Consider the following 72,089-nt stretch of genomic DNA (forward strand, 5'->3'; position numbering starts at 1 on the left):
CCAGCTCTCTGCAGGTCATTCACTAGGTCCCCCGTGTGGTTCTGGGATTTTTGCTCACCGTTCTTGTGATCATTTTGACCCCACGGGGTGAGATCTTGCGTGGAGCCCCAGATCGAGGGAGATTATCAGTGGTCTTGTATGTCTTCCATTTCCTAATAATTGCTCCCACAGTTGATTTCTTCAAACCAAGCTGCTTACCTATTGCAGATTCAGTCTTCCCAGCCTGGTGCAGGTCTACAATTTTGTTTCTGGTGTCCTTTGACAGCTCTTTGGTCTTGGCCATAGTGGAGTTTGGAGTGTGACTGTTTGAGGTTGTGGACAGGTGTCTTTTATACTGATAACCAGTTCAAACAGGTGCCATTAATACAGGTAACGAGTGGAGGACAGAGAAGCCTCTTAAAGAAGAAGTTACAGGTCTGTGAGAGCCAGAAATCTTGCTTGTTTTTAGGTGACCAAATACTTATTTTCCACCATAATTTGCAAATAAATTCATAAAAAATCCTACAATGTGATTTTCTGGAGAAAAAAAATCTCAATTTGTCTGTCATAGTTGACGTGTACCTATGATGAAAATTACAGGCCTCTCTCATCTTTTTAAGTGGGAGAACTTGCACAATTGGTGGCTGACTAAATACTTTTTTTCCCCACTGTATGCACCGGGAGATCGGGTCTGGCTCTTGACCCGAAACCTGCCCCTTCGCCTGCCCTGCCGGAAGCTGGGTCGGCGGTTTGTGGGGCCATTTAAAGTCCTGAGGAGATTGAACGAGGTATGCTATAGGTTACAACTGCCCATTAATTACCGCATTAACCCCTCGTTCCATGTGTCTCTCCTCAGGCCGGTGGTGGCTGGTCCACTCCAGGAGAGTGAGATACGAGAGGCTCCTCCGCCCCCGTTGGACATCGAGGGGGCTCCGGCGTACTCAGTCCGTTCCATCTTGGATTCGAGGCGTTGGATGGGGGGCCTGCAGTATCTCGTGGACTGGGAGGGGTACGGTCCGGAGGAACGGTGCTGGGTCCCTAGGAGGGACATCCTAGATCCTTCCATGTTGAGGGACTTCCATCTGAGTCATCCGACTCGCCCTGCTCCGCGTCCTCCTGGCCGTCCCCGAGGCCGGGGTCAGCGCACGGCTGGAGCCGCGCGTCAAGGGTGGGGTACTGTCACGGAATCAGCCGAGGCTGCCCCTCCTCCTTGCTCGGGCAGGCTTCGGCGTCGTCGTCCCCGGAGTACTAGCTGCCACCGATCTATGTTTCGGTGTTTGTCCTGATTGTTTTCACCTGTTTACCATTATGTTATATTGTATTCCCTTTATAACCCCCTGTCTCACATTGGTTATTGTGTGTGATTGTTTTCCGTGAGATCGGCAGTGTTCGGGTGTATGCGTGTTTTGTTTCCTCCTTGTTTGGAGGTTTTGTTTTGTGACGTCACGAGAGGCTACACAGCTTTCAGCGGGATTGCTCAAGTAGTGCATGGAGACAAGGTTCAAACAAAACAAGGATTTTATTATAGGTCTTGGGAAATTAACGAAAATATAACACAATACTGTTCTCTGGTGGCTCTTTAAGGGTTAACAGTTCAGGGATGTCTCTTCCACATCCAAAATCATAATTCTCACTCGCTCAGATAACTTTTCCCCAGCCTTACTGTAGTCCACGTTGCAGCTAGTGGCCAACCCAGCAAAAAAGTCCTTCCAAATGTCTCTCACGTATTTCCACCGGTGCATATATCCAAAGGTGAGTATTTCCCAAAGGTAAGTATCTCCAAATCCTTATATTCCTCATGGAAGTGGACGTGCAGCACTCTTGTCCTCCAGAGAGCCCAGGTTGGAGACTGTGTCTCTTCACCCCCACACACTCCCCTCAGTGTGTCTCTTCCCTTCCCAAACCTTCAGCTCATCAGCTCCTCATTTGTTTCAGCTGCGTGGGAAGATTGGCCATAGAGGGGTGGAGTTCCCGACCATACCAGCAGATGGAGCCATAGCTGTCTGGGTTTGCAGCCACCTCAGGGGGATGTAACGTCCCTCCAGGACACAGCCTCTCGTGACATCACACATCCCCCTCCTCGGGACCGACGTCCTCGTCGGGTAAAGGCAGCGAAGAAGGCATCACGCCGGGAGAGGGCGTCCGCATTGCCGTGGTGCTTGCCAGACTGCTCTCTCTTCAACTCCTCCAACTCTAGGACCAGGGACTCAGCCTCCTGTTGTCTCTCCTTGAGTTTCTTACTGAACGCATCAGCCTTGGTTTTAGCAGAGTTTAGCTTCTGTTGAGCAGCTTTCAGTTCCTTCTCTCTCTCTGCCTCCGCATTCTTCATCTTGTTCTCCAACACCTTGTACTTCTCCTCTGCCTTCTTCTGGACCTCCTTACTCCTGCGCAGGGTCTCCTCACACTCCTCGATGGTCCTGCGCAGCCTCTCCAGCTCCTCCTGTTGCTTAGGGAAGGAGCTCTGTTGGAGTTTAGCCTGGAGGATATCTAACTCTTCTGTCTTCATGTCTAACTGTTGCTTTAACAAACGATACCTCTCAGCGGTCCCCTTCAGACCAGACAGTTCTTTGTCCAGATTCTGTAGCTCCGTCTCTGTGTCGGTCTGGGCACCTGCCATCCCTATCAGAGCCCGGGCGGGAGTGAGTAACTCGGAGGATTGCACCGGAGCCTTCCCAGGATGAGTCTTGCCTCTCCGTTTCCGAGGTACTCGGGTTATCCTCTCCTGAGACTCTCTCCAGAGTGGGTAAAAGGCTGGGCAGTCTCGTCCAATTAGGACAGGGACGGGGAGGGAATCAACCACCCCCGCCGTCGTGTGTATGGTTCCCCGTGTGCTGGTCATTGTAAGTTCAGTAATGGGGTATTCTCTGGTGTCCCCATGGACACAGGAAACTGGGAGGACTTTCCCCGGGGTCAGACACGTTGGGCCCACCAAATCCTTACGCACCAGGGTGGCCCGGCTACCAGAATCCAGTAAGGCCTCCACATCATGGTGATTCACAGTTACCGGGCAGGTGGGGGTCGATCTGGGCCGCCATCTACGACTCCCAAGAGCGAGGCAAAACGGTGTGTGGGTGCTGAGCTGGAGGACTCCGCAGTGGGCATAGGTTCATCGGCTGGTTTCCCACACTGCCAGGAGATATGTCCCATCTCCCCACACCGGTAACACTGTCGAGTTTCCCCCCTCCTGGTGTACTCTTCTTGGACCCGTCTGGTTTCTGGCTCCCCCTGGAGCCGGGATAAGTCCTGACGTGGCTGGGTTCGAGACCTTGGGGTCCTTTGGACGGGTTCTTCCCATTTGTGGTGGGGCCGCACTCCTGGGGTCTTTTCGGGAAGCATTCAGCATCTCCGCTGTGGCCTGGTACTTTTCCACAGCTTCCACGGTCAGATCAGCCGTGGTCAAGGCCTGTTGACTGATGAACCGTTTTGCCTCATAAGGCAGGGGCGCGTAGGTAACGATCCACCACAACGGCCTCCACCACCGCCGCTGCTGTATTCCTCTGCGGATCCAGCCATTTCCTTGCGATTCGGACAAGTTCATGCATCTGCGCCCGAGGAGGTTGGTCTGGTTGGAAGGTCCAACTGTGAAAGCGCTGGGCCATACCAAACTTTGTGAGTCCATATCTGCTGAGGATCTCAGACTTCAGGGCATCATAGTCAGTAACCTGGTCAGGGCCCAGGTCCCGGACAGCATTCAGCGATTCCCCGGTTAGAAAGGGGGCTAACAGACCAACCCACTGTTGCTTGGGCCAGGCTTCCCTAGTGCCGTGGCCTCAAATGCATGCAGGTATGCCTCAATGTCATCGGTAGCTCCCATCTTTGATATAAAGTCACTTGCCTTTATTGGGCGGGTATTTTGGACAACCCTCTGTCTCTGCAACTGCAATTCCTCTGCCTTCAGAAGGTTGGCTTTCTTTTGCTCCTCCAAGAGAGCCACGTTTGCTTGCATCTGGGCTTGCTGGCCAGCAACAAGGGCTTTCAATATGTCCTCCATTTCAGTCGGCGGGGAGCCTACGGCCAACTTGGAAAACTGGGTGATCAAACCTTCGGTATCCTCCTCTGACATGCACTATTAACGCTTGAGCGTGCCCGTATTCTCCACCATCTGTGACGTCACGAGAGGCTACACAGCTTTCAGCGGGATTGCTCAAGTAGTGCATGGAGACAAGGTTCAAACAAAACAAGGATTTTATTATAGGTCTTGGGAAATTAACGAAAATATAACACAATACTGTTCTCTGGTGGCTCTTTAAGGGTTAACAGTTCAGGGATGTCTCTTCCACATCCAAAATCATAATTCTCACTCGCTCAGATAACTTTTCCCCAGCCTTACTGTAGTCCACGTTGCAGCTAGTGGCCAACCCAGCAAAAAGTCCTTCCAAATGTCTCTCACGTATTTCCACCGGTGCATATATCCAAAGGTGAGTATTTCCCAAAGGTAAGTATCTCCAAATCCTTATATTCCTCATGGAAGTGGACGTGCAGCACTCTTGTCCTCCAGAGAGCCCAGGTTGGAGACTGTGTCTCTTCACCCCCCACACACTCCCTCAGTGTGTCTCTTCCCTTCCCAAACCTTCAGCTCATCAGCTCCTCATTTGTTTCAGCTGCGTGGGAAGATTGGCCATAGAGGGGTGGAGTTCCCGACCATACCAGCAGATGGAGCCATAGCTGTCTGGGTTTGCAGCCACCTCAGGGGGATGTAACGTCCCTCCAGGACACAGCCTCTCGTGACATCACAGTTTGTATTTTGATTACTGTGCTAGTAAAGTTTGTCTGCCAGTAGCTCGGGTGGCTTGACTTCGCTCACCGCATACACATCGCCCTGACAAGTTGGAACTGTATAACAGGGAATTTAAGGTTTACAGGATTGAAGATGTGGAAACAAGACTATCTCAGTCGATCAGATAGCGCCCCAAGTGACCAGAGAAAAGCTTGGGGTTCCTCTGAATGAACATAGATGAAGACTGATGTTATTTTTATTGAGATATATTCATCTGACTATATTATAATCTCCATGTAACTTAGAAAGTGTCATGTATCATTGTATTTGTGTGGATGATGTCATGATAAGAATGTATTTCTATGTATGTTTTTCTTGGTAGCATGTCTAAGAGGATGGGTATATTTGAAATGTATGTATACAAGGGTGTCATTTAAACAATACGGATGTCTATGTGGGATTTTTCCTTATATAGCAGTAAAGTTTTGACTACATAGATTTTTTGCATGAATATATAGTAGTTAATAATGTATTGATCTTTTACTCAGACTGACTACATAAACGTTTGAGAGGTTTGATTGTGCATGAGATAGATGACTGAGAATTTATACCTTTGTTGATTAAATATATTGAGAATCTGGTTGGATTCAGGTATAGGAGAGAGGGGGATGAATTCTCAGTTATCTAGCATAGTTTAGACTCTAATCATATATCTACAGTATACTACTGATTGGAGAACATTTTATTTCATATGAAGTTTTATGTGAATTGTTGGGGTTAAGTAATGTTATATCTGAGGAATGGTACTTACCACAAAGAGAGATAAAAAAGGAGGATTGTTATGATGTCATTTCGTAGTGTTGTGTGCACCAGGTTAAAGTTAGTAGATAAGTGGCTTGGTGCCACAGAGTCTACATTCCATTATGTGAAGGGAGATTACTGATGTTTATCATAGAATTATTGATGGATATGATATACTTACTTGGGGGAAAAGGGAATAACATCAGAGAAGGGAGTGCCCAATGATGGTTACCAGATGTGGTTGAAGAAACGTGTAACAGAGGGTATATAAGTGGGAGGGTCTCTTTGTCTAGTTAGTTCGAAATGGTAAGAGGCAAAGCACTGTCTGTTTGTTATGCGAACCATGGTACCTATTCAATATTTATATGAACTCCCCAGCTAAGTGTTAAATATCTTCTTGCATCATGAATTACTTGATACCAGAGAAACTCATCATAACAATAATTTAGTTCTAGCTGATATTTATTTTATTATGTAAGGCATTATGCATTTTTACACATCATGTGATAATGATAATGTGGGGATATTTATTTTCCCTCCTTGGATGTTTGTTATTATCTTTGGATATCCTGGGACAAGCTTTATTTATTCCATATGATTTGAGGACCCACATACCCCCCGGTCTAGACTGTTGACTGTTGCCCTGAGGAACAGTTTGGGCCTCCTGGTGGATTGTGTAATTATAGCAACGCACATTCAGCTCCCACCTGCTTTATGTGGGGTGCCCTGGGAAATTAGTGTACAGTGAAAAACAACAGCAGCAAAACTCCACAGAATGACATTGTGTACCTTCCTGTCTTTATTCATGGTGTTTCCTAGAAAGCACACCACCACACATCATTGACTGACCTTGGTGGCTTAGTTTCTTGATGATGGAAGTAGGCCTAGTCATGTTTGGGGTTTGACATAGGCTTTGAGCTGGCATGTAATATGCCTTTTAAGGAGGAATATATTGCAAAGCACAAACAAAGATGTTCCCAATTGCAAATTACCTTGCTTAATAAATAAGGTAAAATAGGGTTTACAAATCAATAAACATTTAAATACAATTGGCAGTTTAAATACCCCACAAGACATGCCACCAGAGGTCTCTTCACAGTCCCCAAGTCCAGAACGGACTATGGGAAGCGCACAGTACTTGTGATGAGTGTGATTAGAAGGAGTCAGGCGCAGGAGGGTAAATCACCGAATACAGAGTTTTCTCCGTCGTACACAGTTGCGCTGGATAGGGACAACAAAATACAGGCACAGGGGAACAATCTACCCCGGCAATACATGGTACGGGTAGCTCCAACAAAATACAGGCACAGGGGAACAATCTACCCCGGCAATACAAGGTACGGGTAGCTCCAACAAAATACAGGCACAGGGGAACAATCTACCCCAGCAATACAAGGTACGGGTAGCTCCAACAAAATACAGGCACAGGGGAATAATCTACCCCGGCAATACAAGGTACGAGTAGATCCACCGAGCTACACTCAACTCACATAAAACAATCACCCACAAGGACAAGGGGGCAGAGGGAACACTTATACACAGACTAATGAGGGGATATGAACCAGGTGTGTGTAATTGACAAGACAAGACAAATGGAATGATGATATATGGAGCGGCAGTGGCTAGTAAGCCGGTGACGACGAACGCCGAAGCCTGTCCGAACAAGGAGGGGAGGCAGACTCGGCGGAAGTCGTGACAGTACCCCCCCTTTGACGACCCCAGCCTTGGGGATGGCCAGGAGGACGTGGAGCAGGGCGAGCCGGATGGCGACGGTGGAAATCCCGCAACAGGGAGGGATCGAGGATATCCCTCACCGGGACACAGCACCGTTCCTCCGGACCGTACCCCTCCCACTCCACGAGGTACTGAAGGCCCCCCACCCGACGCCGCGAATCCAGGATGGAATGGACAGAGTACGCCAGGGCCCCCTCGATGTCCAGAGGAGGTGCAGGGACCTCCTGCACCTCAGACTCCTGGAGCAGACCAGCCACCACCGGCCTGAGGAGAGACACATGAAACGAGGGGTTAATACGGTAATCAGGAGGAAGTAATAACCTATAGGTGACTTCGTTGATTCTCCTCAGGACATTGAACGGCCCCACAAACCGCGGGCTCAGCTTCCGGCAGGGCAGGTGAAGGGGCAGATTCCGGGTCGAGAGCCAGACCCGATCCCTCGGTACGAAGACCGGGGCCTCACTGCGGTGGCGGTCAGCGTTGGTCTTCTGATGATGCGCAGTGCGTTGGAGGTGAACGTGGGCAGCGTCCCACGTCTCCTCCGCGCGCCGAACCAGTCATCCACCGCAGGAGCCTCGGTCTGGCTCTGGTGCCACGGTGCCAGAACCGGTTGGTAACCTAAAACACATTGGAATGGCGTTAGGTTAGTAGAGGAGTGGCGGAGTGAGTTGTGGGCATATTCTGCCCATGGCAAGAATACCGAACACTCCCCCGGCCGGTCCTGGCAGTAGGACCGCAGGAACCTACCAACATCCTGATTTACCCGTTCCACCTGCCCATTAGACTCGGGGTGGAACCCAGAGACCCCCAGACGTTCCATGAACGCCTTCCAGACCTTGGATGTGAACTGGGGACCTCGGTCAGACACTACACCCTCACGTCCTTAGCCAAGGTAGGCCACCAGTACTTTCCGGTCAGGCAGCACACTGTACGACTGATACCTGGGTGACCAGAGGATGGTGACGTGTGTGCCCAGTAGATCAGACGATCACGGATAAGAGCAGGCATGTACCGCAGCCCAGCTGGACACTGAGGTGGAGATGGATCTGTGTGTAATACCTGCTCTATATCCGCGTCCATCGCCCATACTACCGGCGCCACAATGCAGGAGGCCGGGAGTATGGGGGTGTTGTCTCTGGGCCTCTCCTCTTTGTCATACAGCCGTGACAATGCGTCTGCCTTCACGTTCTTCGTACCCGGGATGTATGACAGTGTAAAATCGAACCGGGTGAAGAATAGGGCCCACCTGGCCTGGCGAGGATTCAGCCTCCTTGCTGCCCGGATGTACTCCAGGTTACGGTGGTCCATCAAGATGAGGAAAGGGTGTTTCGCCCCTTCGATCCAATGCCTCCACACGGTCAAGGCTCGGACATCAGCCAACAGCTCCCGATCACCAACGTCGTAGTTCTGCTCTGCCGGGCTGAGCTTCTTAGAGAAGAAGGCACAGGGGCGGAGCTTGGGTGGCGTGCCCAAGCGTTGAGACAGGACAGCGCCTATCCCTACCTCGGACACATCCGGAACCGTGGTTGGAGTCGGCCAATTACGCCTGGCTGAAATGCGATCTCCCTCCTTCTCCACACCTGAGGTGGTAATGCGGTATTTGAGGAAGGAGACGGACTGCTGGAAAAACATACACTTCTCTGCCTTGGCATAAAGGTCATTCTCCAACAGTCGGGCCAGCATTTTGCGAACCAGGGACACATGCTCGGCGCACGTAGCGGAATACACCAGGATGTCATCGATGTATACCACTACACCGCGACCAAGCATGTCCCGAAACCCCGTTCACAAAGGACTGGAAGACGGATGGAGCATTAATCAAACAGTAGGGCATCACCAGGTATTCATAATGCCCCGTGGTTGTGCTGAATGCTGTCTTCCACTCATCCCCCTCTCGGATACGCACCAGGTTGTACGCACTCCTGAGATCTAATTTGGTGAAGAAGCGCGCCCCATGCATTGACTCGATCACTGACGGAATGAGGGGGAGAGGATAACTAAATCTGATCGTCTCCTTGTTCAGTGGTCGATAATCAATGCACGGGCGCAGACCGCCGTCTTTCTTCTTCACAAAGAAGAAACTTGAGGTGGCGGGTGTAGTGGAGGGACGTATATACCCCCGGCGCAGGGACTCGGTGACGTATGTTTCCATAGCCGCCGTTTCAGCCTGCGACAGGGGGTACACATGACTCCTGGGAGGTACAGCATCTACCCGGATGTTTATCGCGCAATCCCCCGCCCGATGAGGTGGTAACTTAGTAGCCTGCATTTTTTAAAACGCGTGCGCCAAATCGAGGTATTCGGGGGAATGCGCACGGTGGAGGTACTGTCTGGACTTTCCACCGTGGTTGCACCAACGGAAACACCTAGACACCTACAGTGAGGGGAAAAAGTATTTGATCCCCTGCTGATTTTGTACGTTTGCCCACTGACAGCTGGTAGAGCACGGCGCTTGTAACGCCAAGGTAGTGGGTTCGATCCCCGGGACCACCCATACACAAAAATGTACGCACGCATGACTGTAAATCGCTTTGGATAAAAGCGTCTGCTAAATGGCATATTATAAAGACATGATCAGTCTATAATTTTAATGGTAGGTTTATTTGAACAGTGAGAGACAGAATAACAACAAAAAAATCCAGAAAAACGCATGTCAAAAATGTTATAAATTGATTTTCATTTTAATGAGGGAAATACGTATTTGACCCCTCTGCAAAACGTGACTTAGTACTTGGTGGCAAAACACTTGTTGGCAATCACAGAGGTCAGACGTTTCTTGTAGTTGGCCACCAGGTTTGCACACATCTCAGGAGGGATTTTGTCCCACTCCTCTTTGCAGATCTTCTCCAAGTCATTAAGGTTTCGAGGCTGACGTTTGGCAACTCGAACCTTCAGCTCCCTCCACAGATTTTCTATGGGATTAAGGTCTGGAGACTGGCTAGGCCACTCCAGGACCTTAATGTGCTTCTTCTTGAGCCACTCCTTTGTTGCCTTGGCTGTGTGTTTTGGGTCATTGTCATGCTGGAATACCCATCCACGACCCATTTTCAATGCCCTGGCTGAGGGAAGGAGGTTCTCACCCAAGATTTGACGGTACATGGCCCGTCCATCGTCTCTTGTCCTGTCCCCTTAGCAGAAAAACACCCCCAAAGCATAATGTTTCCACCTCCATGTTTGACAGTGGGGATGGTGTTCTTGGGGTCATAGGCAGCATTCCTCCTCCTCCAAACACGGCGAGTTGAGTTGATGCCAAAGAGCTCAATTTTGGTCTCATCTGACCACAACACTTTCACCCAGTTCTCTTCTGAATCATTCAGATGTTCATTGGCAAACTTCAGACGGGCATGTACAGTGGGGAGAACAAGTATTTGATACACTGCCGATTTTGCAGGTTTTCCTACTTACAAAGCATGTAGAGGTCTGTTTCCACCTCCATGCTTCACGGTTGGGATGGTGTTCTTGGGGTTGTACTCATCCTTCTTCTTCCTCCAAACACGGCGAGTGGAGTTTAGACCAAAAAGCTCTATTTTTGTCTCATCAGACCACATGACCTTCTCCCATTCCTCCTCTGGATCATCCAGATGGTCATTGGCAAACTTCAGACGGGCCTGGACATGCGCTGGCTTGATCAGGTGGACCTTGCATGCGCTGCAGGATTTTAATCAATGACGGCGTAGTGTGTTACTAATGGTTTTCTTTGAGACTGTGGTCCCAGCTCTCTTCAGGTCATTGACCAGGTCCTGCCGTGTAGTTCTGGGCTGATCCCTCACCTTCCTCATGATCATTGATGCCCCACGAGGTGAGATCTTGCATGGAGCCCCAGACCGAGGGTGATTGACCGTCATCTTGAACTTCTTCCATTTTCTAATAATTGCTCCAACAGTTGATGCCTTCTCACCAAGCTGTTTGCCTATTGTCCTGTAGCCCATCCCAGCCTTGTGCAGGTCTACAATTTTATCCCTGATGTCCTTACACAGCTCTCTGGTCTTGGCCATTGTGGAGAGGTTGGAGTCTGTTTGATTGAGTGTGTGGACAGGTGTCTTTTATACAGGTAATGAGTTCAAACAGGTGCAGTTAATACAGGTAATGAGTGGAGAACAGGAGGGCTTCTTAAAGAAAAACTAACAGGTCTGTGAGAGCCGGAATTCTTACTGGTAGGTAGGTGATCAAATACTTATGTCATGCAATAAAATGCAAATGTATTACTTAAAAATCATACAATGTGATTTTCTGGATTTTTGTTTTAGATTCCATCTCTCACAGTTGAAGTGTACCTATGATAAAAAATTACAGACCTCTACATGCTTTGTAAGTAGGAAAACCTGCAAAATCGGCAGTGTATCAAATACTTGTTCTCCCCACTGTATATGTACTTTCTTGAGCAGGGGAACCTTGCTGGTGCTGCAGGATTTCAGCCCTTCACGGCGTAGAGTGTTACCAATTGTTTTCTTGGTGACTATGGTCCCAGCTGCCTTGAGATCGTTGACAAGATCCTCCCGTGTAGTTCTGGTCTGATTCCTCACCGTTCTCATGATCATTGCAACTCCACGAGGTGAGATCTTGCATGGAGCCCCAGGCCGAGGGAGATTGACAGTTATTTTGTGTTTCTTCCATTTGCGATTAATCGCACCAACTGTTGTCACCTTCTCACCAAGCTGCTTGGCGATGGTCTTGTAGCCTATTCCAGCCTTGTGTAGGTCTACAATCTTGTCCCTGACATCCTTGGAGAGCTCTTTGGTCTTAGCCATGGTGGAGAGTTTGGAATCTGATTGATTGATTGCTTCTGTGGACAGGTGTCTTTTATACAGGTAACAAGCTGAGATTAGAGCACTCCCTTTAAGAGTGTGCTCCTAATCTCAGCTCATTACCTGTATAAAAGACACCTGGGAGCCAGAAATCTTTCTGATTGAGAGGGGGTCAAATACTTATTTCCCTCATTAAAATGCAAATCAATTTATAACATTTTTGACATGCGTTTTTCTGGATTTTTGTTTTGTTTTTCTGTCTCTCACTGTTCAAATAAACCTACCATTAAAATGATAGACTGATCATTTCTTTGTCAGTGGGCAAACATACAAAATCAGCAGGGGATCAAATACTTTTTTCCCTCACTGTACCCTGACACTCTCGCGACCACCCCGTGAGAACCCTCTGCGGCCATGAGAAGGTGGGGTTTTGGAGTGCTAACCAAGGGATACCTAATACCACAGGGAAAGTAGGAGACTCAATAATAAAAAAAGTGATCTGCTCACAATGAGTCTCTTGGGTAATCATGGTGACTAGTGCAGTAACTTCCTGAACAAACCCGGACCCTAATGGTCGACTATCAAGTGCTCTGATGGGGAGTGGAATGGATAGGGGAACCAATTAAATGCCTAGACGGCGTGAGAATGCCCTGTCCATAATGTTCCCAGCTGCGCCTGAATCGTATAGCGCTTTACACTGGGGAACTACCATGTGATCGGGAAAGTAGATAGGTAGGGTACAGTGCGCAGCAGAGGGCTCTGAACAAGTGTGGGTGTTCGATACCTGGGGTGATGCGAGAGTGCCCTGCCTGCCGCCTCCAGACCCAAAAGAGCGTTGACGACAACGTGTGATGTACTGTCCCTTCGTGCCACCAGAGTGGCACTGTCGCTGTCGTCCTCCGCTCTCTCGGACGGCGGCTCCACCAAGCTCCATCAGCTCGAGATCCGAGCAGACCCCTTCCAGGACGTCCTCTGGCTGCCAGTTGCGTGAAGGACAACATGGTGTCCCGGCAGGCTAGCTCCTGTCGGACATCCTCCCGCAGATGGCACCAGAAATGGTCGATCAGGGCCCGCTCATTCCACCCGGACCCCGCTGCAAGAGTCCGAAACTCCAAAGCGAAGTTCTGCGCGGTCCTCGTCCCCTGCCTCAGGTGGACCAGCCGCTCGCCCGCCTCTCGACCTTTGGGTGGGTGATCGAAGACAGCCCAAAAGAGGCGAGCGAACTCCCCGTAGTTCTCCAACGCGGCTTCTCCTTCGTTCCAAACCGCGTTGGCCCACTCCAGGACTTTCCCAGAGAGGCAGGAAACGAGGGCGGACACCTTCTCCCGCTCCGATGGGGCCGGCCTGATGCTGGAGAAGTAGAGCTCCAGTTGAAGGAGGAATCCTTGGCAGAGCGCCGCCGTCCCGTTGGTCGGGATATCTGGATCCCTCCGGGTGCTGGGGTGTGGGTGGCTGGAGCCGGTTGACCAGCTGGTCTCGACAGATCGGGTCCTCTCCTCTCCAGGCGTTGGACGACCTGAAGAACCCGATCCATCGCTTCCCCCAAGGTGGCCAGCATCGTGGAATGCTCCTGGACCCGTGCCACGACTCCAGGCATTCGCTCCTCTCCCGCTGACTCCATAGCGGGTGGGTGATTCTGTGATGAGTGTGATTAGAAGGAGTCAGGCACAGGGGAACAATCTACCCCGGAGTCTCCCACATGCCTTTTGGCGAACACCAAACGTGTTTGCTTATTTTTTTCTTTAAGCAATGGCTTTTTTCTGGCCACTCTTCCATAAAGCCCAGCTCTGTGGAGTGTACGGCTTAAATTGGTCCTATGAACAGATACTCCAATCTCCGCTGTGGAGCTTTGCAGCTCCTTCAGGGTTATCTTTGGTCTCTTTGTTGCCTCTCTGATTAATGCCCTCCTTGCCTGGTCTGTGAGTTTTGGTGGGCGGCCCTCTCTTGGCAGGTTTGTTGTGTTGCCATAGTCTTTCCATTTAATTTTTTTTATTTATAACCCAACCCTGATCTGTACTTCTCCACAACTTTGTCCCTGACCTGTTTGGAGAGCTCCTTGGTCTTCATGGTGCCAATTGCTTGGTGGTGCCCCTTGCTTAGTGGTGGTGCAGACTCTGGGGCCTTTCAGAACAGGTGTATATATACTGAGATCATGTGATAGATCATGTGACACTTAGATTGCACACAGGTGGACTTTATTTAAATAATTATGTGACTTCTGAAGGTAATTGGTTGCACCAGATCTTATTTAGGGGCTTCATAGCAAAGGGGGTGAATACATATACACGCACCACTTTTCCGTTATTTATTTTTTTGAATTTTTTGAAAGAAGTTATTTTTTTCATTTCACTTCACCAATTTGGACTATTTTGTGGTATGTCCATTACATGAAATCCAAATAAAAATCCATTTAAATTACAGGTTGTAATGCAACAAAATAGGAAAAACGCCAAATGGGATGAATACTTTTGCAAGGCACTGTATGTGGTAGTGGAGTAGGGGCTTGAGGGCACACACTTAGTGTGCTGTGAAATCTGTTATGAATGTATTGTAATGTTTTTAAAAATGTATAACTGCCCTAATTTTGCTGGACCCCAGGAAGAGTAGCTGCCTTGGCAGCAGCTAATTGGGATCCATAATAAATACAAATACAAATTCAAATAGTCAGAGCTGCAAAATTACAAATTGCACCAGATTAAAACAAGTTGTTACTTCAACTGATTAAAACAAGTTGTTACCTCAACTGATTAAAACAAATTGTTACCTCAAATCTTGGTCAGCTTTGAACACTGACTGTAATAGGGCTATTCGTGAGAATGTGGCTTCCAAGCATCACAGCCAGTCAATGGAGAGAAAGAGACGGAGAGAGAGGGAGATCGAGATGGAGAGAGAGAGAGAGAGAGAGAGACAGAGACACACAGAGAGAGAGAGAGAGAGAGAGAGAGAGACCGAGACCTGTAACAAGAACGCTTTCCGTCTCTCTGTACAGAAACATTGCATCGCGCCGATATCAGACATACCTTGGTTACTGGTAGCATATGTCAGCCCTTTTTGTCTTTACTTAACAGTCTTCATCAAGCGAGCAAGATAAAATGCGATTAAGGATTACATTCACTTCTCATTAGCAATGCCTTGGTGTTTGTTCATGATTTTATAAAATCATCTTAAGTGGGGTGACTGAGGGAAACCAGATGGGGTATTAGCCTAGGCTACTCTCGCTTCTTTTGTCCTCGATTGTACAACTGGCAACGAGATATATTGCCATGCTGCTAAGGAGTAAGCAATCAGTGGCTGAGTAAGCAATCAATTGGGGGGCAGGAGTTCGCCCGACAATATCTTCTGTCTTGGGACCACTTTGGAGAGGATGCCCTGGGCAATAGAATGGAAATGTGATTCTACATTGGTTTATTGTTTTTGACAGCCTTCTTGCCTACTATAATCCCTGCCGCGAGGGTGATGGTGATGAATGGACAGCTAATTTTCTGTGCGGTGCCTATGATGAGAATACGTGCCCATACACATACACAAAGATTGGTCACCAAACTTGGAGTGTGCGTGTTTTTCTTTCACGGGTAGATGCTGTAGTTTTCCCCTCGGTTTCATGGCTGGGGCACGGCGGATAAAAACTTTGTTGACTGTAAACATCTGCGTGTTTGTGGGCATTATACTGTTCTCGATTTACTGCAGAATTCAGGATCGCTCAAAGGAATTCAGGAAAAACGGCAGGACCACTGAGCAAAGATCTAACCATAGAAATGGAAAAGTCACTAACTTTGTGGACAAGCAGGCTATTCTTCAGAGGCTTGAGCATCTTGAGGACGTGGTCTACCATCAATTAAACGGTAAATGATTGATCGATGTGATCATGAACATCAAGAGTCAGCTCGGTGTAACTTCATTTCACCCCATGTCAGTGCTTTATTCATTAATTGTATAGTGCTTCGAGTAAATCATGCATTTTACATTGTTTCGTGGATTTGCTACATCTCAGCTGTCATATAACCCATGGGTTTCGTACTTCTCTTATCTTGGAATAACCGATCAAACAGGCCCGCATCTACCTCATCCATATTTACAGTACCATTCCCAGCATCACCTTCAGCCACATGTCTACCCTGCTTTTCAATCATCCCAAAATAACCTAGACAAAGGGCTCTGTTTGTCTTCCAAAAGTTTGGCATTATACAAGTCTAATCCATATGGAGAGTTATAGTTTGTTTTATATAACATATAATTGTGGATAATTAACACTATTACAGTATATAGACTGTGTGATTGGCCATAATTATATATTTTTTACTAGATCAGGGGTGGCCAACACTCTTACTGGAGAGATACTAATAAGGTGCTCATCAGCACCTTGATTAGCTGAATCTGAAGTGTTTTAGAGGACTGTCTGGAAACAAAAGCCTGCACATCCAATAGCTCTCCATGGGTAATGTCCATGGCCCCTCTTTTTAGCACCTAAAATATTGAATAACATTGTCTTTGTGGAGCATAATTAAAATCCATTACCAAGCAGTTTAGAAGGATGGATGGTGTGTCAGCCTTAATTGATGGTTCTTAGTCTAGTTATCCTGAAATATCACCTCTTCTTTTGCTGCACAAGGACTAAGGACTAAAATCAATGAATAACAAAGTCACCCAAGAAGAAATCTCTATACCCCACTGTCCTGAGGTTATATAATAATAAATCAATAATAATACATTTAATTTGTTTACTGCTTTTCATTACAGTGTTGTCTCAAAGCTCTACATAGGCAAAAATACAAACAATGATAATAAAATAAAAAATACAATGTAAACATCATACATTTAGAATCAAGGCAGGAAATAGCAATTATAAATCCTAAAATGACTTTCCAGATTAGGACTATAAGAAAGAAAGTCAGTAGAAATGTGTTGTTTAAGCAGGGACGCAACTTTCACTGGGGACATGTCCCCCCCACATTCTGAAATTGCATTTTTGTCCCCCTCCAGTTTTATCATTGGAATGTGATACAAAACGAGGCAACGGTGTGCTTTAGGACCATGCGGACGCCTCTGAGTGGTCGGGTAGGCTGTTTGGAGTGTTAATCCGACTGGAAAAAAACGAATATACAGTGGGGAAAAAAAGTATTTAGTCAGCCACCAATTGTGCAAGTTCTCCCACTTAAAAAGATGAGAGAGGCCTGTAATTTTCATCATAGGTACACGTCAACTATGACAGACAAATTGAGAAAGAAAAATCCAGAAAATCCCATTGTAGGATTTTTAATGAATTTATTTGCAAATTATGGTGGAAAATAAGTATTTGGTCACCTACAAACAAGCAAGATTTCTGGCTCTCACAGTCCTGTAACTTCTTCTTTAAGAGGCTCCTCTGTCCTCCACTCGTTACCTGTATTAATGGCACCTGTTTGAACTTGTTATCAGTATAAAAGACACCTGTCCACAACGTCAAACAGTCACACTCCAAATTTCACAATGGCCAAGACCAAAGAGCTGTCAAAGGACACCAGAAACTAAATTGTAGACCTGCACCAGGCTGGGAAGACTGAATCTGCAATAGGTAAGCAGCTTGGTTTGAAGAAATCAACTGTGGGAGCAATTATTAGGAAATGGAAGACATACAAGACCACTGATAATCTCCCTCGATCTGGGGCTCCACGCAAGATCTCACCCCGTGGGGTCAAAATGATCACAAGAACGGTGAGCAAAAATCCCAGAACCACACGGGGGGACCTAGTGAATGACCTGCAGAGAGCTGGGACCAAAGTAACAAAGCCAACCATCAGTAACACACTACGCCGCCAGGGACTCAAATCCTGCAATGCGAGACGTGTCCCCCTGCTTAAGCCAGTACATGTCCAGGCCCGTCTGAAGTGCATTTGGATGATCCAGAAGAGGATTGGGAGAATGTCATATGGTCAGATGAAACCAAAATATAACTTTTTGGTAAAAACTCAACTCGTCATGTTTGGAGGACAAAGAATGCTGAGTTGCATCCAAAGAACACCATACCTACTGTGAAGCATGGGGTTGGAAACATCATGCTTTGGGGCTGTTTTTCTGCAAAGGGACCAGGACGACTGATCCGTGTAAAGGAAAGAATGAATGGGGCCATGTATCGTGAGATTTTGAGTGAAACCCTCCTTCCATCAGCAAGGGCATTGAAGATGAAACGTGGCTGGGTCTTTCAGCATGACAATGATCCCAAACACACCGCCCGGGCAACGAAGGAGTGGCTTCGTAAGAAGCATTTCAAGGTCCTGGAGTGGCCTAGCCAGTCTCCAGATCTCAACCCCATAGAAAATCTTTGGAGGGAGTTGAAAGTCTGTGTTGCCCAGCGACAGCCCCAAAACATCACTGCTCTAGAGGAGATCTGCATGGAGGAATGGGCCAAAATACCAGCAACGGTGTGTGAAAACCTTGTGAAGACTTACAGAAAACGTTTGACCTGTGTCATTGCCAACAAACGGTATATAACAAAGTATTGAGAAACTTTTGTTATTGACCAAATACTTATTTTCCACCATCATATGCCAATAAATTCATAAAAATCCTACAATGTGATTTTCTGGGAAAAAAATTCTCATTTTGTCTGTCATAGTTGACGTGTACCTATGATGAAAATTACAGGCCTCTCTCATCTTTTTAAGTGGGAGAACTTGCACAATTGGTGGCTGACTAAATACTTTTTTTCCCCACTGTATATATATATATATATATATCCCCCCCCACACTTCTAAAACCAAAGTTGCGCCCCTGGTTTTAAGGCCCGTTTTATATGTTCCGATTGATGAAGCAGCTCTCAGATGGTCAGGGAGAGCATTCCATAGGTGAGGGGCAAGGGAGCAGAAGGCTCTGTCCCTCATAATACAGAGAGTGCGAGGTGGCTCATTGATAGAAATTAGGTCGCTGATGTAGGTGGGAGTCAATCCATTCAAGGCTTTAAATACTAGGAGGAGGATTTTAAAGTAGTTGACCGGTAGCCAGTGGAGTTCAGCAAGGATGGGGGTGATGTTGGATGACTTCTTGGTCCTGGTCAGCACTCTGGCAGCACTATTCTTGAGAAGTTGTAGCCTCTAAAGTGATTTGGCTGGATGGCCCTGATCAGAGCGTTGCCATAGTCAATCCAGGAGACGATGAAGGCGTGGATGAGTTTCTCTGCATCTGGCTGGGAGAGCGATGGTTTGAGCTGGGTGATGTTTCTTAGATGGACAAATTATGTTTTGCAGATATGTTTTATATGGGCATTAAAGGACAGAGAAGGATCAAACTTGACTGCCAGGTTATATATCAGATACAGTGGGGAAAAAAAGTATTTAGTCAGCCAGCAATTGTGCAAGTTCTCCCACTTAAAAAGATGAGAGAGGCCTGTAATTTTCATCATAGGTACACGTCAACTATGACAGACAAATTGAGAAAAAAAAATCCAGAAAATCACATTGTAGGATTTTTTATGAATTTATTTGCAAATTATGGTGGAAAATAAGTATTTGGTCACCTACAAACAAGCAAGATTTCTCGCTCTCACAGACCTGTAACTTCTTCTTTAAGAGGCTCCTCTGTCCTCAACTCGTTACCTGTATTAATGGCACCTGTTTGAACTTGTTATCAGTATAAAAGACACCTGTCCACAACCTCAAACAGTCAGACTCCAAACTCCACTATGGTCAAGACCAAAGAGCTGTCAACGGACACCAGAAACAAAATTGTAGACCTGCACCAGGCTGGGAAGACTGAATCTGCAATAGGTAAGCAGCTTGGTTTGAAGAAATCAACTGTGGGAGCAATTATTAGGAAATGGAAGACATACAAGACCACTGATAATCTCCCTCGATCTGGGGGCTCCACGCAAGATCTCACCCCGTGGGGTCAAAATGATCACAAGAACGGTGAGCAAAAATCCCAGAACCACACAGGGGGACCTAGTGAATGACCTGCAGAGAGCTGGGACCAAAGTAACAAAGCCTACCATCAGTAACACACTACGCCGTCAGGGACTCAAATCCTGCAGTGTCAGACGTGTCCCCCTGCTTAAGTCAGTACATGTCCAGGCCCGTCTGAAGTTTGCTAGAGTGCATTTGGATGATCCAGAAGAGGATTGGGAGAATGTCATATGGTCAGATGAAACCAAAATATAACTTTTTGGTAAAAACTCAACTCGTCGTGTTTGGAGGACAAAGAATGCTGAGTTGCATCCAAAGAACACCATGCCTACTGTGAAGCATGGGGGTGGAAACATCATGCTTTGGGGCTGTTTTTCTGCAAAGGGACCAGGACGACTGATCCGTGTAAAGGAAAGAATGAATGGGGCCATGTATCGTGAGATTTTGAGTGAAAACCTCCTTCCATCAGCAAGGGCATTGAAGATGAAACGTGGCTGGGTCTTTCAGCATGACAATGATCCCAAACACACCGCCCAGGCAACGAAGGAGTGGCTTCGTAAGAAGTATTTCAAGGTCCTGGAGTGGCCTAGCCAGTCTCCAGATCTCAACCCCATAGAAAATCTTTGGAGGGAGTTAAAAGTCTGTGTTGCCCAGCGACAGCCTCAAAACATCACTGCTCTAGAGGAGATCTGCATGGAGGAATGGGCCAAAATACCAGCAACAGTGTGTGAAAACCTTGTGAAGACTTACAGAAAACGTTTGACCTGTGTCATTGCCAACAAAGGGTATATAACAAAGTATTGAGAAACTTTTGTTATTGACCAAATACTTATTTTCCACCATAATTTGCAAATAAATTCATTAAAAATCCTACAATGTGATTTTCTGGATTTTTTTTTCTCATTTTGTCTGTCATAGTTGACGTGTACCTATGATGAAAATTACAGGCCTCTCTCATCTTTTTAAGTGGTAGAACTTGCACAATTGGTGGCTGACTAAATACTTTTTTTCCCCACTGTATAACGTTTATATATCAGGCCTTAGGGATGAAATTCATGCCAGATGGTGACATTTCTGCAGCAGGTTTGACTATTAAGGATGTAGGATCTTAATTTGATCACTCTTTTGTTGCAGATAATTTTCCTGAACCGCAGGATATGCAGATGGACTTCGTGATTTACATACATTCACTGAAAACCTGCACTGTAACACACGGTTATATTAACAGTATTGCACTGTTCATGTAGCCTACTTTTGGCCAGCTAATGGCCTAACCACCGATCAAGCAACATTATAGACTAAACGTTCAAATCCTGTTGATGCAGGATTATTGTACTGTGACAATATAGGTCAAATTAAGGTCCTACATCTGTATACCACATTTACTGATTCATCTTCATTATCCAATGTGGTGTTTGTCTGATCCATTTGCTTTCTAAAATCCACCTCAAGGGACAAGCTAATTTAATCAATTACTTCATGCAATAATTAAGTTTCAACTATGTCACTTTCACACTTATAATCAGTGTTTAAATGCATAATCAGTTCAGAAGATGGATTAGCAAGATGCCAGGTCCTGCTGTAATACTGACAGTATAAGCCATTCTACTGAAATTACAAGTCAATCATCCTGTCCCCTTTTTGTGTATTCCTCTCCACTAGTATAGTCTATGTAAAGAATAATAATAACAACATTGAGCTTCCTTCTACCTGGCTCTCCTGTTTGTCAGTCAGACTGGGAGTTTCTAAAGATGACTTTTAGTATTATTTCATCCAACGTCATCCTATCTTTAACAGGGAAGGTGCTGTCAGTAGACATGTAAATTATTTCCTCTGTCTACACTTCAATTGCCAACTCTCCAATTCATGCTCACATTTTGTATAGTTTCTCAACAGAAAAGAGACAGTTCAAATTATTGACAAATTGAGATGAAAGGTGTAACAGCTTGCTTGCTTTTGTGATCCAGGGGCACCTCAGACAGCAAAATGAGTCTGACATTTTCCTCTGAATTTCCACAGGGCTGGGAAAGTCGGTTGGATTACTGGAGGGACAAGTGGGTCTGAGACAGGGGCAGGCCAGGACCCCTGCAACCCTGAGAAACCCTGTCCGTGACCCAGATGGGGGAAAGTATGAAGAGTATGGCTACAACGCACAGCTGAGCAATCAAATCCCACTGGATAGATCCATTCCGGACTACAGGCCGAAAAAGTTGGTCCTAAACCCTGCCCTCACAGCTTGAAAACCAGAAAGTAACATTTGAGTTTAAAAATTGTAATAGAGGAGTCGAATAATGGAGCACCCGATACTAGCAATGATAGGGATTGTAATATTAAATAACATTTATAGTAAGTATAGTATTTTATAAAAGGATAAAACGATATAACAAGAAAAGATAACAAGCAGAATAATACATACAATACATAAATACAAATAATTAGAACATGGCTTTTTTGGCGGGAGGTTGTTGTTTTGGCGGATGGTTGTTGTGGTTGGTCCTGTGTTCTCTCTGGCGTCCTTTCCCCCTTGCGGCAGATGTGGATGCGGGTCCATACATTTCTTCCGCAGTCAACCATGTGGTGTGCATTTTTGTGTTTGAAGAGGTGCAGCGTTAAGTGAGTGAGAGGGGAAATGGTTGCATGTCCCAGAGCTGACGGGGGTCTATGAGCAGGGGTAGTGAGAGAGAGCTTTCAATTTTGTGTAGATGAGGGATATACATTTTTAAATATAGTATACATCTAATCTAATTTTTTATTGTCCTATCATGATGGAAAGATCCCTAACCCTATAACCTGGACACCCACCTGAGCGACCCATACACCAAAGAGAAGTTCCCATCTCTTTTATGGACCTGCTGTGAGTATGCAGCCTAAACAGAGAAATAAATGCGGTCAGAGACATACTTGAGCAGCAACACCCCCTCAAGATTCTGAGCCTGCCTGGCAGGGTTGGTCCTACAAAGCCAGAGCCCCCTGATGGGAGAGCATAATATACAAGGAAATTCTCAAAGCTGCTAATGAGAACCTTGACGACCTTTTACCTAGCCAGTGGGGATTCCGGTGGGGTACGCCCACCCAGGTAGTGGCAGTGCTGGCAACACTGGCTGCAGTAACCCATGGGGAGGGGGTCACACTCGGACAATCAGAGAGGGGGTTTATCATTGTGGCCCAGGTGGCACAAAATAATCAAAGGTCTGACCGCACGGAGATGCTTGGGGAAATGGTTACAACAGGGGATCAGAGTGTTTGTGTCTCAGGTGAAGAGGGTGGATCTGATCTCCATCACCTAGGACTTGACATAGATTAAGTAGATTAATCAAATCTCACATTGTTGTCAATTTCTGCTCAATCTGCAAGCTTTCTCAATCAGCTTTAACTGTATGTGCACTCGTAAATCATGTTCTTTCTTGAGTTGGGCTCTGGGATATAACAGACGTTGAGTATCTGATTTTATGGTGGATTGTGGAGGAGGGGGGTTGAGTGTGTTGGAGTATGTGAGTATGTGCGTGTGTGTTTGTCCGGCATCTGTTGTGGGGGAGTGGGGATGTTGGGGGGGGGGGGGGGGGTATGGGATGGACCACGGGAATTATTTGCTAGGATAATAATTGCTTGTCAATAAATTAAATGTAATACAATGGCAATCCGGGTTATATGTTAAAATCCTACGCATGAACTGCTGACATTATTACGCATATTAATTGATAATGATGGAAAATAGGATATGCATAATAAATAAAAAAAGAGTTATATATATATATAGAGGTGACAGCATTGGAAATGCTTTTGGCGGTTAATCTGCTTCTGTTTTGTGGGTGGCACTGTGTGCTGTTTTCGATGGATGGGTCCTGGCCTCTTGGGGCCTTAGGGATCCGGAGGGACGTGGGTGGGATGCTGATCACTGGGATGATGGCTCAACTTGGGATGGGGAGGGGCTTTAGCGGGGGAATTAGTAGAGAACAATTGAAGGGTTACTTAGTAGCAATGCAAATATCATGGTACAGCTATATGGACACTCAATCATTACGGTATTTTTTATTGGTAAATTTACAAACATATATAATGATAAATAGACTTGAAACTTGTATCTCATTACGGTGTATGGTGAAATAAGTATAGCCAGTTATAATTCTAATGGCTTAGCTGATAATAACAAAAGTAGAACAATATTTACATGGCTCAAAGAGAAGGAATATAATATCTATTGTATACAGGAAACTTATTCAACAATTCGAGATGAAGTTGCGTGGAAAAAGGAATGGGGGGGGGATATACTTCTCCCATGGGCAAAGAAATTCAAAAGGGGTGATGATATTAATTAATAGTAATTTCGATTCCGAATGTGCAAATTGTCCAAATAGATACGCAAGGTAGATGGATTATTTTAAATATGTTATTGGACCATAAACAGATATGGCTCATTAACCTTTACGGACCAAATAATGATGATCCACAATTCTTTGACAATATATTTAATAAATTATCAACCCTGCAAGCAATTCAAGACAATATTATTATGGTGGGGGATTATAATACTGTTTTAAATAGCTCAATGGACCGTAAAGGAAATCACACCACAAACAATTGTGAATGTCATGGATACATTAGAACTAGTAGATATATGGAGGCTTAAATATACTGATCTAGTGAGATATACATGGCGGAGACTGAATCAAGCTAGTAGTCTTGACTTCTTTCTTATCTCATTCTCGTTGGCACCAAAAGTTAAAAAAGTGTTGATAGGGGGCAGAATGCGGTTGGACCATCATATAATTGGCATATACATTACTCTTACTGAATTTCCACGTGGGCGAGGATATTGGACATTTAATCAAAGCCTATTGGATGATAATTTATTTATAATTAGAACAAAGGAATTTATAACTGACTTTTTCCGACATAACATAGGTACAGCAAATCCCCTTATTGTATGGGACACCTTTAAATGTGCCTTTAGAGGCCATGCAATTCAGTACTCATCTCGAAAACAAAAGCAATTTAGGTCAAAAGAGTTTATACTAACAAAGGAAATAGAAAGTCTAACAGAGCAGATAGATCGCAATAAAACTGTAACATAGAGGCTCAGAATAAATTAGAGGAAAAACTAAAAGAAATGGAGAAACTTATTCAAGAAAGATCAAGTGTAATGTATTATAAAAATAAAGCAAACTGGATGGAATATGGTGAAAAATGCACAAAATTATTTTTTAATCTTCAACATAGGAATGCTACCAAAAATAACTTAATGAAACTGGTTACAATTGACGGAGTCACCCATGATTCACCAAATTATATTTTGAAGGAGGAAACAAAGTACTTTAAGCATATGTTTTCTTTTCAGTCGCCTCCATCTCCTCTAACTGAAGCTAATTGTAGAGATTTTTTTCTATTGATAATGTCAAATTAACAGCAATACAGAAAGACTCATGTGAAGATGAAATTACAGAGGAGGAATTTCTGGATGCAATTAAAGACTTTAAGTCTGGGAAAACTCCAGGGTTGGATGGCATACCAGTCGAGGTATACCAAACCTTTTTTGATATACTAAGAGGACCGTTATTAGCATGTTTTAACCACTCCTATGTAAATGGTAGATTATCTGACACTCAAGAAGAAGGTCTGATCTCATTATTACTGAAACAGGATACAAGTGGAAAATATAAAGATCCAGTCCATTAAAAAAATTGGAGGCCCCTTACACTTCAGTGTTGTGATGCAAAAATTCTAGCAAAATGTATAGCGCATATAATTAAAAAGGTATTGTCGGATATTATTCATTCTAATCAATTTTACATGGAAGATACATTGGAGATAATATAAGGCAAGTATTGGAAAGAATAGAACACTATGGAAAATATGGGAAACCAGGCCTGCTATTCATAGCAGACTTCGAAAAGGCATTTGATAAAGTACGACTGGGGTTTATATATAAATGCCTGGAGCATTGTAATTTTGGAGAATCTCTTATAAAATGGGTCAAAATCATGTATAGTAACCCTAGGTGTAAAATAGTAAATAATGGCTATTTCTCAGGAAGTTTTGAACTGTCAAGAGGAGTGAAACAATGTTGTCCACTATCGGCATATCTATTTATTGTGGCCATCGAGATGTTAGCTATTAAAATCAGATCCAATAATAATATCAGAGGATTAGAAATCCAGGGCTTAAAAACAAAGGTGTCATTGTACGCTGATGATTCATGTTTTCTTTTAAATCCACAACTAGAATCCCTCCACAGCCTCATAGAGGATCTAGATACATTTCCTAACCTCTCTGAATTACAACCAAATGATGACAAATGTACTACAGTGGGGAGAACAAGTATTTGATACACTGCCGATTTTGCAGGTTTTCCTACTTACAAAGCATGTAGAGGTCTGTAATTTTTATCATAGGTACACTTCAACTGTAAGAGACGGAATCTAAAACAAAAATCCAGAAAATCACATTGTATGATTTTTAAGTAATTAATTTGCATTTTATTGCATGACATAAGTATTTGATACATCAGAAAAGCAGAACGTAATATTTGGTACAGAAACCTTTGTTTGCAATTACAGAGATCATACGTTTCCTGTAGGTCTTGACCAGGTTTGCACACACTGCAGCAGGGATTTTGGCCCACTCCTCCATACAGACCTTCTCCAGATCCTTCAGGTTTCGGGGCTGTCGCTGGGCAATACGGACTTTCAGCTCCCTCCAAAGATTTTCTATTGGGTTCAGGTCTGGAGACTGGCTAGGCCACTCCAGGACCTTGAGATGCTTCTTACAGAGCCACTCCTTAGTTGCCCTGGCTGTGTGTTTCGGGTCATTGTCATGCTGGAAGACCCAGCCACGACCCATATTCAATGCTCTTACTGAGGGAAGGAGGTTGTTGGCCAAGATCTCACGATACATGGCCCCATCCATCCTCCCCTCAATACGGTGCAGTCGTCCTGTCCCCTTTGCAGAAAAGCATCCCCAAAGAATGATGTTTCCACCTCCATGCTTCACGGTTGGGATGGTGTTCTTGGGGTTGAACTCATCCTTCTTCTTCCTCCAAACACAGCGAGTGGAGTTTAGACCAAAAAGCTCTATTTTTGTCTCATCAGACCACATGACCTTCTCCCATTCCTCCTCTGGATCATCCAGATGGTCATTGGCAAACTTCAGAAGGGCCTGGACGCTGGCTTGAGTAGGGGGACCTTGCGTGCGCTGCAGGATTTTAATCCATGACGGCGTAGTGTGTTACTAATGGTTTTCTTTGAGACTGTGGTCCCAGCTCTCTTCAGGTCATTGACCAGGTCCTGCCGTGTAGTTCTGGGCTGATCCCTCACCTTCCTCATGATCATTGATGCCCCACGAGGTGAGATCTTGCATGGAGCCCCAGACCGAGGGTGATTGACCGTCATCTTGAACTTCTTCCATTTTCTAATAATTGCGCCAACAGTTGTTGCCTTCTCACCAAGCTGCTTGCCTATTGTCCTGTAGCCCATCCCAGCCTTGTGCAGGTCTACAATTGTATCCCTGATGTCCTTACACAGCTCTCTGGTCTTGGCCATTGTGGAGAGGTTGGAGTCTGTTTGATTGAGTGTGTGGACAGGTGTCTTTTATACAGGTAATGAGTTCAAACAGGTGCAGTTAATACAGGTAATGAGTGGAGAACAGGAGGGCTTCTTAAAGAAAAACGAACAGGTCTGTGAGAGCCGGAATTCTTACTGGTTGGTAGGTGATCAAATACTTATGTCATGCAATAAAATGCAAATTCATTACTTTAAAATCATACAATGTGATTTTCTGGATTTTTGTTTTAGATTCCGTCTCTCACAGTTGAAGTGTACATACGATACAAATTACAGCAAAATCGGCAGTGTATCAAATACTTGTTCTCCCCACTGTATATTACGTATTGGATCACTAAAAAATACAATTTTTACATTACCATGTAGTTTATCAATAAAATGGTCTGATGGTGATGTGGATATACTCGGAATACATATCCCAAAGGAAATAAATGATCTCACGTCAATACATTTTTATAGAAAGTTAGCAAAAACAGATAAGATCTTACTACCATGGAAAGGAAAATACCTGTCAATTTGTGGAAAAATCACCCTGATTAACTCTTTAGTATTATCCCAGTTTACCTATTTGCATATATTAAATTATATGAGAAAAAAATATTCCATTTTATTTGGAACGACAAGCCAGACAAAATTAAAAGGGCCTATTTATATAATGAATATGAATTCGGAGGACAGAAATGATTAAATATTAAAGCATTAGACCTATCACTAAAAGCTTCAGTCATACAAAAGTTATACTTAAATCCGAACTGGTTTTCAAGCAAATTAGTAAGATTGTCTCACCCAATGTTCAAGAAAGGCCTTTTTCCCTTTATTGAGATTACAACAACTCATTTTCAGTTATTTGAAAAGGAAATTATCTCCCAAATATCACTATTTCTAAAACAAGCCATAGAAAGTTGGTTGCAATTTCAATTGAATCCTCCAGAAACGACAGAACAAATAATGCATCAAATATTGTGGTTAAATTCAAATATACTAATTGACAAAAAAACTTTATTTTTTGACAGAATGTTTAAAAAAGGTATAATCTTCGTAAATGATATCATCGGTAGGACTGGTGGAGTTATGCAGCTAACAAAAACATATGGAAATGTCTGCTCTACCCAAAATTACAACCAAATAATTGCAGCCTTACCGCAAAAGTGGAAGAGGAAAGTGGAAGGGGGAGAAAGTAAGGAACTTGTCTGTCGGCCTTGCATTAAAGAACATAATTGGTTAAGGAAAACTGTGATAAATAAAAAAAGTATATCAGTTTCACTTAAGGACCAAAGGATTGACAGCCGTCCCATATAGATTGCAAAATAGTTGGGAAGAGATTTTTTGACGTGCGATCCCATGGCATAGTGTTTATGAACTGACACGCAAAAGCGACACGGATTAAAAATTAGAATCTTTCAATTTAAATTATTATATAAAATTATTGCTACCAATAGAATGTTATTTATATGGGGGATACAATCTTCCCAGCTCTGCAGATTTTGCTGTGAAGAGACAGAATCATTAGATCATTTGGTTTGGTTCTGTCCATTTGTAGCTTGTTTTTGGACACAGGTCCAGGAATGGCTAAAGGATTGCAATATTTACCTGGAGCTAACCTTGCAGATAGCATTACTGGGTGATCTGAAAAGTCATAGTCAATCGATCAATAATATAATAATACTTTTAGCAAAAATGTTTATTTTTAATTCACAATCTGTAGAAGCAATGAGAATAGAAAGGTTCAGAACTTTTGTAAAACATCACAGTACGGATGAAATATATATGGCAAATAGAAATCCTATATGGATGGTGTTAAGAGATAGATGGGAGGTATTGAATGGAGTTGAAGGATGGGACTAATAACAAATAACAACAAATAATAACAAGATAACTAATAATGTAAGCATACTGTGTCCATAATAAGTATATAGGTTGTATGTTGGGAGCTTTTGGGAAAGAGCACAGTTAGAAAGATATGGCATATAGAAGCAAACCGGATGGACATCATGAAAATGATCGGAGAGGTTGAGAGTAGAAGAAGTTCAGGAGCAAAAAATAAAATAAAAAAACTAAAATATAATTATTGTAAAATTGACTGTGTCCATAAGGTGTAGATAGTAAGTATAGGCTGGAAGTAGAGGCCTGGGCATTGTTGTTCACTAATTTACCCCAAGTAGGGAAAGGATGGCAGGGTTGAAAAGTAATAAAGGGGAGTATATATATAAAAAACATGGGGGATTGGAAGTGATGCAGACAATTACATTGATAGAAGTTACAATCTATCTGCAATATTAAGCTGATCTACCCCCAAAAAAAAAAAAAAATCATTTGAGTTTAGGGCACTGATGTGACAGCTTCTCACTAAATTGTGTTGACAGGTGCAAGCTGATGACCTACCCAGATGACCTCCCTCAGATGACAGTGGTGTTCATCTTTGTAAACGAGGCCTTGTCTGTGATCCTACGGTCAATCCACAGCCTGGTCAATCACACACCTGCACACATCCTCAAGGAGATCATCCTGGTGGACGACAACAGTGACAGTGGTAAGTGAAGGGCTTTTACAGTGCGTGTGTGTGTGTGTGTGTGTGTGTGTGTGGACGTATTTAACTATACTTGTGGGGACCACAAGAATAGTAAACGAACAAAAATTGGACCAACTGGGGACATTATGATAGTCCCCACAAGGTAAAATGCTATTTCTAGAGGGTTTAGGGTTAAGGTTAGAATTAGTGTTAGGGTTAGAATTAGGTTTAGCGTTAGGAGCTAGGGTTAGTTTTAGGATTAGGAGCTAGGTTTAGGTTTAGGGTTAGGGTTAGGGTTAGGGTTAGGTTTTGGTGTTAAGGTTAGGGTTTGGGTTATGGTAAGGGTTAGGGTTAGGGGTTAGGGAAAATAGGATTTTGAATGGGACTGAATTGTTTGTCCCCACAAGGTTAGTTATACAAGACTGTGTGTGTGTATGGGTGTGTGTGTAAGAGGGAGGAAGAGAGAGAGAGAGAGAGAGGGAGAGAGGAGGTAGTGAGGAGTGGAGGAGAGAGAGAGAGAGAGAGAGAGAGAGAGAGAGAGAGAGAGAGAGAGAGAGAGAGAGAGAGAGAGAGAGAGAGAGAGAGACTTACCTGAAATGATTGTTTTCTAGTTTGAGCTCCAACACTTGATTCTTTGTTTGTTTTTTCAGTGGACCTAAAGCTGAACCTGGATCAGTATGTGAATAAGAATTATCCAGGCCTAGTGAAGATTGTTAGAAATAGCAGACGAGAGGGACTTACACGGGCCAGAATCCTTGGATGGAAAGCTGCCACTGCACCAGTTGTTGGCTTCTTTGACGCACATGTTGAGTTCAACACAGCATGGTGAGAAAGAGATTCTTATTTCCCCTCAGATTGAAAAGGAGTTTAAAATAGTCTCATGCATTATCATCAATCAGATGCAGATTCTTCCCAATACTGAGGTGCAACACTCATATATGACCTCCAATATGTAGCTACATACTGTACTATTTTAAGCCTGGAATTCATTACACTGAGACTCCTTTCCTCTTTTGACCTCACCCTCTCACCGTCCCCCCCTACTCACAAGGCAGGCAATACGCTTGACCTCATCTTTACTAGATGCTGTTCTTCTACTAATCTCACTGCAACTCCCCTCCAAGTCTCCGACCACTACTTTGTATCCTTTTCTCTCTCGCTCTCCTCCAACACTACTCACTCTCCCCTACTCAGATGGTAATGTGCCGTCGCAACCTTCGCTCTCTCTCTCCCGCTACTCTCTCCTCTTCCATCCTATCATCTCTTCCCTCTGCTAAATCCTTCTCCCTCCGATCTCCTGATTCTGCCGCCTCAACCCTCCTCTCCTCCCTTTCTGCATCTTTTGACTCTCTATGTCTCCTATCCTCCCGGCCGGCTCGGTCCTCCCCTCCTGCTCCGTGGCTTGACGACTCATTGCGAGCTCACAGAAGAGGGCTCCGGGCAGCCGAGCGGAAATTGAGGAAAACTAGACTCCCTGCGGACCTGTCATCTTTTCAATCCCTCCTCTCTACATTCTCTTCCTCTGTTTCCGCTGCTAAAGCCACTTTCTACCACTCTAAATTTCAAGCCTCTGCCTCTAACCCTAGGAAGCTCTTTGCCACCTTCTCCTCCCTGCTGAATCCCCCTCCTCCTCCCCCTCCCTCATCCCTCTCTGTGGATGACTTCGTCAACCATTTTGAAAAGAAGGTTGACGACATCCGATCCTCATTTATTAAGTCAAATGACACCGCTGGTCCTGCTCACACTGCCCTACCCTATACTTTGACTTCTTTCTCCCCTCTCCAGATGACATCTTGCGACTTGTGACGGCCGGCCGCCCAACAACCTGCCCGCTTGACTCTATCCCCTCCTCTCTTCTCCAGACCATTTCCGGAGACCTTCTCCCTTTCCTCACCTCGCTCATCAACTCATCCTTGACCGCTGGCCATGTCCCTTCTGTCTTCAAGAGAGCTCGAGTTGCACCCCTCCTCAAAAAACCTACACTCGATCCCTCCGATGTCAACAACTACAGACCAGTATCCCTTCTTTCTTTTCTCTCCAAAACTCTTGAGCGTGCCATCTCTAGCCAACTCTCCTGCTATCTCTCTCAGAATTACCTTCTTGATCCAAACCAGTCAGGTTTCAAGACTGGTCATTCAACTGAGACTGCTCTTCTCTGTGTCACGGAGGCTCTCCGCACTGCTAAAGCTAACTCTCTCTCCTCTGCTCTTATCCTTCTAGACCTATCCGCTGCCTTTGATACTGTGAACCATCAGATCCTCCTCTCCACCCTCTCCGAGTTGGGCATCTCCGGCGCTGCTCACTCTTGGATTGTGTCCTACCTGACAGGTCACTCCTACCAGGTGGCGTGGCGAGAATCTGTCTCCGCACCACGTGCTCTCACCACTGGTGTCCCCCAGGGCTCAGTTCTAGGCCCTCTCCTATTCTCTCTATACACCAAGTCACTTGGCTCTGTCATATCCTCACATGGTCTCTCCTATCATTGCTACGCAGACGACACATAATTAATTTTCTCCTTTCCCCCTTCTGATAACCAGGTGCCGAATCGCATCTCTGCATGTCTGGCAGACATATCAGTGTGGATGTCGGATCACCACCTCAAGCTGAACCTCGGCAAGACAGAGCTGCTCTTCCTCCCGGGGAAGGACTGCCTGCTCCATGATCTCGCCATCACGGTTGACAACTCCATTGTGTCCTCCTCCCAGAGTGCAAAGAACCTTGGCGTGACCCTGGACAATACCCTGTCGTTCTCCGCTAACATCAAAGCGGTGACCCGATCCTGCAGGTTCATGCTCTACAACATTCGCAGAGTACGACCCTACCTTACACAGAAAGCGGCACAGGTCCTAATCTCGTCTGGATTACTGCAACTCGCTGTTGGCTGGGCTCCCTGCCTGTGCCATTAAACCCCTTCAACTTATCCAGAACGCTGCAGCCCGTCTGGTGTTCAACCTTCCCAAGTTCTCTCATGTCACCCTGCTCCTCCGCACACTCTACTGGCTTCCAGTTGAGGCTCGCATCTACTACAAGACCATGGTGCTTGCCTACGGAGCTGTGAGGGGAACGGCACCTCCTTACCTTCAGGCTCTGATCCTACACCCAAACGAGGGTACTACGTTCATCCACCTCTGGCCTGCTAGCTCCCCTACCTCTACGGAAGCACAGTTACCGCTCAGCCCAGTCAAAGCTATTCGCTGCTCTGGCACCCCAATGGTGGAACAAGCTCCCCCATGACGCCAGGACAGCGTAGTCACTGACCACCTTCCGGAGACACTTGAAACCCTACCTCTTTAAGGAATACCTGGAATAGTATAAAGTAATCCTTCTTCCCCCACCCCCCATAAAAAAAAGGTGGTTGTCCCACTGGCTATCATAAGTTGAATGCACCAATTTGTAAGTCGCTCTGGATAAGAGCGTCTGCTAAATGATGTAAATGTAAATGTAAATGGTGTTTGTGCGTCTGAGTCTTAAGACAGTCTGACAGAAGAAGAGCACTCTTATTTACATATCAGAGGTATTCCTTTCCGTCAGTAATGGAAAGACAAGGAGGTACAGTAGTCACTGCAATCCATCGTCACCACACCACTTTGGAAAGAGCAATTAATTCAGGAAAGGTTACACTAACTCTCAGAGGTTATCCCTATTTGTTCTAAAATGATATTGCAGCTGTGAAATGTAGACTCCTTATTTGTGCTCTTTTGCTAATGTTATGACCACAACGGAAAATGATCTCTGATTGCATCAGTAAATTAGTTTACACTGAAAAAACAGAACCATGTGTCCCATGTGAGGCCATCAGCGTGAGCGTTTCACTACAGCTGTAATACAGAGAACTGCTAGCTATATACATACATTAACACTGATTTGGTTTTGATCTCTGGAACAGGCGTGAAATGGTAAAGGAGCTGTCAAGTGTAAGGAAAGATGAAAAGTGTACCTCCCTCTGCTAGCAGTGAGGAGTCAGGATGTTTTGATGATGATGAAATGCTTGAACAGACTGCGGTGGTCCCGTTTTCCCCCTGGGAACAGATGAGATGACAGAAACATGATTTACTGTCATGCTTTCCTATCATGTCAGCACGTACACTACATCTACAGCAGAGGTACTCAAATAATATTTGGAAAGGTCCGCCCTTACAAAAAAAACACGTGAAAAATGCAGTTTCATATGTGAAAACACATGTCAAATTTGCAGTTTCACATGTGAAAATCAATCATGTGAAAATCGTATTTTCAGTTTCACATGTAAGGAACATTCACATGTGAAAATCTAACTTTCACATGTGGAATTGCAAGTTCACATGTGGTGGTGAAATAGTGCTATTCTCCTCACATGTGAAAAGGTGGTGTTAACATGTTGCTATGGAATAGGAATTGCAAATTCTGTAATGAAATTCTGTAAAAAGGTAACTTAGCCTGCCTGAGTATAATAATAAAGTAAAAAGGTAACTATAATAATAAAGGGTGTTAAAAATAATTATTTCTCATTTCTGAGCCATCCATTCGGGGTGTTACTGCTGCAGGCTCACGCCTCTCTTCTTCCTACGTTGGTTAGTGACCTTTGGAAGAAGCTCAGTGAAAAGAACAGAGAAGCTAGCGCTGTCTCCTTATTTATCCTGTTTAACATGTTCAAATTAGCGCTGTCGGAGTTAATCAGTTAACTCAAGTTAACTTTTTGCAATTTTTGTGTAAAAAAATGTTTTATTGCATTGTCTGAAAGTGTTCAAAATACCCTGTAATCTATACAGCTAAAAACAACAATGCTATGTCAAAACAAGTTGACTTTGAGGTTAAAGAAAGTGTGTTTATCAATTTACCTGATTTTGCTAATCGTTACTTTGGACAAAATCAATACAGCAATATTGTTGTAATGCTTTTTGTATATTAATCACAGCAAATCCTGCGATAAACTCAATTACATTTTTGAATCGTTTGACAGCCCTAGATGACATTAAAATGTAAAAATGCACATGTGAAAGTGTAGCGTTTCTTTCCTCCTTTGACAGGGCAGAGCCAATCCTAACAAGAATCAGGGATGATCGAACACGTATTATTCTCCCGTCAATCGACAACATCATGTACAACACATTTGAGGTGCAGCAGTATGCTAACGCAGCCCATGGCTACAGCTGGGCCCTGTGGTGTATGTACATCATCCCCCCTCAGGCCTGGCTGGACAGAGGAGATCAGACGGCCCCCATCAGGTATGGGAAAAATATATATCTCAGATATTATTAGGGGCAGGTACTTTGGCAGCACTCTGATGCAATACTCTGATGTATGTTGTTTACAGTAAATGTGGGCTTGAAAAACATGTTCATAAAATATACAATATTTTACAACTCGCTTCTGTACTGTGTAGTTATACAAGATGTGATTTCTCCTATTCAGGACCCCTGCCATGATTGGTTGCTCCTTTGTGGTGAACAGAGAATACTTTAGAGATATTGGCCTTCTAGACCCAGGCATGGAGGTGTATGGAGGAGAGAACATTGAGTTGGGCATGAGGGTAAGTTTCTAATTGGTACATACTTAAACTAAGAACTGAGGAATATGTTGTGTAAAGTAATCCGTTAGTTTAAGCTAGGTAAGATGTAAACCCTGTGGTCCATTATGTGTTAGCCGAGTACAAAGATATTATAGAGCAAGAAAATCATTAAGTCTTAGTGACTGGAGAGTTTAAGTGTTTGTGTGCTGGAAGTTCAATTACAGTCACAGTATAAAGGATGTGGGTGTGATTTAATATGAACATAACGGCAGCAAATTATTCAATTGATTTTGGCCCCATTTTCATTTGAGTGATCCAAATAGATTTCAATATCTTTAAACGGAATCGGCTGCCATTATCAGAAGTATGATTCAAAACAAGTTCAGTTTTACTAGCGAACAGAATGGAAAAATCCATCCTATCATTGACCTGAGGAGGTCCAAAAATAACTTCATCCTGATAGTTTCCGGTGACTTGGCATCGATGTCTTGTTATTGAAACATATGGGGCAGTTCTGACTAATTTCTCTCCCTGCATGTTGTAAATATGTTTTCTGTGTGGCTCTGCTGACATCATTAAGTAGTCATTAGGCTCTAAGCGTACAGGGAGACCAGTTGGCATGAATATGGATGAAAGTTATCCTGCACCGCACCACCTGGTATTCTGCTGAATAACAAAAACATGCCCTTGTAGTGCACCAAAAACATTTCTGTGTCAAGTGATTTGTGAATTATTTATTTCACAAAAGACCTGTACCCATTTGGATTCCTTTACTCTGCAAAAATATTACTGAGATAGTTTTAATTGTTTTTGGGAGACAGGACTATTTTGGTTTGTAGACAGTCAAAAAGTCTGCAGTGACATTGGAGTGGAAGTTGTGTCCCAGTGTGAGAATTGAATGTGATCCAGAACTGCAGTCACCTACCAGTGTCCCACTGGCACACAGGCTGGTGCGTTGGCATATTTTACACTTCATTGCCCCAGACATGATCGTTATGACGTGAGAAGCAGTGTGCGGGAAACGAGAGGACACACAGGAGACAGCTGTAGAGAGACGGATGGGGAGAGAGGGAGGAGAGAGAGACGGGTACGGAGAGGAGGAGAAGAAGAGGCCATGTTTGCACCTATTACTGTCAGAGGGGAATAAAATACAAAAAATGTGGTCCAGGTAGAAGAGACAGTGGGAGAGTGAGCCAGCACAACAATAGAAACTCAATGAGAGACAGTTGATTGTATCAAAAGAGATTTAAGCCATACAATACTATTGTGAGGTACCTCTCTGTGCTGTGCTCACAGCGCTGGAGTATGGAGAGGTACTCTAAAAAACGACTCTTTGGCAACACCACTAGCACAGTATAATAATACACACAATGAAGTGGCCCTTTGTCTGAAAAATGTCCAAGCAATTCAGCAACTAGGCAATTGCTGATTGTTAACAGCTCTCCATGTGCCTGTGTTCAATTGCCTCTGCAACTCTATCTTAACAAGATTCATTTTTAGAATACAAAACTATATTTCTATTGTGCTCAGGGAAGGCTTCGGTCTTTCTTTCTTTCTTTCTTTCTTTCTTTCTTTCTTTCTTTCTTTCTTTCTTTCTTTCTTTCTTTCTTTCTTTCTTTCTTTCTTTCTTTCTTTCTTTCTTTCTTTCTTTCTTTCTTTCTTTCTTTCTTTCTTTCTTTTTTTCTTTCTTTCTTTCTTTTTTTATTTATTTCTTGAACTGTCTATGTTATTGCTTAGGTATGGCAGTGCGGAGGGAGTATGGAGGTGTTACCTTGTGCTCGGGTGGCACACATTGAACGCACCAAGAAACCCTACAACAACGACATTGATTACTATGCCAAGCGCAATGCCTTGAGGGCAGCCGAGGTGTGGATGGATGACTACAAATCCCATGTATACATGGCCTGGAATATTCCCATCAATGTGAGTCTAGTGTAGTTCCCTAAAGGGGAACAATATCCTACAGCTCAATTGCGTCGACTAACTTCTGATCTTAATTGGTCATTGTTTTTGGTGCTGTGAATTGTTTTCTAACTAATCAGAACCCTGGAGTTGATTTTGGAGATGTTTCTGAGAGAATCGCCTTGAGGAAGAAATTGCAATGTCGCAGTTTCCAGTGGTATTTGCAGAATGTGTATCCAGAGATGCGAGTGTACAACGACACCATCACTTACGGCGAGGTGCGAAACAGCAAGGCCAGTGGCTATTGCTTAGACCAAGGACCAGATGATGACAACAGTGCGATTCTCTACCCGTGCCATGGCATGACATCTCAGGTCAGGGGATCTTCTGCTGTTGAACTATAAATTCAGTTTTTTTTTTACTGTGAAACAGGTAGGGTGTATCACAGGATTTTACCTGTTTAAATATAGCTGGGGGAAATATGATCTTCTGGTTTTCTCTTACACAAGTGCTTACATTAGAAAACATAAATCACTTCCCCATACACCCTGCCCCCCTCACACACAACCACAATACATCATCCATCCCTCTACTTTTGCTTTCAAGCCCTTCCATTGTTCATCTCACAGTGGTTGTTTGTGATGTTATCTAGCTTGCTTTAGCATGGTAATTCTGTGAATTCCAAATTAATATGCTTGACACAGGCCAATTATACACTGTAAGGTTAGGCTATCCCTCTACTCATAATAGTGCAGCAGCACCTGTGATGGGCTCCAACATCCTCTCTGACATCTAGTTTCCTGAGTGTTGTTCACTATAAATAATTAAACCCTGGCTTTTGTAATCGTCTGTGCCCTTCACTGTGACAGTCAATGGATTGAAGCTAACTTTTGGCTTATGAAATTAAATATTAGGAGTTATGTGAAATTAACTCGTCAGATAGGATCACTGGGTGTCATTTATCAAACATGCACTCAAACAAAGGTTTGTATGGTCCATTAAGCTCATAAACAATTGAGCTTTCATCAGCATGGAACATACAGTCAACACCATATGTATTTGGAAAGTGAATCTCACATATTTTTGGGGGCTTTGTACTCCAGCATTTTGGATTTTAGATTTTTTAAAAATCATATGCGGCGACAGTACTGAATGCCCCCATTTTTCATCTTATCTACTCACTTAGAAAGAAATTACTCCAGTCATTAGTCACAATTCAGTTTCTGTTGGGCAAAACATAATCCAAAACAAACTGCAAATGCATCCAACGAGTTTGTAGAGTCACAGGCTTGATGTAGTCATTGCTTGCAAGCAATATGGGACCAAATACAAAAAATGTTACTACTTTAATTCAACACTACAATAATACACCTTCTAGTGGGGGGACTAAATACATAAAGTGCTTTCATTCAATGTATGAAAATACCCTCAAATAAAAGGTGACATTATATACTGTCACCTAATATGAAACATTCAAATCCAAAATGCTGGAGTATAGTTTTGCTTCACTGTCTATATACATATGGTGTTGAATGTACATACACACACACATCCCTATGATATCAAGGCTACATTATCATTAGCTATTATTTCAGCCAATTACACAGCAAAAGTGTATGGGACATTGCAACAGTAACTAAGGAGGACGGGTCTTGCATGGGATTTGATAAAGGTTCAGTAGAGCTGGATTCAAGACTTACTTGGTCATATCCCGTCTTTCGTTTCAAGATGGCCTTTCCACTGTGTAGTCGTGTTTCAGTTGTTGAAAGAGCAGGCGCTGGTTTGATATCTCTTGTTCAGCTCAAGAGGTACTATTACTTACCTTTGTTTTGCACTCAATGCATCAAGAAAGATCTTTCTCATGAGACAGCTCAAGTATTATATACACAATAACATGTACCATTCCTAGGTACAGATGTTTTCGAAAAGTTTTGTATTGTCCAACAACTATGTGGGTGCTTGCATAGGAAGAATCTGTGTAAAAGCTTTTATATTGATGTTTACCTGGCATTGACATTATTTTTTAGCTGGCCCGTTACACCTCAGCGGGGCTTCTGCAGCTTGGTCCCCTGGGCTCCACTACGTTCCTGCCCAATACCAAGTGTCTGGTGGACGAGGGACGAGGGCGGACGCCAAGTCTAAAAAAATGTGAGGGAGTGTCACGCTCATCACAGAGGCTTTGGGACTTTACTCAGGTAAAACTTCAAAATGTCATGGCTTGTGGGGAAACAAGGAATCCTGCCCGCCAAAGCTATATAGCTTGTTAATACTACAATAATAATCCCAGCTTGGTCCTCTTCCCTCTGTAGAATGGTCCAATAATCAGCAGAGACACTGGTCGTTGTTTGGAGGTAGAGATGTCTAAAGAGGCCAGCTTCGGCCTGCGCCTGGTGGTCCAGAGGTACTCTGGTCAGAGGTGGACTATTAGGAACTGGATAAAACCTCCACGACACTGAGGACAGTCTCACGCTCAATATGGAGGTACACCATGTACAGGCCAGCTGAAGTGTACAAAGGGACATTGACCCTTAACTTGTAGGACTTGGACTATCCTCTTCACAAAGATTGTGTTCCTTTGGATTGAGGCTATAGACTCTGTTGTCTGCTCCTGGAAAGGTCAAGCATCTTAACACCAACCTTCAACATCTCAAGCACCTTACATTTTTACATATTTAGCAGACGCTCTTATCCAGAGCGACTTACAGTTAGTGAGTGCATACATTATTATTATTATTATATATTTTTTTCATACTGGCCCCCTGTGGGAATCAAACCCACAAACGCCATGCTCTACCAACTGAGCTACATCCCTGCCAGCCATTCCCTCCCCTACCCTGGATGACGTTGGGCCAATTGTGCGCCGCCCCATGGGTCTCCCGGTCGCGGCCGGCTACAACAGAGCCTGGATTCGAACCAGGATCTCTAATGGCACAGCTAGCACTGCGATGCAGTGCCTTAGACCACTGCGCCACTAGGGAGTCAGTCATCACAAAGTATGGAGGATACATATCCCTACGAAGAACCATATAATGTACCATATCCACTACAGAGGTTGCCTAAGGCAGAGGCCCCCCTACCTCTGCGGAAGCACAGTTCCCGCTCAGCCCAGTCAAAACTGTTCGCTGCTCTGGCACCCCAATGGTGGAACAAGCTCCCTCACGACGCCAGGACAGCGGAGTCACTCAGCACCTTCCGGAGACACTTGAAACCACACCTCTTTAAGGAATACCTGGGATAGGATCAAGTAATCCTTCTACCCCCCCTTACCCCAGCCCCCCAAAAAAGGTGGTTGTCCCACTGGCTATCATAAGGTGAATGCACCAATTTGTACAAACATATGAGTCCCACTGAACTGGTGTTCAAATAACACTTTTGAAAGTGTTAAAGATTTAACACTGTTGCAGTGCTCCCCATTCAACGCTTAAAGTGTTCAAATGAACTTGATTGTGGTTTTTGCATAGCTCTATTGTAGAATAATACGTAACACCTACAGTGTAAAACATAACACTTGATTAAGAGCAGGCCTCTCCAACCCTGTTCCTGGACAGCTACTGTCCTCTAGGTTTTCGTGCCAACACTAATCTAGCGCACCTGATTCTAATAATTAGCTGGTTGATAAACCGAATCAGGTTAGTTACAACTGGTTGGAGCGAAAACCTACAGGAGGGTAGCTCTCCAGGAACAGGGTTAGAGAGCCCTGATTTAGAGTAAACTGGACTCACTTTGCTTAGTGCTGATGCTGTTACACTTTCTCAGTGTAAGAAATGAACACCTGTAGTGTTACATTATATCATTTTGGGGTTTTGTTTTAACACTGTATGGTGTAAAGCATTGAGTGAATTGTAGAGTTACTACTCATGACTGTATTTGTTAGTGACAGAGACATGGTTATTGAATTCCTTCATTTTAAAGGCCTGTGGCTTTCACCAAGTGAGTACCTAGGCAAATGCTATAATAAAAATGTAACTCTATGATAATACAATAAATACAGTGAGCTCCAAAGGTATTGGGACAGTGGCAAATATTTTGTTGTTTTGGCTCTGTACTCTAACACTTTGGATTTGAAATGATACAATGACTATGAGGTTAAAGTGCATACTGTCAGCTTTAATTTAATGGTATTTGGATGCATTTGCGGTTTTGGTTGTGTTTCAGATTATTTTGTGCCCAATAGAAATTAATGGTAAATAATGTATTGTGTCATTTTGGAGTCTTTTATTGTAAATAACAGTGTTGTAGCACTCGAGACAGTTATTGAGTGTCTCGGTCTTGTCTCGGTGTCAGATACATTTGTACACGGTCTTGACTCGGTCTCAGACAGTGAGGACTCGTAATTTCTTCCAGAGACCATCCGAGACCAGGGGAGTAAAAAACGATTAATTAAGTTACCAGCTTCCATTCAGTCAGCGCATAAAACCGCTTTGCCAGGCCAAGTATATACACTCCTTTCTTGAAACATGAATACAATATCTTTATATCTATTATAGACATGTTTGCGCAGTGGCGAACCTATAGGCCTTCAGTGTGTGACAGGTTCGTGATTCTGAAAGGACAGAAACCGTAATACTAGCGCACTCATGTATGAGTGTGCACTTTTTGTAAAACTTAAAGGGCCAGTTGTGTAGTGGAGGGTATACACAGATATAAACCATACACCCACTTTCTTATTCAGTGGGCATTGCGTATACTCACTTCTTAATCGGTATTGATGCGTATCAAAGTAGTGTAGTGGAGGCATATAATTGATCAATTATGTAGTACAATAGAGAAATCATGCACAAAGTAGCCTACACAATCTCAAAGCACGTGAAATATATTCACATGCGCGCCGCCTAGTTTCAGCGGAATATCATCTGCATGCATTAAGAGTGTGCAGCTCTCAACTAGTTTTGGAATGGAGCAGCTCACAGAAGAATGACATCAGTAGCGATAGGGTAACTAAGACAACAATGGGTATGCAAACCAGGTATTGAAAAAGTTAAGTCCAATGTTTTGGTTAGGCTATTTGTGATGCATTATTGTCATCATGTGCTGCTTGGTTGGGACAAGCATGCATTGGCAGGCAAGCTGCAGAAGGACATGGAGGCTACAATTCCCCATCGTTTGTCAGTGCAATTTGGATGGCCAACTAGCTGAAAAAGTTTGAGAGGGTTTATCTATTGTTCCTTCGTTAGATTTTAGCTCATCTTGCTCTGGCTAGCATTAGTTGTTGATCTTGTTGTTGTTGATGTGCATAACTGAGGTCGAGAGAGCCTACCTTTTCATGGTTGTTTGAGCAATAGGACTGTAAAGTTCCCAAATGTAAGAGGACTCTCGTGGTGTTTACATATTTGCAGAAATCCATTCAAGTGTATTTTGTGGCTTTTGGCGAATGTGTTCTAATGATCTAAAGTTGCGCTGTTGCAACTGCTTGTAAACATCACCAACAAACTAATATGGTCCAAGCACACCAAGACAGTCGTGAAGAGGGCATGACAATTCCCCCTAAGGAGACTGAAAATATTTGGCATGGGTCCTCAGATCCTCAAAAGGTTCTACAGCTGCACCATCGAGAGCATCCTGACTGGTTGCATCACTGCCTGGTATGGCAACTGCTTGGCCTCCGACCACAAGGCACTACAGAGGTTGTGCGTACGGCCCAGTACATCACTGGGGCCAAGCTTCCTGCCATCCAGGACCTCTATACCAGGCGGTGTCAGAGGAAGGACCTAAGAATTGTCAAAGACTCCAGCCACCCTAGTCATAGACTGTTCTCTCTGCTACTGCACGGCAAGCAGTACCAGAGCGCCAAGTCTAGGTCCAAGAGGCTTCTAAACAGCTTCTACCCCCAAGCCATAAGACTCCTGAACATCTAATCAAATGGCTACCCAGACTATTTGCATTGCCCCCCACCCCTCTTTTACGCTGCTGCTAGTCTCTGTTTATTATCTATGCATAGTCACTTTAATAACTCTACCTACATGTACATATTACCTCAATCACCTCGACTAACCGGTGCCCCCACACATTGACTCGGTACCGGTATCCCCTGTATATAGCCTCGCTATTGTTATTTTTACTGCTGCTCTTTAAATATTTGTAACTTTTATTTCGTATTATTTTATATTGTATTTTTATGTGTGATTTTTTTTGGTATTCTTTCTTAAAACGACATTGTTGGTTAAGGGCTTGTAAGTAAGCATTTCACTGTAAGGTCTACACCTGTTGTATTAAGCGCATGTGACAAATACCATTTGATAACATGGAACTCATAAAATGGATACGAGGGAGGACATTCATTTTAATCATTGAGATTCTAGCATGCAAAGAAGTGGCCATAGCGGACCATCTTTTTATGTATTTCTGGATCTTGTGAAAGGTTTCTAAGTAGTTCTTCCTGCAAGTAGTGTGAATAGAGGGGTTTATGGTAATGCCTAAGTAGGTGATTTGTTTCTTCACTGGGATCATGGGTGGTAGTTGCACGCTTCCCATAGCTGAGTTAAGAGGTAGTAGAGCTGACCAGTTGATCTTGTAACCAGACCATGAGCTGAATGCTGTGAAAATAGACATTATTGGCTGGAGGGATTTCTGAGCATTTGCGACGTAGAGCAGTATGTCATCTGCATACAGAGAAGTTGCTTGTTCAGTTTGTTTGATTTTGATATGTGAGGAAGCCGAATTTTGACGTATGCTTTGTGCCAGCGGTTCAAGAGAGAGAGCAAATAGCATAGGGGAGGCGGGACAACCTTGTTTACATCCTCGTTGTATGGTAAATGGATTAGAATGGGTAGTGCCAGTAGATTCAATAGAAGAAGGATTCACATACATGGTGCGGATCATATGTATAAATCTAGCCCCAAAACCAAAATGTTCAAGAACAAGCCATAAATATTCCCATTCTAAGTGGTCAAAGGCTTTCTCTGCATCTAATGATAACACAGGGTATCCAGATTGGAAGCCTCAGCAACCACATGAAACAGGCGGCGCATGTTATCGGCTGCCTGACGACCCTTAATAAACCCTGTTTGGTCAGGATGTATGAGCTTGTTAATAACTTTCTCTAGGAGCATGGCTAGAACTTTGGCATACATTTCTGTTCCGATTAAACGGATTGGCCGAAAATTAGCACAATTTGTGAGGTCTTTTCCTTTCTTAGGGATTAGGGATATAATAGCTGTATTGATGTCTCTGTGGAATTGTCATTTTTCAATAGCAATGTTAAGCGATTCAAGAATAACTGGTCATAGCTCATCCCAAAAGTTGAGAATGAGTTCAGGAGGTATTCCATCAATACCAGCCGCTTTATCTTTCTTCATATTTAAAAGAGCAGCTTTCAGTTCAGATAAAGTGACCTCTAATAAAACTGTTTCTTCTTTAGAGAGTTTGGGCAACGCAAGGTTCTCCAGGAACTGTCGACAAGCAGAAGTATCAAAGTTATGTGAGGAACTGTATAAATCTGAACAATATGCTCTAAATGTTGTATTTATTTCTGTAGGATCAGATATCAGTCCCTTAGTAGGGGATCTGATCAGCTTTATTGATGATCTTGTTTCAGTATGTTTAAGCTGCAGCGCCAGTAAGTGGCTAGGCCTACTCCCTTGAAAATAATATTTGTGTCTCACCCTCTGCATAATTAATTATGCTGTATGTCGCAACAGGTCATTAAGTTCCAGTCTACTTGTTTTTAGCTCAATTTCTTTCTCTGTTAAATAGTTGTTTTTAAGAGTCTTCCAGCATTTTCCAATTCACTGATCTTCTGAAGTCTTAATTTCTGTAAATTAGAGGAAGAATGTGTAGTGTTTCCTCTAATGAAACCTTTTACAGCTAACCATACCATAGTTGAGTCCTCCACAGTGGTAATTTATTTAAAAAAATTATTTTAAATTGGATCTAAACTGAAAGATGAAGTCAGACTTGTGTAGTAAAGTATTATTAAACCTCCATCTCAGTGCACGCCTTTTCATTGGGAAGATTTGAAATTTACAAAGAATGGGATTATGATCAGATAGAATGGTCGGGAATGTTTTTATAAGTTCCATGTTACCTGTAATATCAGTGTCACAAGCCGGGCTAGAACTCCGGTCTCAAATGTGTAGAGCTGGGGGTACTACCCCTTGCCACAGAGGAGATGTTGTAGGACCCAAATGAAACACCCCAGGCAATACTCCAGGTAAGTAGATTTAATGTTCAAAACAGGAGGCAAAACAAAACAACTCCCCGAGGGGAGAAAAACAAACTAAAGATAACTTCGAATAACTTACTAGGACTGATACGGTGGGACAAAGCAGGAGACACATAGACAGGACGCAATAACCAAGTGAGAAACAAGGGGAAAACACACAGCTAAAATACTCAAGGGGAAACAAGGCACAGGTGACATAGATAAGCTAATTAGGACACATGAGGAAAAACTAAGGCAAAGGGGGAACACAGTTGACCTCTAGAGGCCAGGAGACAAACAGGGGAAGCAGGAAGCTGACAGGACCCCCTCCTCTAGGAACGACTCCTGACGTTCCTTCCAGAACACCCTGGCCCCAGGGTGCGAAAATCTCGGATCAACCCTGGGTCCAGGATGTCCCTGGCCGGAACCCAGGAGCGCTCCTCTGGCCCGTAGCCCTCCCAGTCCACCAGATACTGCAGAGAGTTCTGGACCCTCCGGGAGTCCAGTATTCGGCGGACTGTGTAGGCTGGCTGGCCGTCTATGATCCTGGGAGGTGGCGGGGGTCTGTGTGGGGGGCAAAAGGAGAAGACAAGACAGGTTTAAGGAGTGAAACATGGAAAGTGGGGTTAACTCTAAGGGAGCGAGGCAGAACTAAACGATACGACACAGGGTTAACCTTTCTAGAAATGCGGAAAGGGCCGATGTATCTCTGGGAAAGCTTCTTGGATTCGACCCGGAGGGGCAAGTTCTTAGTGGCCAACCAAACTCTCTGACCAGCTCGGAAACTAGGGCCGTCCGGCGGTGGCGATTAGCCTGACTTTGGTATCTCTGGGAGGTCCGAAGGAGGGTACACCTGGCCTTCTTCCAGGTCCGCCTACAGCGTTGGACAAAGCGCTGGGCCGAGGGAACACCAACTTGCGCCTCTTCCTCTGGAAACAAAGGAGGGTTGTAACCGAACTGGCATTCGAAGGGGACAATCCGGTGGCTGAGGACTGGAGGGTGTTGTGGGCATATTCAGCCCAAATGATATAGGTGGCCCAAGACGTGGGATTACTGGCCGCCATACACCGCAGGGTGGTCTCCAGATCCTGATTAATCCGTTCCGTTTGGCCATTAGACTCTGGATGGAATCCTGACGATAGGCTGGCTGTGGCCCCAATAAGCCTGCAGAAGGCCCCCCAAAACCGGGGACGAGAATTGGGGACCTCGGTCAGAGACCACGTCCAGGGGAATGCCAAATATCCGGAAGACATGGTTCATGAGGAGCTCCGCAGTCTCCTTAGCCGAGGGCAGCTTGGGCAGGGGAATAAACCGGGCAGCCTTAGAGAAACGGTCTACCACCACAAGGATGACGGTGTTGCCCTGGGATAGAGGAAGTCCCGTAACAAAGTCCAGAGAAAGGTGTGACCATGGCCTTCGAGGAACAGGTAAGGGATGGAGCAGTCCCTGGGGTCGCTGGCGTGTCGACTTTCCCTGGTTGCACACAGGGCAGGCCTCAACATAGACCTGCACGTCCTTCTTGATGGACGGCCACCAAAACCGCCGTCGGAGGAACTCCAGTGTGCGAGCACTGCCAGGATGGCATGTCAAGGGCGACTCATGACCCCACTGCAAGACGCGGGCCCGAACCGAGAGAGGAACGTACAGGCGACCGGCAGGACCACCGCCTGGATCGGGCTCATGGGCAAGAGCTTCTCGTACCCCTCTTTCTAGTTCCCACTGAAGAGGTGCGACGATCCTAGACCTCGGAATAATCGATGCCAAGGGCTTCTCTTGTACCTCGGGAGAATAGACTCGAGACAGAGCATCCGGCTTGACGTTCTTGGTGCCAGGTCGGTAAGTCAGGATGAACTGGAATCGATTAAAGAAAAGGGACCATCGTGCTTGCCGAGGGTTCATCCGCTTAGCCTGTTGGAGATATTCCAGGTTCTTGTGGTCTGTGAGAACCTGGAAAGGGTGCTGAGCCCCCTCAAGCCAATGGCGCCACTCTTCCAAGGCCAGTTTAACCGCAAGCAACTCTAGATCCCCCACGTGGTAGTTGCGCTCGGCCTCAGACAGGCGGCGAGACATGAAGGCACAAGGGTGTAATCTCCCATCCGCACCCCTCTGAGACAGGACGGCTCCCACCCCCACCTCTGAGGCGTCCACCTCCACCACGAAAGGTCTCTCTGGGTCAGGGGTCACCAGAATCGGAGCAGAAGTGAAGCGGCGCTTGAGATCCTCGAAGGCCCCTGCTGCTTCCGGACCCCAGTGAATCTTGGTCCCTCCTCCCTTGGTAAGCGTCGTCAAGGGGGGCTACCACCGAGCTGAAATTCTTAATGAACTTCCGATAGAAGTTAGAAAAGCCAATGAACCGTTGAACCTCCTTGACCGTGGCAGGTGTGGGCCAATCGTGGACCGCCTTGACCTTCTTGGGATCCATCTCTAGGTGCCCGGGAGTGACAATAAACCCGAGAAACTGAGTCTGAGAAACATGAAATTCACACTTCTCAGGCTTAACGTAGAGGTGATTGTCAAGGAGCCTCTGGAGAACCCGGCTAACATGCCCCTCATGCTCCTTCAGTGACCTCGAGAAGATGAGGATATCGTCCAGGTACACGAAGACGAACAGATTAAGCATATCCCGGAGAACATCATTAATCAGGGCTTGGAATACTGCGGGGGCATTGGTGAGCCCGAACGGCATCACCCGATATTCATAGTGTCCCGTGGGCGTGTTGAACGCCGTCTTCCATTCGTCTCCTGGCCGGATCCGCACGAGATGGTAAGCATTGCGGAGATCCAGCTTAGTAAAAATGGAAGCCCCTTGAAGCAGCTCAAAAGCAGTGGCCATGAGAGGAAGAGGGTATCGATTCCGAACCGTGATCTTGTTGAGTCCCCGGTAATCAATACAAGGCCTCAGACCCCCGTCTTTCTTTTCAACAAAAAAGAAGCCCGCCCCAGCCGGGGAGGTAGAGGCATAGATGAGGCCGGCTGCCAAGGACTCCTTAATGTAGGTGTCCATAGCTGCGTGCTCGGGGGAGGACAAGGAAAAGATCCGACCTCTAGGAGGGCAGCACCCAGGGAGTAGATCAATGGCACAGTCATAAGTGCGATGAGGCGGTAAGGCAGTAGCCCGGGCCTTGCTGAACACTGCTTTGAACCGATGGTAAACACTGGGGACTCGGGAGACGTCAACAGACTCTTGAAACTGGGTACTAGGGGCTGAGGAACTCTGAAGCATGCAGGTGAGTTGGGAAGTGGGACCCCAGCTAAGAATGGTGCCAGTAGGCCAGTCGATCTGGGGATTATGTCTGCATAGCCAAGGGTGACCCAGGATAATAGGATACTCGGGAGAGTCAATGAGATAGAAGGTCTCCTCCTGCTGGTGTTGAGAGATGGTAAGTCGCAGGGACTGAGTCGCCTCAGTAACTTTTCCTGGTTCCAGAGGTCTGCCATCTAAGGCTGTAACTGCCTGGGGTTGAGGAAGTAGTTGGGTAGGGATCTTAAGTTCCTTAGCCAAGGTTACATCCATAAAATCACCTGCGGCACCGGAATCGATCATAGCCTGGACCCGATGCTGGTGGCCCTCCCAGGACAGAGTGGCTGGAATAGCTAGGACCGCGTTAGTAGGAGGAGCTCTAATTTTCCCCATCACAACCCTCCTGTAGCTGGGCGGGGACAGGCGTTTCCCAGCTCGGGGCAAGTGGAGCGGAAGTGGCCGGCAACCCCGCAGTAGAGGCACCGACGCTCCCTCATGCGACGTTCCCTTTCGTTGGAAGAAAGCCTGGAACGGCCTAACTGCATGCTCTCCGGGGAATCCTGGGGCAGTTCAGGAGCCGGGGCAGCTCTGAATGACGGAGTCCAAACAGGAGAAACAGAGCTGCTCAGAGGAACTTGGGACTGAGACACCTGACGGCGAGCCGTTCTCCGCTCTCTTAGACGATTGTCCAGGCGGATGGCCAAGGCTATGAGGGACTCGAGATCTTCAGCTGGTTCACGGGTGGCTAACTCATCTTGAAGGGGCTCAGATAACCCTCCCTGAAAGCAGACCCTCAGCGCTTCATCATTCCATCCGCTCCTTGCTGCTATGGTTCGGAACTCAATGGCAAAATCTGCCGTGCTTCGGGGCCCTGACGGAGAGACAGTAGGCGCTTGGAAGCCTCCCGCCCACTGACAGGATGATCGAACACCCGCTTGAACTCTTCTACAAATGCAGCGTGGGAGTCACAACAGGCCTCCTGGGACTGCCACACCGCAGAGGCCCAGGCGAGCGCCTTGTCTGAAAGAAGGGTAATGAGGTAGGCAATCTTGGAACGGTCTGTGGGAAAACTTGAGGGTTGGAGCTCGAAGGTGAGGGAGCATTGGGTGAGGAAACCCTGACAAGAGCTTGGATCCCCAGAAAAGGGCTTGGGAGGTGGTAGTCGGGGCTACGCCAACCGAGAAGGCCTGTCGTCACTGGGAGGTGACCGGGGGAAGGGGGGAGAACCAAGGAGGCGTTCAAAGAGCTGGTGAAGGGAACTCATCATTTCGGCCAGGAGTTGAGAATGTCTAGCCATCAGCTCCTCTTGTCGGCTGAGAACGGCTTCATGGCGCTGGAAAGAAGCCTCATGTCGAATGATCACCGCCAACAGGTCCTGGGAACTGAGTGTTTCTGGGTCCATGATTGACTTGGTTATTCTGTCACAAGCCGGGCTAGAACTCCGGTCTCAAATGTGTAGAGCTGGGGGTACTACCCCTTGCCACAGAGGAGATGTTGTAGGACCCAAATGAAACACCCCAGGCAATACTCCAGGTAAGTAGATTTAATGTTCAAAACAGGAGGCAAAACAAAACAACTCCCCGAGGGGAGAAAAACAAACTAAAGATAACTTCGAATAACTTACTAGGACTGATACGGTGGGACAAAGCAGGAGACACATAGACAGGACGCAATAACCAAGTGAGAAACAAGGGGAAAACACACAGCTAAAATACTCAAGGGGAAACAAGGCACAGGTGACATAGATAAGCTAATTAGGACACATGAGGAAAAACTAAGGCAAAGGGGAACACAGCTGACCTCTAGAGGCCAGGAGACAAACAGGGGAAGCAGGAAGCTGACAATCAGTAGATGTTAAAACATAGTCAATTCTCGAGAAAGTCTTAAATCTAGCAGAAAAGCATGTATAGTCCTTAGTTGTGGGATTATGAAATCTCCAACAGTCATTAAGATTATTGCATTGGAAGCATTTACTTGTAATGAGCTATGAGAAGGTCCAGATCTATCTAATTTAGAATCAATAATGGCATACATGTCAGTTCCAATAATAAGCGTATAATCCGATAAATTGAGCAGGCTTCTGGTTACAGAAGGGAGAAAATCTTTGTCATATGAGTTAGGTGCATAAATAGATACAAATGTTTCTTCCATACAGAGTGAAAGTATTCACCCCCCTTGGCATGTTTCCCTATTTTGTTGCCTTACAACCTGGAATTACAAGCCTACCACTTTGAAGATGCAAAATATGTTTTATTGTGAAACAAAAAAACAGAAAACAGAAAACTTGAGCGTGCATAACTATTCACCCCCCCAAAGTCAATACTTTGTAGAGCTACCTTTTGCAGAAATTACAGCTGCAAGTCTCTTGGGGTATGTCTCTATAAGCTTGGCACATTTAGCTACTGGGATTTTTGCCCATTCTTCAAGGCAAAACTGCTCCAGCTCCTTCAAGTTGGATGGGTTCTGCTGCTGTACAGCATTCTTTAAGTCATACCACAGATTCTCAATTGGATTGAGGTCTGGACATTGACTAGGCCATTCCAATACATTTAAATGTTTCCCCTTAAACCACTCGAGTGTTGCTTTAGCAGTATGCTTAGGGTCATTGTCCTGTTGGAAGGTGAACCTCCGTCCCAGTCTCAAATCTCTGGAAGACTGAAACAGGTTTCCCTCAAGAATTTCCCTGTATTTGCACCATCCATCATTCCTTCAATTCTGACAAGTTTCCCAGTCCCTGCCGATGAAAAACATCCCCACAGCATGATGCTGCCACCACCATGCTTCAATGTGGGGATGGTGTTCTCGGGGTGATGAGAGGTGTTGGGTCTGCGCCAGACATAGCGTTTTCCTTGATGGCCAAAAAGCTCAATTTTAGTCTCATCTGACCGGAGTACCTTCTTCCATTTGTTTGGGGAGTCTCTCACATGCCTTTTGGCGAACACCAAACATGTTTGCTTATTTCTTTCTTTAAGCAATAGCTTTTTTCTGGCCACTCTTCTGTAAAGCCCAGCTCTGTGGAGTGTACGGCTTAAAGTGGTCCTATGGACAGATACTCCAATCTCCGCTGTGGAGCTTTGCAGCTCCTTCAGGGTTATCTTGGTCTCTTTGTTGCCTCTCTGATTAATGCCCTCCTTGCCTGGTCCTTGAGTTTTGGTGGGCGTCCCTCTCTTGGCAGGTTTGTTGTGGTGCCATTTTCTTTCAATTTTTGAATAATGGATTTAATGGTGCTCCGTGGGATGTTCAAAGTTTCAGATATTTTTTTATAACCCAACCCTGATCTGTACTTCTCCACAACTTTGTTCCTGACCTGTTTGGAGAGCTCCTTGGTCTTCATGGTGCCGCTTGCTTGGTGGTGCCCCTTGCTTAGTGGTGTTGCAGACTCTGGGGCCTTTCAGAACAATTTGGACTATTTTGTGTATGTCCATTACATGAAATCCAAATAAAAATCAATTTAAATTACAGGTTGTAATGCAACAAAATAGGAAAAACGACAAGGGGGATGAATACTTTTGCAAGGCACTGTAAGTAAATCTGCCCTGTTTATAATTTCCACTTTTTTCAATTGTAAGGGGTAGATTGCGTTTATGTAGAATAAGCACCCCTTTAGATTTAAATATGAAGCAGGAAGCAGCTGCCAGTTTGTAGGATTGTTTTGAAGTCTACGGACATCACCCTCTAAAAGATGTGTCTCCTGCAATAGAGCAATGTTCACTTGATTCCTATATAATAAATCAACATTTAATTTGCTCATTTGGCTCATTAGAACCCCTCAGATTACAGGAAAAAAAGTATTTAGTCAGCCACCAATTGTGCAAGTTCTCCCACTTAAAAAGATGAGAGAGGCCTGTAATTTTCATCATAGGTACACGTCAACTATGACAGACAAAATGAGAATTTTTTTTCCAGAAGATCACATTGTAGGATTTTTAATGAATTTATTTGCAAATTATGGTGGAAAATAAGTATTTGGTCAATAACAAAAGTTTCTCAATACTTTGTTATATACCCTTTGTTGGCAATGACACAGGTCAAATGTTTTCTGTAAGTCTTCACAAGGTTTTCACACACTGTTGCTGGTATTTTGGCCCATTCCTCCATGCAGATCTCCTCTAGAGCAGTGATGTTTTGGGGCTGTCGCTGGGCAACACGGACTTTCAACTCCCTCCAAAGATTTTCTATGGGGTTGAGATCTGGAGACTGGCTAGGCCACTCCAGGACCTTGAAATGCTTCTTACGAAGCCACTCCTTCGTTGCCCGGGCGGTGTGTTTGGGATCATTGTCATGCTGAAAGACCCAGCCATGTTTCATCTTCAATGCCCTTGCTGATGGAAGGAGGTTTTCACTCAAAATCTCACGATACATGGCCCCATTCATTCTTTCCTTTACACGGATCAGTCGTCCTGGTCCCTTTGCAGAAAAACAGCCCCAAAGCATGATGTTTCCACCCCCATGCTTCACAGTAGGTATGGTGTTCTTTGGATGCAACTCAGCATTCTTTGTCCTCCAAACACGACGAGTTGAGTTTTTACCAAAAAGTTCTATTTTGGTTTCATCTGACCATATGACATTCTCCCAATCCTCTTCTGGATCATCCAAATGCACTCTAGCAAACTTCAGATGGGCCTGGACATGTACTGGCTTAAGCAGGGGGACACGTCTGGCACTGCAGGATTTGAGTCCCTGGCGGCGTAGTGTGTTACTGTTGGTAGGCTTTGTTACTTTGGTCCCAGCTCTCTGCAGGTCATTCACTAGGTCCCCCCGTGTGGTTCTGGGATTTTTGCTCACCGTTCTTGTGATCATTTTGACCCCACGGGGTGAGATCTTGCATGGAGCCCCAGATCGAGGGAGATTATCAGTGGTCTTGTATGTCTTCCATTTCCTAATAATTGCTCCCACAGTTGATTTCTTCAAACCAAGCTGCTTACCTATTGCAGATTCAGTCTTCCCAGCCTGGTGCAGGTCTACAATTTTGTTTCTGGTGTCCTTTGACAGCTCTTTGGTCTTGGCCATAGTGGAGTTTGGAGTGTGACTGTTTGAGGTTGTGGACAGGTGTCTTTTATACTGATAACAAGTTCAAACAGGTGCCATTAATACAGGTAACGAGTGGAGGACAGAGGAGCCTCTTAAAGAAGAAGTTACAGGTCTGTGAGAGCCAGAAATCTTGCTTGTTTGTAGGTGATCAAATACTTATTTTCCACCATAATTTGCAAATAAATTCATAAAAAATCCTACAATGTGATTTTCTGGAAAAAAAATTCTCAATTTGTCTGTCACAGTTGACGTGTACCTACGATGAAAATTACAGGCCTCTCTCATCTTTTTAAGTGGGAGAACTTGCACAATTGGTGGCTGACTAAATACTTTTTCCCCCCACTGTATTAGCCATGATCCATCTGTGGTGATGATTGATGGATAAAAGGGGAGAAAAGTAACTTATGATAGCTATAAAAAGATTATTCAGTTGCCAACTAAATAATTGTAAAACAGATATTCCAGAAAAAAATTGTAAACATATCCATTGTTGGACAAAATTATATATAAAATTACAAAATCCTTCAGATTGCCATTCCACCCCAATAACCCTGACAGGTTAGGACACAACAGTCCTCCCTCTCCACTCAATGTTAGACCCGTGACTGAATGCAGCGGTGTCTATCACTATAACCCTCCCAATACCCCTGAATGTCTCACTCCATTTCCTAAATATCTTGCATTTACAGACACAATGGAGATATGAGAATGGCAAAAGATGCTCAATTGACTGAATGATTAAGCCTTAACATAGCACAAACATGGAGAACTAACTTGCGAAATAATTCAGTGGTGATAGTTGACTTCTGTAGCTAGCAGTTGTTGTCATAGCAACATTAGACATGTTAGCTAAACAGCTACTGTACCACCAGACAAAGTTATCACACGAACATTGTAAACGTAACTTAGTTGTAAAATACAACTTTAGTTTATAGAAGCTAGATAAACTTTCAATAACATGTAGGTTATACTGAACACCACTGAAGAGATAATCAGTTAGCTAGCTAACAGTTGTGATGATGACTTACTTAGCTAGCAGCTAACTTTAGCTGTAACGTTACTGCCCAATCACCTAGCTGAGCTAGCTGGAAAGCTAGTTCACTAGCTAGCTAGCTTGCTGGTGCTCCGTTGTCGAAGTTCATAATGATCACAAGTACCTAATTAGATCAAATGTTCCTCAACATTCCTTGAAGTTGTGGATAAATCCTCTTGACCAGTTCACTTATTCCATAGGTTCCCCGGTGCTTGCATGGCCCCGTTGTTGAGTGCTCACTGCGGTGCTCGTGGTTGTCCTCTCCCAGTCCCAGTGATGCCAAGAACTCCTCGGCGTCTTGTGCTGTGGTGAATGACAGGCGCTCTCCCCTGTGTGTGGCCCGGAGCGTTGCTGGATAGATGAGGAATGACTGGATGCCCTCAGTCTGAGTTTGTTCCGGACCTCGTTGAAGACTTTGAGGCGTTGTGCGTGCTGTAGTCAGGGAAAAACCGCAGTACCTTACCGGCGTGGTGAATGAGCTCTGCTGCTCTGGCTCCTTGTATGTAGAATGGTCGTTGTACCGGAAGACCTTGAAGATCAGCGTCCTCGGTCTGTCATTACTAGTCCCAGGTCCTGAGTAGATGCGATGATGGGCTCTTTCTATCTCAACGATGGGATTGTCAGTCTCATCTCTTTCTTTTCCAAAAATGTATCTTATATTTGAGTGACGTGAACGGTCCTCAATTTCAGCCATCTTGAGCTGCATCTTCTCCAGTTGTGAAGAACAGTCGTTGATTTTCCGTTTGCTTTCCCTATTTTTACCTTGCAGATTGTCAATTTTAGTAGATAGATTGTGAATCACTTTTATCCGTCTGTCAACATCGATTGTAAGAGCTTCAACAGCCGCTAAAGTCTCTTGATGTTTTCTGTTGAGTGGTTCCACCGCCTCAGCTAACACCCGTTGTAGCATATCCTTGAGAGAGTTCTGTTGCTTGGCTAACGCTTCAGAAGTCGCGCCAGCTATGAAGGCCTCAGTTTCAGTGCTGAGGGCTGTCTTCTGACGCTTAACTATAGGGGAAGAAGTCGGAGAAGCGTCATTTTCCTTTGTTTGTCAGTCTTGGGTTAAATTTTAAAGAGTTCATTATCAAAATAATTTAATAAAATATGAGAGCTCTAGTGACTAGCGACCATAAAGCCTGTTGGTCACGTGACATCCTCTTTGATAACACCTGCTGCAACCCATGCAAACTAGCCGACAACAAAAGCTAGCTAGCTAGACGGTGGGAAAACTACAGTTCGCAGTTGCACAGTGACCTGTTGGCCTTCAAGAAGGCAGAAGTTTCCAAAAGTTTTTGTAAAAGCGGTTCAACCCATTAAGTCAAAATGTGATTGGTTGATTCCACTGTCACTCCAAAATGTTGCCCTAATACTGTTGAATGGCAGATGTCTTTATCTAGTTTCTGATGGCCTAGCCAATGGCTGACTTAGCTAGCTAGATTTATCTCCACAGAGACCAGCAAAGAAAAATCCTGATTTTCTATTCAGTGTTAACCCTTTCCTCATCAACAAAAACTGATTAAATCAGAACATCATTGAAAATAATATTATTATAATTATTATATTAAATATTTTATAAATCGTTAGCCCTTCTTTGAAGGCGTAGAAGGCCCATTGTTCCCCACTGTGTTTGGGTTTGTAATTATCTGTAGAGTGGCTTGATTTTCCTTCAGCATGCATTTTGTTCACTATTTTGAATGTCTAAAGAATCTATATTGTTCTGAAATATGAACACAGAAATACTGGACATTTTGAACTCTAATTATGGTGGTGATTTGACAAAATTACAATCATGGTCTTGAATTGGACTCGTATTTTTCTGGTTGGCTCGGTCTCGGACCCCTTGTCCCCCTCCCGGTCTCGGTCTTGACTCGGTCTCGCCCCCCTTCCCGTCTTGGTCTTGACTCGGACTCGATTTGCTCCGGTCTTGGTCTTGAATCGGTCTCGCTTTAGGTGGTCTCGAACGCAACACTGGTAAATAAGAATAGAATGTTTCTAAACATTTCTACATTAAAGTGGATGATACCATGCTTATGGATAATCCTGAATGAGTCGTGAATAATGATGAGTGAGAAAGTTACAGAGGCATAAATGTCATACCAAATACTAAACTTTTGACTACTTTAATACACATAAGTGAATTTGTCCCAATACTTTTGGTCCCCTAAAATTTTGAAATGGTTCACCCGATATGGATATAAATGCCCTCAAATTAAAGCTGACAGTCTGCACTTTTAACCTCATAGTCATTGTATCATCCAAAGTGCTGGAGTACAGAGCCAAAACAACAAAAAATGTGTCCCAATACTTTTGGAGCTCACTTTATATCATAAGGCCTTACTTTGATGGCCTGGTTTTACCCTAACACAGTGGTGTTATGAAACTCCTGGTGTACAGGCCACTCAGGCCTGCAAGTCACATTATGCTGGGTTGCAAAGTGATTTGTGATTCCTATTAGAATCCAGCCAGAGTTAGGATATCCAACAGTTGGAATATTTATTCACCCGCAACCTGCATTCAGAATGACTGTCAGGGTTAGGGAAGTTGATAAGAAGACTACCTAAACCATTTCAAACTGCAATATGTAACTTTTTGGGTGACCCGACCAAATTCACATAGAAATGTGTGTTATAGATATGTCATTTTCATTGAAAGCAAATGTAAGAAGCGGTAGATATGTTCTATGTGCGCTATTTCTATGCTTTCCATCTTTAACTTTCGGTTTTGTACACCAGCTTCAAAGCTGAAACTACAATATTTTTGGTTATGGAACATATATTTCACAGAGGTTTAGATGGCACAATAATTCTCTACACATAAACTGAAATCAAGCAAACTATTAGAATTTTTAGCAACCAGGAAATGGTTTCTGCATAGTGCATCTTTAAACTGGTACAACCATTTCAGTAACGGGTGCAATGAATCTAACTAACTGATTGGATTAGTTTAGAAAAATGTATGTTATTTATCTTTGTGTAGCATAAGATTAATCAATCAATCAATGTACATTCAAAAACACAGATATTAAAAACAATCATAAAAAATCTACCTGCAGTAGAGCATGCTGGGAAATATGATAATGATGGTTTTGATGGGACTGTTTTACGCTCCACAGTGTAAAACAATAACTCTGGTTATTAACACCAACACTGGGGGTTCTTTGACACCACTGAGTGTTAATTTCAGTTTTACAGAGTGAATTTAACTCCTGAATCAACACTAGAAATGTTACACTGAATAATCAACGCTGGCCAATTTGCTGTGTGTTCATTTTTCTGTGTGTTTTGTTTTGATTCATATCACGTCATAATTTCTGAACACAATGATGGAGACCACAATTATTTAACATCCATTGACAATAGAGGAAAAAGTGAAAAACACAGAGCTGGATACAATGATTATATGACATTAAACATTTTTATGACATGTTTGTGTTCCTTCTTGTGTTTCTTCTTGTATGAGAGCTGAATTTTAGACTATTGTTTATCATGAAAAGTGTTGGTTTCCCACCTCCAGAGCTGGTTCCACATTCATTTTGCACATGGCTGACCTTGAGTTTCCAGGCTCTCTGATTATATTTCAGATGTAAGTGTTTCAATCTGGCAGCATGTGAACATGCTCTGTAATCTCTGTGATCCAGCACAGGGGAGGGATGATGAGATGTGTCATGTCAGATTATGTTTCATTACTCCAACTGTCATTTTCCACCATCTGTACACCAGAGGAGATTCAGTACTGAGCTATCAAATTGAAGATTTCAAATCACTATTGGGGTCTGTTTAATAAAAGTCTTGGTTCCTGAGTCCTATATCCAGCGAGACCTATCACCAACAGCTCTGAAAGTACTAATGGCATAAATGCAGCACATACTGGCCAGACTTTGCATTTAAAGTTAACTGATTTAAGTGAATGGTGCTACAAGGCAAAGTCGTATCTCTTTATATGAGAGGGGCTGCTCTTGTGTGTCCAAATCTGAACAGGTCTGGATGTGATGCGGGGGAGTAAAAGTGGGGTCAGAAATGGAAAGGTTGATTGTGACTGACAGGCTATCGACAGAGAGTTCAATCAAATAGAGTGCTGTTGTAATTGCTTTTAGCTCTTGAGTGTGATGGAGAGGGGCTGAGATTGTGAAAGGGCTCTTAATGGTCGCTGGATAGGCCATGCCTTTCCACTTGTGACAGTCACTTTTAGCTATTTTGACTTTACAGTAAGAGCAGGCCTCCATACAGAGACACAAGTGCATGCACACATACCCACACAAAGCTGCAAGCTGCACCCACCCACATACATAAATTCATTTATGAAAATATACACAAGTTCATGCTTGACATTGACGATACCTGGTACCTCCAGCTCATTTTCCCTGAAGAATCTGGTTATGCCATGACAGGTTTTTGCTGTTTGGTATTCACTACCATTGAAATGGAGCATGTGCAACCTGTGCAATAACAATTTCAATTCAAGGTCAAGACAGGTTTAAAATGTTTTTGTACAGATGTAGGATCGTGAATTAAACAAGTTTGCTACAGCAGGAAAATAAGCCCGCAGCAATATGAAATGTGAATTATTATGTGTATTATAATTCATGGACATTTATGTAGGGGTTGATAAATTTTTGTGGAAAATGAAGTGGAAAAGAAGTGGAAATTACAAACTTCAGAAGCCTTTTTAAACCTCAAATACACTACCAGTTTTACATTTACAAGTTCTCCTGCAACAGGGTGATCAAATAAAGATCCTACATCTGTATCTCTGCAATGCCTTTAAACGAGGGTAGAGCGAAGATGATATGTTCATGAAAAATGCATGAGTATCATGAGATACAGAGTGTGATAGCTGTGCTTGCTTTAATCTTGCGTAGAGGAATGAAGGCTGCCTCAGACCGAAGACTAATAACTTGTTCCCTACTGGGAGATAAGCCGTTACAATAAGAAATCCCTCATCATGCTATGCCGGAAGATATGGACGGGCCTAACTCCACTTCCACTTTGTGATAAAGGGGTGACAGGTAGCCTAGAGGTTAGCACATTGGGCCAGTAACTGAAAGGTCGCTAGTTCGAATCCCTGAGCTGACAAGGTGAAAAATGTGTCCTTGAGCAAGGCACTTAACCCTAATTGCGCTATGGTCGCCGTTGACAATGGCTGGCTGTGACCCAAGGTGGCAGAATGCAGAATAGACCATCAGAATGCTGGAATATAATATGTAGAAATAAACTGGCAGTGGATATCTTTACACTATGATGAAAGCAAGCACAGTTTCCTTGGTACCTGCTGTGCCATGTTTTTCCAGAAACTATATATTTCAGTCAGAAACATAAACAGCCAAAGTCTACAAAAGATAAATGTTATATTAAATGTTAAAAGTGATAAATGTTACAAGTGGTTTTGTTGGAGCAGTTAGAGATAACTCTGGGAAAGCTCTTCACCTCTGAGGTAAATCCTACAGTGATCTATTGATGTCCAACCCTGGAATCATTGCCCATAGGATGATGATGGGGCGCGGCTTGGGTGAACCAGCTAGGAGGCTGGAGCAGGCTTATCAGAGCCCAGCAGGCAGTGTTAGCGGGTACAGGGGAGGAGAGGATTTCTGACCTGATACCCACAGTACTGTGGCACACTGCCACTTGGCCACAGCCTGTCAGCACAGCCTGGAGTCACATCTAAAAGCCCCTTCAGCTATTTGAGCCCAGTCTGTCTGTCTGTCTGTCTGTCTGTGTGTGTGTGTGTGTGTGTGTGTGTGCGCATGTGTGTATATAAGAGATTTTGCATCTTTATATGTAACTCTGCTAATACATTTTTAATAATTTAATAATTTAAAAAACATTTACAAACGTTTGTGTAACAGTGTATGGATTTACTGGAAATCAAAATTGGATACAACCGCACATCTAAATCAAGAGAGCAACGGAACACAATGCACAACAGTACTGTTTTTGTCAAAAGATATTTGGTAGATGTGCTCATTGTCTAAATTGGCATTTCCCATAATCTAAGTCTAAGATTTATGCTTGTTTATTCTCTTTCAGATGAAAAATATAACCAACCATGCATGAAATCAAACAAAATAAATGTCTCCTTGAAAATAAGCACATCCAATACAGTAGCTTACTGTCAAGGGGTGCTGAAGGTGGGTGTGGTGCATGAATCAAGCGCAGGACGCAGAAGCTCAGTCCAAAAGACTTTAGTGCAATATTCACGTAGAAAATAAGCACAATAAGCCCGAAGGCGAAATAACGGCGCACACAGGCGTCAATCAAACGGCGCACTAACATGTGCGAAAAACCTCTCCAAAACACTGGAGGGAAGAACGTAGCTCCAACACGAAACAGAAGAGCAATCACACACAAAGACAAACACACACAACGAGAACTAAATAGGACACTAACGAGGACTAACAAGACACAGGTGTACAACATCAAGACAAAACCAAACGAACATGAAACATAGATCGGTGGCAGCTAGTACTCCGGGGACGACCACCGCCGAAGCCTGCCCGAACCAGGAGGAGGAGCAGCCTCGGCCGAAAGTGGAACATGGTCTGATTGTGGTCTTGGTTGAAGGCTAAGCAGAGGGAGGGAACGGCCTTCAAAGCACTCATCCATCCATTTCAGTTGAATACAGCACACCTTCACTGAGATGCAATGCAATTCCTGTTTCATGTGCACTGCACCCATCATCAATAAAACATGGGCAGTGTCAAAGGATATTACTTTTGTGTCAATGCAAATGCAATAACTTTGTCAAGTAGGATGCCACAGTATGTGCAATACCAGAGGGTGAAAGTTTATTATAAACTGGGTGGTTCGAGCCCTGAATGCTGATTGGCTGACAGCCGTGGTATATCAGACCGTATACCAACACTCTAAAAAGTAAAGGTTCCTGGAGGATCCTTTACGGGTTCTTCAAATTGAAACTGTGGGGGAACCCTGTAAGTTCTTCAAAGAACCCCTTTTAATGGATCCTCAAATAACCTTTTGAATGACCTTTTGGGGTTAATGTTTGAACTACCCTCCTATTATTATTATTAATAATAATAATAATACGCATAACAATAACACAATATTTTAGTTGTCAGTGTTTATTATGATTTTAGTGGCAAAGCAGAATAAAAAAATCCAAATATGAGGTAAATTCCCAGCAGAGCCCCAAGTCCAATGGATATATCCTCTGACGTGTTGATGTTAATGTGTTGATGTTCTCCGTATCCATAGCCAATAATGATTTTGCAGTGCATGGTGATCGAACAGGTTTCCTGTTATATTCATCAGAGGTGTAGGGAGGGCGAAGTCTGTAAATCCAAAAAATAGTAATTATACAGATGTTTAACAAAACATGCACACAACAGTATTCATACCTTGGTTTTTGTGGTAAATGTGAATTAATTTGTTTTATTTTTATAACGGTTCGTAATCCCTGAGCTGACAAAAAAATCTGCCGATGTACCCTTGAGCAAGGCACTTAACCCTAGTTGCTCTTGATAAGAGTGTCTGCTAAATGACTTAAATGTAAAATTAGTGACTAAAAACAACATTCTGCTTAACCCTGTCCATAGCTGTGAATCAACATGGCATCCATCAAAGTCCAGTAGCAACACAGATCCTGTGTGTGTCAACAGAAGACAGACACAGCAATTTCCTGACCTTGATTGATTTTAGGATAGCATCATCCCATCCCCCTCTCCTCGACAGATAAATGGGTTTACACTAGACTAGAGCTACGGTTGAAGTCGGAAGTTTACATACACTTAGGTTGGAGTCATTAAAACTCGTTTTTCAACCACTCCACAAATTTCTTGTTAACAAACTATAGTTTTGGCAAGTCCGTTAGGACATCTACTTTGTGCATGACACAAGTAATTTTTCCAACAATTGTTTACAGACAGATTATTTCACTTATAATTCACTGTATCACAATTCCAGTGGGTCAGAAGTTTACATACACTAAGTTGACTGTGCCTTTAAACAGCTTGGAAAATTCCAGAAAATAATGTCATGGCTTAAGAAGCTTCTGATAGGCTAATTGACATCATTTGAGTCAATTGGAGGTGTACCTTTGGATATATTTCAAGGCCTACCTTCAAACTCAGTGCCTCTTTGCTTGACATCATGGGAAAATCAAAAGAAATCAGCCAAGACCTCAGAAAAAGAATTGTAGACCTCCACAAGTCTGGTTCATCCTTGGGAGCAATTTCCAAATGCCTGAAGGTACCACGTTCATCTGTACAAACAATAGTATGCAAGTATAAACTCCATGGGACCACGCAGCCGTCATACCGCTCAGGAAGGAGACGCGTTCTGTCTACTAGAGATTAACGTACTTTGGTGCGAAAAGTGCAAATCAATCCCAGAACAACAGCAAAGGACCTTGTGAAGATTCTGGAGGAAACAGGTACAAAAGTATCTATATCCACAGTAAAACGAGTCCTATATCGACATAACCTGAAAGGCCGCTCAGCAAGGAAGAAGCCACTGCTCCAAAACCGCCATAAAAAAGCCAGACTACGGTTTGCAACTGCACATGGGGACAAAGATCTTACTTTTTGATGAACTGTCCTCTGGTCTGATGAAAAAAAAAATAGAACTGTTTGGCCATAATGACCAAATCAAATCAAATCAAATCAAATGTTATTGGTCACATGCTCCGAATACAACATTTACATTTACATTTACATCATTTAGCAGACGCTCTTATCCAGAGCGACTTACAAATTGGTGCATTCACCTTATACACCACTTTATCAATATTTTTATTTTTATTTTTTATTTAATTTTTTTGGGAGGGGGGGGGGGGTAGAAGGATTACTTTATCCTATCCCAGGTATTCCTTAAAGAGGTGGGGTTTCAAATGTCTCCGGAAGGTGGTGAGTGACTCCGCTGTCCTGGCGTCGCGAGGGAGCCCGTTCCACCATTGGGGTGCCAGAGCAGCGAACAGTTTTGACTGGGCTGAGCGGGAACTATGCTTCCGCAGAGGAAGGGGAGCCAGCAGGCCAGAGGTGGATGAACGCAATGCCCTCGTTTGGGTGTAGGGACTGATCAGAGCCTGAAGGTACGGAGGTGCCGTTCCCCTCACAGCTCCATAGGCAAGCACCATGGTCTTGTAACAGATGCGAGCTTCAACTGGAAGCCAGTGGAGTGTGCGGAGGAGCGGGGTGACGTGAGAGAACTTGGGAAGGTTGAACACCAGACGGGCTGCGTCATTCTGGATGAGTTGTAGGGGTTTAATGGCACAGGCAGGGAGCCCAGCCAACAGCGAGTTGCAGTAATCCAGACGGGAGATGACAAGTGCCTGGATTAGGACCTGTGCCGCTTCCTGTGTAAGGCAGGGTCGTACTCTCCGAATGTTGTAGAGCATGAACCTACAGGATCGGGTCACCGCCTTGATGTTAGCGGAGAACGACAGGGTGTTGTCCAGGGTCACGCCAAGGCTCTTCGCACTCTGGGAGGAGGACACAACGGAGTTGTCAACTGTGATGGCGAGATCATGGAACGGGCAGTCCTTCCCCGGGAGGAAGAACAGCTCCGTCTTGCCAAGGTTCAGCTTGAGGTGGTGATCCGTCATCCATACTGATATGTCTGCCAGACATGCAGAGATGCGATTCGCCACCTGGTTATCAGAAGGGGGTGCAGACATTACAGTGAAATGCTTACTTACAGCCCTTAACCAACAGTGCATTTATTTTTTATAAAAAAGTAAAATAAAACAACAACAAAAAAGTGTTGAGAAGAAAAAAGCAGAAGTAAAATAAAATAACAGTAGGGAGGCTATATATACAGGGGGGTACCGGTGCAGAGTCAATGTGCGGGGGCACCGGCTAGTTGAGGTAGTTGAAGTAATATGTACAAGTGGGTAGAGTTAAAGTGACTATGCATAAATAATTAACAGTGTAGCAGCAGCGTAAAAAGATGGGGTCGGGGGGCAGTGCAAATAGTCCGGGTAGCCATGATTAGCTGTTCAGTAGTCTTATGGCTTGGGAGTAGAAGCTGTTGAGAAGTCTTTTGGACCTAGACTTGGCACTCCGGTACCGCTTGCCGTGCGGTAGCAGAGAGAACAGTCTATGACTAGGGTGGCTGGAGTCTTTGACAATTTTGAGGGCCTTCCTCTGACACCGCCTGGTATAGAGGTCCTGGATGGCAGGAAGCTTGGCCCCAGTGATGTACTGGGCAGTACGCACTACCCTCTGTAGTGCCTTGCGGTCGGAGGCCAAGCAGTTGCCATACCAGGCGGTGATGCAACCAGTCAGGATGCTCTCGATGGTGCAGCTGTAGAATATTTTGAGGATCTGAGGACCCATGCCAAATCTTTTCAGTCTCCTGAGGGGGAATAGGCTTTGTCGTGCCCTCTTCACGACTGTCTTGGTGTGTTTGGACCATGATAGTTCGTTGGTGATGTGGACACCAAGGAACTTGAAGCTCTCAACCTGTTCCACTACAGCCCCATCGATGAGAATGGGGGCGTGCTCAGTCCTCTTTTTTTTCCTGTAGTCCACAATCATCTCCTTTGTCTTGGTCATGTTGAGGGAGAGGTTGTTATCCTGGCACCACACGGCCAGGTCTCTGACCTCCTCCCTATAGGCTGTCTCATCGTTGTCGGTGATCAGGCCTACCACTGTTGTGTCGTCGGCAAACTTAATGATGGTGTTGGAGTCGTGCCTGGCCATGCAGTCATGGGTGAACAGGGAGTACAGGAGGGGACTGAGCACGCACCCCTGAGGGGCCCCCGTGTTGAGGATCAGTGTGGCAGATGTGTTGTTACCTACCCTTACCACCTGGGGGCGGCCCGTCAGGAAGTCCAGGATCCAGTTGCAGAGGGAGGTGTTTAGTCCCAGGATCCTTAGCTTAGTGATGAGCTTTGAGGGCACTATGGTGTTGAATGCTGAGCTGTAGTCAATGAATAGCATTCTCACGTAGGTCTTCCTCTTGTCCAGGTGGGAAAGGGCAGTGTGGAGTGCAATAGAGATTGCATAATCTGTGGATCTGTTGGAGCGGTATGCAAATTGGAGTGGGTCTAGGGTTTCTGGGATAATGGTGTTGATGTGAGCCATGACCAGCCTTTCAAAGCACTTCATGGCTACAGACGTCAGTGCTACGGGTCAGTAGTCATTTAGGCAGGTTATCTTAGTGTCCTTGGGCACGGGGACTATGGTGGTCTGCTTGAAACATGTTGGTATTACAGACTCAGTCAGGGACATGTTGAAAATGTCAGTGAAGACACTTGCCAGTTGGTCAGCACATGCTCGGAGTACACGTCCTGGTAATCCTTGTGAATGTTGACCTGCTTAAAAGTCTTACTCACATCGGCTACGGAGAGCGTGATCACATAGTCATCCGGAACAGCTGGTGCTCTCAGGCATGCTTCAGTGTTGCTTGCCTCGAAGCGAGCATAGAAGTGGTTTAGCTATGTTTGGAGGAAAAAGGCGGTGGCTTGCAAGCCGAAGAACACCATCCCAACCGTGAAGAACGGGGGTGGCAGCCTCATGATGTGGGGGTGCTATGCTGCAGGAGGGACTGGTGCACTTCACAAAATAGATGGCATCATGAGGAAGGAAAATTATGTGGATATATTGAAGCAACAGCTGAAGTCATCTGTCAGGAAGTTAAAGCTTGGTTGCAGATGGGTCTTCCAAATGGACAATGACCCCAAGCATACTTCCCAAGTTGTGGCAAAATGGCTTAAGGACAACAAAGTCAAGGTATTGGAGTGGCCATTACAAAGCCTTGTCCTCAATCCTATAGAACATTTGTGAGCAGAACTGAAAAAACGTGCGAGCAAGGAGGCCTACAAACCTGACTCAGTTACACCAGCTCTGTCAGGAGGAATGGGCCAAAATTCACCCAACTTATTGTGGGAAATTTGTGGAAGGCTACCCGAAACGTTTGACCCAAGTTAAACAATTTAAAGGCAATGCTACCAAATACTAATTGAGTGTATGTAAACGTCTGACCCACTGGGAATGTGATGAAATAAATAAAAGCTGAAATAAATAATTCTCTCTACTATTATTCTGACATTTCACATTCTTAAAATAAAGTGGTGATCCTATCTGACCTAAGACAGGGAATTGTTACTAGGATTAAATGTCAGGAATTGTGAAAAACTGAGTTTAAATGTATTTGGCTAAGGTATATGTAAACTTCCGACTTCAACTCTATGTCATACCCTACCCCGATGGAGTGATGCTCCAGTCTCTATGATGGACCGTGTTTACTGTTCAATTTCTGAAAAGTTTCAGCACACCATATGCTCTTGAGAGATGTAATTTTTTTTCTATTTGGTCCTGTTAAAAAGTACCTACATCTTCAGTAAATCACAGTATTATGGTTGGAGTTGTTCATGAAATCGTGTGGATTTTGCTTTATATCACTGATGCAGGCTACGTGTAGAGGGAAATCATTTGAATGGTATGCTTGTCAGAACAGCTTGCACTTGGTAAATGTACATATTCCACAACAATATCCAAATAAATGTTTTTCCCTGCATTGTCAGCAGTGGTGATTTTAGCATGTAAATCTTGGTGGGGTAAACTCTAAACTTCTTTTAGATGCATGCCAGCAAGGGCACTGTCCCAACGGCTGAGTTCCAACAGCAGTCCCAACCCCTTACCACCGCTACACCTGGCTATCAGCTGAGCCTTGTCTGGCATCGAAAAAGTTCATTCTGCCTCATTTACTGCTTAAAAAAAAAACATAGCTAATATGGCTGACTTGCTTAAACAAATGTGGTTTCTACTGACAATTGAGATGTACAAACTATGGCATAAGGGGACAACGAGCAGATAAGAGGCAATCCGTAATTTCAATGAAGACATTAATTAGCGAGCTAAGATGGATGTAGTCAATATAACTATTTGTTCAGCACTTTTGAAATGTACAGCGACAGAATTCAGAACATGGGTCGTTCTTACAGTATTCTCCCTGAACACCAAGTCAGAACCGTAGAATAAATAAAGGGGGCATATAAGCAGACAATGAAAGCTCTTACAATATCCGATAATTACATTTCTCTAAAACAGGCTGTAGGCTACATGTGCACCACCAAGTCAGTAGGCTAAATTATGAGGGGAAAAGGGACCGAATTATTAGGGTGAGGCACATGGGCTACAAACAGCTTACTACACAACATACACTTAGTATTACTTTCTTAGCTACAGTATCTCCCTGGCATATCACATCATTTATGCTGTGCTCACTTGAACAGGAAGGTGGAGCGGCGGTCCTTCGTGTGGGCTCTAGAAAGAGTCCCGAAATCCCGACTTGGAATTCCGAGTTAGATGACCGTTCAAAATTATTTTCTGTATTTTCCCAGTTGTCTTGAACTCACTGAAGTCTGAGGTTTCCCAGTTCCGAGTTTCCAGTGGTTTAGAATGCAGCAGAAGTCATGCTGGATTGACACGTATTAATGACAAACTAACATGCAAAACAGGCAAAACCCCCAAAAACAAAACATTTTATTTAGCTAAACAGGTGGGGCTCTGCCTGTTAATCTCCAACAGCAGGCTGTCTGTCACTGCTGCCATCTCACCATTTCTGAGTATGTGGAGGTAGCAGATGATAAAGGCTGCAGGAACAAATTGAATGTAGCAGATTTGATTACATTAGTTGTGCTCCTTGATCTCAGTTGATTTCCCCTAAATAAGATATTAAATGAATGACACATTCACATGCAAATCTTGTTTACATTTTCAAAACCTAATTTAATATATTATCATATTTCCAGCTACATTTGGAAAGCTCATAATGACTCAGATTTGCCAGTGTGGAGTAATTGCATCTTCTTACCTTTGTGTAAGTGAGCAGAGCGGTTTGTCTTTTTGTACTCTGAATCCCTTCTTTAAAAGAGCAGTGGAGGGTAGTACTTATTAAGTTGGCTGTTTGCATCTTCAGTTATGCCTCTTTTCAATCAGACTAAATGAAAGTGTAAAAGTGATTAATCCAAGCAAGTCACAAAAATAACTTGAAGTCGGGGGGAGTTAATTCGCTTTTCACTGGTAATTACATATCATCATTGTGTCTTAATTCAGAGTCAGGTTTTTTAGTGTAAGAACTGAACCTCCCACCAGGTCTGTCTCAATAGCGCTCTCTAGCTACATTTACGTCATTTAGCAGACGCTCTTATCCAGAGCAACTTACAGTTAGTGAGTGCATACATTATTTTTTAATTTTTCATACCCCCGTGGGAATCGAACCCACAACCCTGGCATTGCAAACGCCATGCTCTACCAACTGAGCTACATCCCATTCCCTCCCCTACCCTAGACAACGCTGGGCCAATTGTGGCCGCCCCATGCTTCTCCTGGTCGCGGCCGGCTACGACAGAGCCTGGATGCAGTGCCTTAGACCGCTGCGCCACTCGGGAGCGCAGCGGTTACCAAGGCAACTATGGTCAATAATGGATAATGTAGGCAACATACATCTAGGGGCTGAGAGACAAAATCAGATTAGAAAAGTGCTGTATCATACCCGTTTTTTGTAAGAGCTTTTAACTGACAAACCAAAACCAAACATATTTATGATTGGTGTAACAGTACAATCATATCATTTCAAACAGCAGAACATTTAAATTATTTCATGCACTATTTGGAGTGCCATTAATACAGAGTTCACTGTGTGAATGCTCTTTAAAGTGTCTTCAGCACTGTTGCCATAAAACAAGGTGTGCCATTCATTTTATGTTTCCTTCAATGATTTCAGCGTGGCGTTTAGGCCTCCTCTGGGGACTGACTCAGGAGAAGGAGGTCTTACAGTGTATTGGTCTGGTGGGTGGTTTACCACTCTCTGGACACATTTACAGGATCATTGAATACCAGTCGGTTTTCAACAGCATCTCCTTATACCAATTAAGTAATACATCAAAGCCTCTTACAGCTTTTGAAAGTGTAAGTCACAAAAATACAAAAACTAAATATGTGTAGATCCCTGGCCATTGCCTGCTAAAAACGACAGGCTAAAGATACATTTGACAGAGGATGATAGAGACCAAGACACAATCTAGCACTGAATGATAAATCTCTATTATATCTGGGAGTTGTACAAAAAAATGCCCCAACGTGTTGGTGATGCTAAATAACCACAATCAATCACACAGGAGACAGATGGCTTAACAGCACCCAAAGTTATGAATCAACCGTATTTATAATGAGAAATTGTGAATAACTTGAGTTAGCACAGGCCAATAGAAGAATGTATTGTTTTGTCACTGCTGTGTGTAATTAATGCATCACCATGGAAAAAGAGGGTTACTTGTCACCTCCACGGTTTGTAAGGATATTCTTCATCAGCTCACTCACAGTTCAAGGTGCTGCTATGTTTTCTTTTGAGATGTTTTTAATCTGTATGGCAGCTAGAGCCACCCACGCCCACACTACAGCCTTATTCCTCAACGGTGAAAAATAGGGTCCAAAATACACAAGCGCTGTTGAGTGAAGTAGTCAGCTGAGGACAAGCATGCAGAACTGTGTTATCATAATGACCTTTGCTACCATTTCTCAACAGAGATGCCTGTAAATGTTTAGTGACCGAAAGGTTATGTGACACTGGACTGTTGAGCACAAACTGTAACTCATATTAGTAAAAATCGGGTAATTGCAGCTAGCTGGAAGCCTCTCTGTACATGGTATAGTATGGTATCAAGGACAGGCTGTTGGTAAACAAACAGTCAAACATCAGGATGGGAAGAGCCTCTTACTTAGCTGTGATTTTAATCTGTTTGGTTTCCAGTGGCAGAATATCAGGTAAGTAGTGGAAACGTTGTTATACTAAATCTATTAATGGTGGTTCCACATGAGACTTGAAAAAGGACTACATATGTTGCAGCTCAAGGTTCTTGGTTGGCAGTTGTGTTATACGGTCACACCACACATTTTTCTTTTTCTCCACTCTTTCACGTCATTTCAAATTTTTCTTACAGGACAGTCATGTGAGGGAAAATGTGGGGGCAAATTAGAATCCTGTTCTTGCCATGCTACTTGTGCATCCCTCAAAAACTGCTGTGCGGACTATGGGGAGTACTGTGTCGATGTCACTCCATATTCCGGATCAATATTTGGTGGAACTGACTTTGTTGTCCTCAAAGCAACTTTTAATGAGAGCTCCCAAATCATCTGCAGGTAGATGCAAATACTTATTTCACGTCACTCACCTAACACATTGCTGAGTTTTACATTCTACGTTCTGTGAATTTGTGGCTGGTAGATACGCATATTAAATTTACTGAAAACTGTCTTTATAATTGCAGGTTCAAATATGAAATCACAACGGTGGGCTATGTGGACACAGACAACAGAGGCCACTGCATATCACCTCTACTGTATGAAACAGGGTTGGTTCCTCTTCAGATCTCTACAGACAATGGTACAACCTTCAGCAGACATGGAGCTTGGTTATCAGGTAGGGTGGGCCTGTGCAGCACTGATATATGGCAGCTATTTATCACAAAATCCCACCAGATACACTTATTTAAAATATGTCAACCAACCTTCCTTACCAATTTGCAGTTTGTGCTTTTTAATCTACAGTCCATCCTGGAAAGTTAGATCCTAGTTTCAAAGCTACTATAGTCAACGCAACCCAGTGGCAGTACTATGGCACCCCGAAAGTTGGAGGCCCGCTAGACATGACATGGAACACCTCACAGGTCAGAACAGAAAAGGTCAACATAGAGCTTTGGGGATACATGGAGAAAGGTGAGTAACAGCTAAGTCCTTCCAGCACCTTACCATTTGCACTCAAATGCTGTCAGTGCATCCCAAGGATACTCACTGATTTCTCATGTCATAGGGGATCCCTACTCAGAGTCCTGGCAGGGTAAATGGGAGTACCTGTACTCTCTAGGGAGGGACCTGCCTAACAGTGGTGCTTTTAGCTTTGTGCCCAAGACAGCACGGAAGCCTTTCTCAGACTGGGAGGTTGGCTGTCTACGCATCAGCCCCAGTACTCACCCAGATGGAACCTGGTATGGCAAAAGACTCGACACACTCACATGTAAACTGATAACAAAAATACCATACAGCATTTTTGCAGCACAAACCTACTATACTTGGAGGACATGTCCAGCAAAATTAAGGCAGGTATACAATTTTAAAAACATCACAATACATTCACAGATTTCACAACACACTGTGTGCCCTCAGGCCCCTACTCCACCACTACCACATATCTACAATACAAAATCCATGTGTACATGTGTATAGTGCGTATGTTATCGTGTGTGTGTAGGCATGTGTTTGTGCCTATGTTTGTGTTGCTTCACAGTCCCCGCTGTTCAATAAGGTGTATTTTTTATCTGTTTTTTAAATCTAATTTTACTGCATCAGTTACTTGATGTGGAATAGAGTTCCATGTAGTCAT

At 44.2% G+C, this 72,089-nt stretch overlaps 2 protein-coding genes across 4 annotated transcripts in view; both read left to right on the forward strand.

The window, feature by feature from the left end:
• Positions 1–15,218: 15,218 nt before the first annotated feature.
• Positions 15,219–40,012, forward strand: LOC121573819 (polypeptide N-acetylgalactosaminyltransferase 9-like). The gene is made up of 10 exons (XM_041886135.1): positions 15,219–15,818; positions 21,870–22,059; positions 29,770–29,936; positions 30,566–30,740; positions 34,922–35,119; positions 35,307–35,424; positions 37,141–37,326; positions 37,446–37,679; positions 39,333–39,500; positions 39,615–40,012. The coding sequence occupies exons 1-10, from the start codon at positions 15,578–15,580 to the stop codon at positions 39,759–39,761; spliced, it is 1,824 nt and encodes a 607-aa protein (XP_041742069.1). The 5' UTR covers positions 15,219–15,577; the 3' UTR covers positions 39,762–40,012.
• Positions 40,013–70,216: 30,204 nt separating this feature from the next.
• LOC121573802 (sushi domain-containing protein 2) overlaps positions 70,217–72,089 on the forward strand; it is a 6,972-nt gene continuing 5,099 nt past the window's right edge. The window contains exons 1-5 of one of the 3 annotated variants that reach the window (XM_041886106.2): positions 70,217–70,474; positions 70,651–70,849; positions 70,978–71,129; positions 71,258–71,425; positions 71,520–71,694. In XM_041886106.2, coding sequence (XP_041742040.2) covers positions 70,411–70,474; positions 70,651–70,849; positions 70,978–71,129; positions 71,258–71,425; positions 71,520–71,694 — 758 coding nt within the window. In that variant the 5' untranslated portion in view covers positions 70,217–70,410. The remainder of the gene's footprint in view (positions 70,475–70,650; positions 70,850–70,977; positions 71,130–71,257; positions 71,426–71,519; positions 71,695–72,089) is intronic. The other 2 variants (XR_006002092.2, XM_041886105.2) reach the window with 2 other exon arrangements.

Source organism: Coregonus clupeaformis, chromosome 9 (assembly GCF_020615455.1).
Source record: "Coregonus clupeaformis isolate EN_2021a chromosome 9, ASM2061545v1, whole genome shotgun sequence".
NCBI lineage: Eukaryota > Metazoa > Chordata > Actinopteri > Salmoniformes > Salmonidae > Coregonus > Coregonus clupeaformis.

Excerpts from the sequence above, each read along its gene's own strand:
- LOC121573819 (XM_041886135.1), top strand. The coding sequence starts at position 15,578 with ATGGCTGGGGCACGGCGGATAAAAACTTTGTTGACTGTAAACATCTGC. Across the intron at positions 35,120-35,306 it reads GATCAGACGGCCCCCATCAG|GACCCCTGCCATGATTGGTT; the intron begins GTATGGGAAAAA and ends TCTCCTATTCAG. Across the intron at positions 39,501-39,614 it reads GGCTTTGGGACTTTACTCAG|AATGGTCCAATAATCAGCAG; the intron begins GTAAAACTTCAA and ends TTCCCTCTGTAG.